This window comes from Periplaneta americana, chromosome 7, assembly GCF_040183065.1.
Source record: "Periplaneta americana isolate PAMFEO1 chromosome 7, P.americana_PAMFEO1_priV1, whole genome shotgun sequence".
NCBI classification, from domain to species: domain Eukaryota; kingdom Metazoa; phylum Arthropoda; class Insecta; order Blattodea; family Blattidae; genus Periplaneta; species Periplaneta americana.
The window spans coordinates 7,347,771-7,419,859 of record NC_091123.1 but is presented as its reverse complement, the minus strand read 5'-3'; the positions used below and the strand labels follow the sequence as shown (position 1 = coordinate 7,419,859).

At 35.7% G+C, this 72,089-nt stretch overlaps 3 protein-coding genes across 3 annotated transcripts in view; 2 read left to right on the top strand and 1 right to left on the bottom strand.

Moving 5' to 3' along the window:
* LOC138702854 (uncharacterized) overlaps positions 1–8,591 on the bottom strand; it is a 571,430-nt gene extending 562,839 nt beyond the window's left edge. Inside the window, exon 1 of the mRNA XM_069830203.1 lies at positions 8,409–8,591. Within this exon, the coding sequence (XP_069686304.1) occupies positions 8,409–8,483 (75 nt within the window). The 5' untranslated portion in view covers positions 8,484–8,591. The remainder of the gene's footprint in view (positions 1–8,408) is intronic.
* Positions 8,592–33,079: 24,488 nt separating this feature from the next.
* On the top strand, positions 33,080–44,627 carry LOC138702851 (cytochrome P450 6j1-like). Its single transcript, XM_069830200.1, has 6 exons — positions 33,080–33,681; positions 35,071–35,344; positions 40,761–40,855; positions 41,030–41,251; positions 42,588–42,851; positions 43,337–44,627. Exons 1-6 carry the CDS (start codon positions 33,159–33,161, stop codon positions 43,501–43,503), a joined length of 1,545 nt encoding a protein of 514 aa, XP_069686301.1. The 5' UTR covers positions 33,080–33,158; the 3' UTR covers positions 43,504–44,627.
* Positions 44,628–55,029: 10,402 nt separating this feature from the next.
* Positions 55,030–69,891, top strand: LOC138702849 (cytochrome P450 6j1-like). The gene is made up of 6 exons (XM_069830197.1): positions 55,030–55,616; positions 57,585–57,858; positions 63,807–63,901; positions 64,116–64,337; positions 65,911–66,174; positions 66,666–69,891. Exons 1-6 carry the CDS (start codon positions 55,094–55,096, stop codon positions 66,830–66,832), a joined length of 1,545 nt encoding a protein of 514 aa, XP_069686298.1. The 5' UTR covers positions 55,030–55,093; the 3' UTR covers positions 66,833–69,891.
* The last annotated feature ends 2,198 nt before the right edge of the window (positions 69,892–72,089 follow it).

The following is a 72,089-nucleotide window of genomic DNA, read 5'->3' as shown; positions in this document are numbered from 1 at the left end:
TTCTTGCAGACTTTTCCATTGCGCTGAACAATAAATACCCAAAGAATACAATCCCAATTATCTAACCCTCTGCTTTATTTTTTGTCTCTGTCTGGTTATATTTTAATCGGGTATTGTAAAATAGATCCTCTTTTATCTTCCTGTTGGCTCCGGTAAGAATTTTCAGTAGAAGGTGCTGTGAGGAATAAAAATCTAAATGTTTTATTTTAAATTGGGTTAGTTTTGAATATCGATGAGGGTGGGATGGAATACTTTCTGCACAGTTTAACATTTTCGTCACCAGGTGCGCTGCTAAATGCATGGAGTAATTACTCTTTTCGCTACTTGGTGCGCTGCTAGATGTAATAACGCCCCTCCCCCCAACAGGTGGCAGCAAGGTCAATTTCTACAACAGCGCCTATAGTATGTGTTACGGGAAACTCAGTAAGTTACGCATCCTGTTATATATATTCATCCATGCTAGTATTCTTAACAAGCTGCAAGCACCTTTATTTGTATAATTATATGCCTATAATTCATGCATGGCCTCCCTCAACGAATAATATTTATTCTACATATTCTTTTTTTTCTACTATACACAGTCCCTAGAAACCAAAACAAAACGCTGAACAAGATATACAAACACAAACCGAATTTCTAACTTAAAACACTTATCAAAAAGATTTAATTTATTCAATTATGGACGGCGAAATTTCATGTTTAAACCTCGGGCCACTTGCACCCTCGGGTCAGAGGTCTTCGGTAACAACCCTGTAGCCCTCGCTATAAACATCTCCATTTCGCCTTTGATACATACATTAATTAAATTATTATTTTGATCATTTTTCATAAACGTTTTATTACATTTCCTCACTGCCTTTAACTTATCACGAGTTATTAAACAGTTTAGCAAATAGTTTTCTGTGAGGTCCGTCACATGTAGGATGTATCCGTTACTAAGCAACTGGCAGATGAAGTTGGAGCAGAGCTGGATCGTACATACTCGTATTTTCATGCCTTACACTTTCTCTTAAATGACTTTTCAGTACAGACGTATTTACGCATCCTCCATACTCATCAGACTTACGACCGTGCGACTTCAGGGGAGGCAGAGGTGAAATTTTCGAACAAAACTGAAGAAAAAACGAAAATTTGGTTTTTTCCATTTTTATTATCTTTATTTTGATATTCCGATGTTAGTTTTTGATTTTGTGCCCTAAAAAGTATGAAATTAAAACCAAGATAACTGCATTACTATATTATACCCATAATAAACTAATACTAATCATTATTTATATACCTTCTCTGAACATATAAATAAAAAGAAATATTGAAAATTTCTTACAATATGGTGCATGGAGCATTTTATATGAAACGATATAAAGTTTTATAAAATTATTAATATTCACAGAACTATGGTACTTAGAAAGTTGAAACTTGGTATGTCCATTACTAATAACATACTTAGTATCCATGATCAATTTCAAACAAATCGGATAAATTTTGTGGATTTTGAAATATTTACCTCTGCCTCCCCTTAACTAAAATCACCAATCAAACGGTACTATTTTTATTATCATTCAAAGGGCTTTCAGTTGCTTCGTGATAGCTGTGTGCAATGCGTAGCTACAGAATGAGACATCTTTGAAAAATATTATTTTTTATTTGTAGGTTATTTTACGACGCTTTACCAACGTCTTAGGTTATTTAGCTTCTGAATGAGGTGAAGGTGATAATTCCGGTGAAATGAGTCCGGGGTCCATCACTGAAAGTTACCCAGCATTTGCTCAAATTGAGTCGAGGGAAAACCCCAGAAAAAACCTCAACCAGGTAACTTGCCCCGACCGGGATTCGAACCCGGGCCACCTGGTTTCGCGACCAGACGCGCTAGCCGTTACTCCACAGGTGTGGACTCTTTGAATAAATAATGTCCATATTGTTCATACATAGAATCGTTGTTTTTACAGCATAAATTCTGCTTTTCAGCAGCCACACTATATATGGTTGAAAACATACTTTAATGATAAGTTTACCTATTCTTAAATGTAATTTATTCCCATATCTTGTAACGCCAACCTATTATTCAGACTATCCTGTACATAGCACTTAATTTCTCCGGAATGCACGTAGGATTATAACACAAGCAATCAATTTATTTCGCTTCATTTCGTTTGACGTAAAATCTGAAAGTTTCACGACTCTTTGTATTCCCAGTATTTGCTAAACAGTGTTCAGCTGCATTTACCTAAATGTATACAGATGACGCAAATTCTAGACAAAGAGTTTAAGGCTGTAAACCTTGCATTTCATGGCCCTGACACATGTGGGATAGACAGCAGATACGCAACATTTCACAATCACCTCGTACTTTTCGGACACTGCTATTTAAACTGCTCGCTGAAACAGAAATATCTTGGCGGTGGAGAAATTTGTTACATAACCTCAAAAGAATTTATCTTCCAACTTACAGACGTCCATCATAACGATTGGTTGTTCATTCATTTTCATGCTTTTATGTATCTAACTTGAAAATTATCCACCGCGAAACCAGGTTCGAATCCCGGTCGGGGCAATTGTTACCTGGTTGAGGTTTTTCCGGGGTTTTCCCTCAACCCAAAATCCAATACGAGCAAATGCTGGGTAACTTTCGGTGGTGGACCCCGGACTCATTTCACCGGCATTATCACCTTCATTTCATTCAGACGCTAAATAACCTTAGATGTTGATACAGCGTCGTAAAATAACCCAATAAAACCAGGTTCGAATCCCGGTCGGGGCAATTGTTACCTGGTTGAGGTTTTTCCGGGGTTTTCCCTCAACCCAAAATCCAATACGAGCAAATGCTGGGTAACTTTCGGTGGTGGACCCCGGACTCATTTCACCGGCATTATCACCTTCATTTCATTCAGACGCTAAATAACCTTAGATGTTGATACAGCGTCGTAAAATAACCCAATAAAATAAATAAAATCCACCGCTGTGGAGTAACTTTTAGCAAGTCTGAACGTGAAACGAATGAGCTTGGGTTCAAATCCTAGTTGGGATAAGTTACCTGGTAAGGGGCTTTTCCGAGGTTTTCACCCCTCTACTTATTTTAATTTATTATTTTACGACTTTTATCAACTGCTATGGTTATCTAGCGTCTGAGTGAGATGAAGGTGATAATGACTGCGAGACGAGTCCCGGGACAACGCCGAAAGTTACCCAGCATTTGCTCTTAATAGGTTGAGCGAAAACCCGGGGAAAAATTTCAACCAGGGAACTTATTCCAACCAGAATTTGAATCCGAACCCAGTCATCTCACGGTCAGACGTGCTAACCTTTACTCTATAGCGGTGAGTTTTCCCCTCTACTAACCGAAGCAGAATTGCTGCATAACTTTCAGCTTTCGACCCGGACTCATTTCGCTTCATTAAATTCAACTTCATCTATCACCTTTCAATAGTTTAAAGTCGACCTCAGATACAGCAGATGTAGTACCGCCATTTGCACACAGATGGCATGTATCTGAAAGAGTTGCATAAATCCCAGGGGAACAGAAAGGCTTTCATAGCGAACTGCATCGGATCTGGTGCTGGATAGTTGAATCGACAGATGGAACCACATAGTGAATCACGATACCTACTGTAATGTGATATTCAGGTCAATATAAGATACAGCATAATGTAGTGACGTGATTTACGAACAGATGATATCGATCTGAGAAGGCTACAGAAATCCCAGAGAGGACGGAGGGTCGTCTTTGGTTGTTTCGCTAGGACTCCGTCGGACCTGGGTGTTATAGCTGGATCCATAGATAACACCAAACAGTGAATCACGATACTTACAGGAATGCGGTCCTGAGGACTTCAATAATCACGCTCATAATGAGGTCGGCACAATAAATATGCGGTGCAAGCTATCGGGTCTTTCTCAGAAAGGAAAAAAAGAATGAAAATTGAGAGTCAGTGACATTCAGATCTATAAAATACAGGGTAGCCCTCTCGAAATATCCTGATTTTGATTGTTTACAAAAGGAAGACCAAAGGCGCGGGGGGAATTTTTTATCGCATTTATTGGGAAGTTCAACTCAACTATTTTGTCACTGATGTGGGTGATACTCGTGATTGTTGCTGTCGATGCAGAAATTATGCACCATAAGAATTAAATTTTTCTCTGATTGAGGTTTTGGTTGATATGTACATCTGTTATCAGGCAGTACATTTCACTTGCCGATATGTGTCTGAGGAAGAACAATTCTTGTTCGTATACATCTGAAATCTGACCAGAATTATTTTTTCCTCTGATTCAGGTTCTGGTTGATATGTACATCTATTATCAGGCAGTACATCTCACTTGACGATATGTGCCAGAGGAAAAACTATTATTGTACCTATACAGCTGAAATCTAACCAGAATTACTTTTTCTCTGATTGAGATTCTGGCTGATATGTACATCTACTATCAGGCAGTACATTACATTTGACGTTATGTGTCAGAGGAAGAACAATTATTGTTAGTATACATCTGAAATCTGATCAGGATTACTTTTTCCTCTGATTGAGATTCTGGCTGATATGTACATCTATTATGAGGCAGTACATTTCACTTGAGGATATGTGTCAGAGGAAGAACAATTATTGTTCGTATATATCTGAAATCTAACCAGAATTACTTTTTTCTCTGATTGAGATTCTGGCTGATATGTACATCTACTATCAGGCAGTACATTACATTTGACGATATGTGTCAGAGGAAGAACAATTGTTGTTCGTATATATCTGAAATATAACCAGAATTACTTTTTTCTCTGATTGAGATTCTGGCTGATATGTACATCTACTATCAGGCAGTACATTTCACTTGACGATGTGTGTCAGAGGAAGAACAATTGTTGTTCGTATAGATCTGAAATCTAACCAGAATTACTTTTTTCTCTGATTGAGATTCTGGCTGATACGTAATCTATTATCAGGCAGTACATTTCACTTGAGGATATGTGTCAGAGGAAGAACAATTGTTGTTCGTATATATCTGAAATCTAACCAGAATTACTTTTTTCTCTGATTGAGATTCTGGCTGATATGTACATCTATTATCAGGCAGTACATTTCACTTGACGATGTGTGTCAGAGGAAGAACAATTGTTGTTCGTATAGATCTGAAATCTAACCAGAATTACTTTTTTCTCTGATTGAGATTCTGGCTGATACGTAATCTATTATCAGGCAGTACATCTCACTTGACGACATGTGTCAGAGGAAGAACAATTGTTTGTATGCATCTGAAGTCTGATTAGTGTAATATGTAGCTAGTCAGCGATGTATGTAATGGAAGGGGAAAGAAACTAGCTACCTTACCACATTATATCATGGCTTAGTTTCCTCATGATTTATGCCTTATTGATGTCACTTTTGAGGTTCAAACCTGACTTCGCACAGTTGACTAAGCAACAAAACAAGAATTACTTCTGTACGACCTACAAATTGTTCAATAAATCACTCACTTACGGACTGACTGAATCACTCACTGATATATTGAGTGACTGACAGTGTGGTTTACTGATTCGCTGGTATACTGACCGACTTAACGATTCTTGGTCTGAGTGACTGATTTAGTAACTGAATCGCTGACAGACTGTGACTGAATAACCGCTTTACTGACACACTGAAGGACGAGTGTCTGAATAAATGATTTAGTAACTTTCTAACAGACTGAAATACTAATTCATAGACTCACTGATTGAAAGGGAGTTATCTTACAAACAACTGCCGTATGGCATTAGTATTTTTTTTACTGCCATGTGTGAAGCACTTCCTAACCACGTGGTATCTTCGCAGTTGCTATGACAACCTTCAGATATTCTTCAGAGAAAACATACTAAGTATTCAATAGCTAGACGTAAAGTTTAGTGTACTGAGGTAAATCGAATTAGGTTTTGTTGAAGAGAGTTCAAGTGTGTTGCACAGTTTTAAGATTTCATTAAATATCTCACAAGTAGAACTCACGGCATGTCGTTATTTTACAGCGCTTTATAGAGTAACACATCTTCAAACAATTTCACACTTCGTACAACATTATGAAAACACTTTGAAGTGTGCTACAGCATTCAAAGCCCAAACCCCAACTCCACATACTTTGAAGGTATTACAATTTAATACGGAATAAAACATTTAATAATTATCGAGCGACACATACAACACTTTGATATGATATAAAATGACTCTTTAATTTTTCGAAAATAGATCAAGAACATTAGAACCTAACAATCCTGGACTTTATAAAGAGTATGTGATAGTTGAGAATATTCCAATAAAATACAAGCTTTTCAGTTTGACTGGATTAACTCATCTTAATGTTTAATATTCTAATAGTAAACATAGAGTAATTTCAATTATAAATAATATTAGGAATTAGAATACTGTTCGTTGCACTTCCCTACATTTTTCTTTTTCTATGAAATAGTGGCAAAATTAAGTGATATTTTGACTTCATGTCATAAGACGAAAATGCTAAACTTTTTTTTACTTACGATTCTGTGGTGTAAAATGAATTTTTAGTACGTTAGAGTAAAACCCATTTAAAAAGAATCAATCAGCCGAGAAGGGATAAAATATCATTTCTAGATGTCATACGATTTATAAATTTCTGTGCAATATTTTGAACATAATTATATATTTCAAGTACTGTGTAATTTTATACAAAACATTGTATTATTGTTGAACTGGTTCGAGAAAAAAAAAAAACAATCACTTCATGATAGCTATGGCTGTTATTTTTTTCATTCTTTGCACGATCGTGTTTTTTGTTGTATTTACAGTTATTGTTGTTAGGTCTTGAAAGTTAGAATTCTTACACAGAAATTTGTTGCTAGGGAAACCATTCTATATAACATAAAACTGTACTGAAATAGATCCATTACAGTGCACTTATTGTTACTTAGTTACCATTACAGTATAGTTTTGCGAAGGCTTTGGAATAATATTGCTCTAAATTTTCAATGCAAAATATATTGTATTTGCAGTTTTAAAAATATTATTGTGCAAAAAGTGTTGTATAACATATGTTTATGAAATGCATAACAAAATCTCGAAAATTGAAAAAACTCGCTTTGGTCGTTTTTCTAACTTTCCTTCGATATTGTAAAAGCACTTGCCAACCTTGTTTGACGCATTTCGATACTGTTAAAGAAATGTCCCTTGAATTTAACACTTATTATGAGGAATTCTACCATTGCCTTTAATTTAACAAATGCGACAAATTTCGACAGCGTTAAAGTAAAATCAGTTCCTCAAATTTAAAAATTATGATGAGTTCAACAGCGTTAAAGGAAGAGTATTTTGAATTTACTAAGAACCTGTTACGAACTTCAATACCGTAGCGCTAAAATTAAGATTCCTTACATTTAACAATTATTATGACGAATTTCAACAACGTTTAAGTTTCTTGAATTTAACAATTATGATGAGTTTGTAAAGCGCTAAAAGGAGAGTAGTTTGGATTTATCAAATATGACGAATTTCAAGAGCGCTAAAATAAAGATTCCTTACACTTAACAATTATTATGACGAATTTCAACAACGTTAAAGTTTCTTGAATTTAACAATTATGATGAGTTTGTAAAGCGTTAAAAGGAGAGAATTTTGAGTCTATCAAGTATGACGAATTTCAAAAGTGTTAGAATAAATATTCCTTAAATTTACCAATTATTGTGACGAATTTCAACAACGCTAAAGTCAAAGTTTCTTAAATTTAACGACAAAATTATGATAAACTTGTACGGTATTAAAGGAAGAGTATTTTGAATTTATCAAGTATGACGAATTTCAAGAGCGTTAAAATAAAAATTCCTTAAATTTAACGATTACTATGGTGAATTTTGACAACGTTAATGTTCCTTTAATCTAACAATTATGATAAGTTTGTACAGCGTTAAAGGAAGAGTATTTTGAATTTGTCAAATATGACGAATTTCAAGAGCGCTAAAATAAAAATTCCTTAAATTTAACGATTACTATGGCGAATTTTGACAACGTTAATGTTTCTTTAATCTAACAATTATGATGAGTTTGTACAGCGTTAAAGAAAGAGTATTTTGAATTTGTCAAGTATGACGAATTTCAAGAGCGCTAAAATAAAAATTCCTTAAATTTAACGATTACTATGACGAATTTTGACATCGTTAAAATTTCTTGAATATAACAGTTATGATGACCTGTACAGCGTTAGAGGAAGAATATTTTGAATTTACAAAGTAAAACGAATTTCAAGAGCGCTAAAATAAAGATTCCATAAATATAACAATATTATTATGACGAATTTCAAGTACGCTAAAGTCAAAGTTTCTCGAATTATGATGAATTTCGATAGTGGTTTTCGCTACATCGTATATTTACATAAACAAACACCGTAACCATGTGAAAATCACCACGTGGGCAGGCAGTACTCACCGCTGTGTAGATGGCGCTGGCATAACTGCCGGTACGAACGGAGCGCCAACAGCAGCAGGATTGGAGGATCGCCATGGTGTCACCAGGACGGAATCTGAACACACATACAAAGCATGATAAGGACGGACGAACACGCTGAGCGTCGACAGATGTCTGTTGCTGGGACGGAGTGGACGTCCGCACGGCACGGGCCCGGCGCGTGTACTGCGGGTCACCTACATCGCAGGCTCCTCTCGCGCACACTCGCGGGCCGCAGGTGGTTGCCCCCCTCCTTCCTGGCACTGTGGTCACCCTCTCGGGGTAGTGAGCTGTGAAAACAGGCCCATCCCCCTTTCCTTCGTCTTATTCCCCGCTGATTGCATATGCAGCTTGCCAATTCGAGCTCATTCCCATAATTCAGTGCGATCAGCAGCGTGGGAACAACCCAGCGGATGCATGGAATTACGGGCCCTGAACTCAGGTAATGAGCAATCCCTAACGATCCTGTCAACCACAAAGATCGTTCACAGAATACTTCAATATTTGAAGTTTCTAGCCATGTTTATGTAGCAGCAATAATCCATTAAATTTCAATTACGAAATTTTGAACCTTAAAAAGCATACATGAACGAATGAATACATAAGGTTACATACATACATGCATACATGCATACAAACAGACATACATGCATACATTGGTATAGCGCTGGCTTCCATGCCCAAGGTTGCGGGTTCGATCCCGGGCCTGGTCGATGGCATTTAAGTGTGCATAAATGCGACAGGCTCATGTCAGTAGATTTACTGGCATGTAAAAGAACTCCTGCGGGACAAAATTCCGGCACATCCGGCGACGCTGATATAACCTCTGCAGTTGCGAGCGTCGTTAAATAAAACATAACATTTAACATACATACATACATAATAAGGGAACACATTGTAATATTTTAAGCTTGTTTAATTATTTGCCGTTTTTATATATCGCCTGAAAATGAGGAATAAAGTACAATCGAGAATTAAGACAGTTGTGAAGTTTAGGCGGACAATAGAGTAGTAGTGGCGGAGGTGGTAGTAACAGTAGCAGTAGTAGTAGTAGTACAAGCAGTAGTAGTACCAGTAATGTCAGTAGTAACAGTAGTAGCAGTAGTAGTACTAATAGTAGCTTCAGTATTAGTAACAGTAGTAATAGCAGTAGTAGTATCAGTAGTAAAAGTAGTAGCAGTAGTAGTATCAGTAGTAAAAGTAGTAGCAGTAGTAGTAGTAATAGTAGTAGTAGTGCCAGTAGTAGCAACAGCAGTAATAGTAGTAGCAACAGTAACAGTAGTAGTAATAATGGTAGTAACAGCTATCAGTAGTAGTATTAGTAGTAGTAGTATCAGGAGTATTAGCAGTAGGCTATCAGTAATAGTATTAGTAGTAGTAGCAGTAGTAGCAGTAGTATCAGTAGTAGTAATAGTAGTAGCAGCAGTAGTCGTAGCAATAGCAGTAATAGTAGCAGCAGTAGTTGTAGCAGTAATAGTAGTAGTAGCAATAATAGCAGTAGTGATAGTAGCAGTAGTAAACGTTAGTAGCTGTAATACGAGTAGTAGCATTGTCACAGTATCACATCTAACAAAATCGGAGCACGATGTTTGGTCACAGCAGTCAAAACCAACAGACTACCCTTTTTATGCACCGCCTGACAACACTTTGAAGACTACCGGCGTAACTCAAGTGCCACCGCTTTTGCCTACCGATACGGGGCTGCGCGTAATAATTTTCTTTGCCACTTAATGCACTTTGCTATGAATTACGTAAATTATTTCACTTTTTTAGAAACTAATTGCATAGTTCTCCAGGAGCAGGATTTCGTCCTTAAAGACTACAAAATACATTAGTTAATGTTTTATAGTTGAGAGCTGTATTCTTCAATACATAAATAAGTACAATAACAAACATTATGACAGCCACAAACTAAAAATAAAATAATTAAAGAGTTAAATATATTCTTCACGACTTCAAATGCTTAATTTGAAATCCTAAGCCCCCAAAATCAATCAGGTTTCATACTCTTGAAATTTATTTATCGGAGTATGAAATGCAAACGGAAACTGAATTTTCAATGGTAAAACGTTGTAACAGATTTGATTCGAATCTAGGGTTCCAGAATTCAATGATAACATAAAAGTACCTACTTACTGCAGAGTGCGAACTAAGATTTCTGATAAGGGAGAGGATAGAATCCTAGATAGAGAATACCATACATACACTAACCTACCCAAAGACGTGACTGACGTCTATGCAATAACCTATAGTTCGGATAATTTAATTTTATAAGGACTTTAAAACATGTTTTACTTCAGTAATACACATACCCAGATTTCCCCATCCATGGGGTAAATTGAATATAGATAGACTTAGGATTATTATTATGATAAGAAGAGGCTAACATACTTGAAAATTCACACGAATCATTCTAAAAGGTCAAGTACTACGACATAAAAATCTGACTGGAAAATTTTATCAACAGTAATCTCACTAGAAGTTTTGATTTTATTGATAAATCTGGGAGTGGAACACGAGCAGATTTATCTCGGGAAAATCAAAACTGACTATTACACGATTAAAAGAAAGTATATAAAGATTAGAAGTAACAAAGTACTATAATACAATAAAATATTAATTGGCTTACGAAAATACAACTGTCTTCAAATGTATTATTGTACCATCTCAACATTACGCTAGATGGCAGTAGTGTTTTATGATTATGTTTTCTTGTTATCAGTTGTGCCAACTATGGAATCTTCAATGAACTCTGTGGACGGTTACTAGTCAAGAAGTCTTTGTTGATTCAGTTTCATTTTTATTAAAACATTTGCATTCCACTTCGATCATCCGGATCCCAGTAATCAACGTCACTTGACAGATAATTTTCAATAAATCTTAGTATTAAATAATCTCTGATACGTGACTATCCATAATATCATATAGCAGAAGCTATAACATAACCTAAATAATATAAACGAGTGTTAGAAAAGTTTTAATTAGGGATGATGAAATAAACAAGAAACGTTTTAATTAACGATGTTGAAATAAAAAATAAACATGAATAATTAAAAAAAAACAGTTATTGAAAGTACAATTTTCAAATTTGAATGTTTTAGTGGTTGGTGGTTCAGTTGATGTTATATTGGACGTGTGCGTAAAAGAAGTGAACTCGTTGATGTACATGATGTATCCCTGAACTTATTCAGGATTTCCGAATGGTGTTCTTCATATATAACCAGTGATCTTTATTAATTCTTGTTCTTGAATGCCAATGCGAGTCATATTTTAAACTGCTGTGCATCGACTGGAGTGGTTAGTAATTTTCTGTTTTTTGACGTCCAAACCAGTACAGTTTGAAATGTTGGCAAACAAAGAAACAAATGCTAGGGACGCGATAAAATTAAACAAATGTTAGGGACGCGATAAAATTAAACAAATGCTAGGGACGCGATAAAACTGTGCGATAAGCAGCCATGATTGGTTGAAAGACGTCCTTTCCTACCGTCTTATTGGTCAAAAGTAGTGTGACGTAGTAAAAGTGTAATAGTCATGGTAACAGGCTATGGGTCTCTGAACATAAAAAAATGTTGTTTTTATACCCAAATTACCCCAACATGTAACAAGAAGAATACAATGCCCCCAAAACAGTGTAAATGGAATACCATGAGATTAGAGTATATTACAAAACATATTAAAGTGTTTCGATGTAACCAAGACGCAGAGCGCTGTGTGTTATTTCTTATAGCCACGGTGCGGGCGACAGGGCTGACAGTGATGAAGTGTTAATTGGGTTATTTGGCTGTAATGATCATGTCTTAAGACTGCAGCAGTAAATTTTGGACACGACATTGCACAAACTCATGACCCGTGGAGGCGACGCTGTGTGCTGCGACGTTACTTATGTCGCCACGAGTCGTGCACAAGGCAGCTCCAAAATCCAAAGTTTTAACAGTACTATCAGTAGGCCTACTAATAATAGTACTATCAGTATTAAAACAGTAGTAGTACTAATTGTAATAGAAGTAGCAGTATCAGTATTTATTTATTTATTTATCCATCCATTTATTTATTTATCCATTTATTTATTTATTTATTTATTTATTTGTTTATTTGTTTATTTATTTATTTATGTAGAGGCCTATTTAGTGCTACATACAATATAAAATGAATATATATTATGGACGTTTGAGCAAATTCGTGTTCGGGGACAGTTCCTATAAATAACTATTTTTTACTAGTATTGAGTGGCTAGAGGCGGGTTACGAGCAACCCTTCAGCACGTCGGCTCGACGGTGGCCTATTGTACACCCCGAATTATTGGATGAATTATGAGATTTACCAGGCCACCGGCCGCAAGTGACCCCTCACCCGCTTACCCAATGGGCCCCCTACACCCCCCCCGCCATAAGTTCATAGGCTACCGCCAAGGTGACCAAGAAGTACAGGATCCATTCCGACTGTTCTCAGAAGTTCTCTTAAGAAATGAATCCTGACAGAGATATTGCGAAAGCCTCAGAACCCAGAGACGGTTTCGGTGAGGACGCCCCTCCTGCAAGCGGACGAAGACATGCGTCATGATCTGAATATGCCTATGGAATGAGGTGATGAAGATGAATGATATGATAAGAAATCTAAATTATTTTTCTACAGGTAAGAGGAAGGAAACTGGATCATGGCAATGAAATTTCCAACCCGGCATTTGCCTAAGTAAATGTGGAAAACCACGGGAAAACCACTGTCGGGTTGATCGGTCCGGAGAATTGAATCGCGGACCTTCCGAATGTGAGTCCCATGCTGAACGCATGAGCCATCTCGCTCGGCTATTTGATACTAAAGGGAACAAAATAAAGATTCAATACAATTACAAAACCGACACAATTATTACAAAACATGGACAATTAGGGAGACTATTTCGTTTATATGACGTCATTCCATTTTCGACCAATGAAGTGTAATGAAATTTTGAATTCCAACCAATCACAGTCAGACTTTGCGATAATTTCTGCAGCTAGATTTATCGCTATCAATTTATCGCATGGTCGTTCTTTTGTTTAGTCGTCGCCAACTGTTTCCCCGTAAATTGATGATCATGAATACATTAAGATGCAACTACACGGTTAAACTTTTCTTTCAACTTTAAAGCAATGAATGCAAGATTGATATTTAATATTAATTAATATATTTACGCAGTGAAGACCACGTTCAAAACGGCGCACCATGTAGACACAAAATCGTTATGCATCTTAATTGAACGTACCTATTAAACTTTATTCTTTCAATATTCTTCCCAGATTGCACGCATACGCGATTGGAATATTGAACTGTGTAGATGCAGCTTTAGTTCCGTTACACACTACAGCGACAATGCGTTTGACGAGCTATAAAAAATGATTTCGTGTAGCACGCATTATAAGTAACGGTCGAAACAAGGCACAGCTGACATTGGTTCTGCTTCCACAGGTAGGCCTAACGTAACCTATAAAATTGTAGCCTATAACATCTGTATTGAAATTAAACAATTAATAGACATTCAAATTTATGTAACATCATCGCATATCAAACTCAAAGACCTTGCATAGTAATAATGTCTTTGATCAAACTGCCTTTCGTATGGCGTAATAAAATTCGTGTTTTAATTAGGCCTATCTATACAGAGATGGCTTCACTGTGTAGCAACATGTCTCGCTGTGAATACATAAGCATTGCTATATAGCTGTCCCCACTGATACTGTTAAATTAAATTTAGATATCAGCAGATAATGAAAATGTATTTGTTATAATAATAAGAGAAAAGTGCAGTACATGTAATTAACATTGTTAAACCTGTATTTCGCTTCTCGCAATTGGCATTACTGAATAATAACATCGAATTTCTTTATTGCAATAACAGATATTCATCTACGAGTATTTCAACTTCACAATGTCTGAATAGGTTAAGTATTCGTTAATATACAATTATTAACATTTTGTGATCGAATTTTAGGGATATCTTATTTACATTTTTATTTTATTCACGAAATAGTCCTAATAAATGTCACTCGAGGTCTGAGATTTCCCATATAAATCCACTCGCTTCGCTCGTGGATTTATCGGCAAATCTCAGACATCTCGTGACATTACTACAGATAAAAGTAGAGAATCAAGCCAAGAACAGAATAAAAGTTTGAATGAAAAGTATATTAAAAGAAATAAAAAGAAGAAAGGGACATGAATACTAAATAAATTGCTTACTTTTTCTTAAAATTATTAAAATCTAAATAACTTAGGTCAGGATTAATTACCAAAACAAAGTTGTATAACCTTGGCCCGTAACTCTGGCTATGATTATACCAGTGGTTGTGTAACATTTTAGGTTAAGCTAAAAGACATGTCAAAGCTCTTCTGGTAGAATAAACATTTGACTGTAGTGCTAGTAAATAGCAGTATTAATAGCAGCAGCAGTAGTACTAGTAGCAGTAATACCTATCAGTAGTGATAGTTTTTAATTATTTTACGACACTTTATCAACGCGATGGCTATCTAGCGTCCGAGAGAAATGAAAATTATATTGCCAGTGAAATCAGTCCAGAGTCCAGCACCGAAAGTTACCCAGTATTTGCTCTTAATGGACTGGGGGGGAAACTCCGGAAAAACCCAACCAGGTAACTTGTCCACGATCAGACATGCTAACCTTTAACCCACAGCGTGTTAATATTAATTATTGCAAAACGCTTGAAACATATAATACGAAAGTATGTGTCGAATTATTCGTGACAATTTTCTCTCGTAATGAAATGTTAGTGGCACGTAAAGTACATATGTCTTCCGAACCCAAACATTTTCTCCTGGACAGGTAACTGCTCCAATAGACAGGTTCGCCATTCCTTTTGGATGTATCTATACCACGACACTGTGCGAAACATAAAAAATCTCGCTTCTGGTTGGTTAACTCCACGCTAACGTTTTCCAGCCCATCACCAAGGTCAGCCTATTGATGCACAAACTGACCAATAACAAACGAAGTACATTTGTAACTCCCCGTTAATGTTTATCGGCCAATCACTGAACTTATTTGTGTCCAACTGACCAATAACAATCGAATTACATTGGTAGACTTATACTGCTCGTAACTATGAGTCGTGATAGTTTTTATCCAAAGAGTTCAGTCGTTTATTACAGCATTAAGGAAAGTTTAAGAAGAAATGCTAGATTATATAAGATCAATAGGGAACTGTAATTAATTATAACATTGTACTATCAATAACACAGATCTGCAAAATTAAGGTTCATAAAAATTATTCTAAAACTTTATGCTGCATTTATGGTTTCTTGAGGTGTTCAATCCAAAACTGATCTTATAATTTCTCTATCATCTACCATTTTTTCGTAACATGCATTGGCACTTTTGGCAATGTAAATGTAGCGTTATTGAATTTAATATAGAAAAGTGATGGAGTGAAACATGTCCTGTGGCAAATATTGAAGATATATTTTACAAAAACTATTAGATTGGCATAATTAACAACTCACATTTAGTGAAATGTTTATACCAGCTTTTTCTCTTCATGGTGAAGTTGGGTTTGTTGCCTTTCCTCTTTTGTGAGGTTCAAGAGATATCCCTTGTAGCCAGTGTTTTTGTTCCCAATGACTGCTTCTTGCCCTACTGTCTCATTCACAGAGGAAATATGGAAACTTAGTATACCCAGCCTGCTGACCAAGAAGCAGGCACAACTCTCTCAGATCACCACAGATCATCCAGTTATGATCTTTATATTTTATCTTTGTAAGAACTGTTCAAGATTCTCAAGAGTTTCTTTAAGGTATACCGAATGACCAATAGGTAACGAAGCATACTGTTGCCATTGTGCAAAAGCCCTGATCACTGCCTTCAGACTTCTTTTGGAGGAATCGATAAAAGTCTCCATTCATCCATTTCGTACTGTACATTAAACTTCTGTATCAAACCAGGAATATCACTGCAGTATACTAAGGCACCTCTTGTAAAAAGTAGGGAGTAAATTTCTCTTCTCTACTCATGTACCAATGAAGAAACGTTCCTGTTGTCAACAAATTTATTTATTTTAATCTGGAGCGTTAAGAGCTCAGCTTTTTCCTTGGATAATTCTAAATCTGTTATTAAATCACTGAGTACAATCTGTTAAACTCTTCAGGACTTTCACTCTCTACATCGCACATCCTTCTAGATTATGTTTCTCATACTCGTCAAATGGTTAATACAAAATTTTACGTTAGAGCACTGGATTATGGATGCAGAAAATCCACTAATGTATTTATAATATAAAATATAGTTTTGTGTAAAATGGTGCGTGATGTGCCATTTTTTATATAATTTCTGGCTTCAGCACACAAAAATACATAAAGGAGAGCTTAAAAGTTTTTAAATTTTTTTTTTTCATCGCAGGCCTATGTAATAGTAGAAACGGTGGACTGAAGCCGGATGGCCTATGGCGAGTCCTCGGCATCAACCCTTTTGATTTGATTACCTGGTTGGGTTTTTCCGAGGTTTTCCCCAACCAAAAGGCAAATGCCGGGTAATCTCTTGGCGAATCCTCGGACCTCACCTCATCTCACTACATCTCGCCAAAATATTGTAAAAAATTGCACAAAATTGTAAAAATTGTAGAAAATTACTAAATTGTAAAACTGTAAAAATTTGTAAAAATTATAATTGTAATTAATATTGTAAAATTTTGACTTGTTCCACATCTTAAAGCTTCATTGCTCATGTAAGATCTATGGAATAAAATGAATGGAATGGAATGAATGAATGAATGAATGAATGAATGAATGAATGAATGAATGAATGAATGAATGAATGAATGAATGAATGAATGAATGAATGAATGAATGAATGAATGAATGAGGCATCTAGTAGTAGCAGTAGGCTACTAGTAGTGATAGTATTAATAGCAGTAGCAACAAAATTATAGAAGTAGCAATGGTAGTAGCAGTAGTAGCTTTACTTTCTTCTCGAATTTCATCACGGTATAAAATCCACTGACGTCAGCAGGGTTTGAATCTGCGAACATAGTATTGAACGGCTACCATTGTTAGTGTAATATGTAGGTACATTTTACTTCTTCTATTGCCTTCAATCTTATATTTTACATCTGAAATGTCTGTGTAACTGCACCACTGATTTGTAATTTCCATTAAATGTAAGACAGTTCCAAAACGCCGTCATACTTCAGACTTTTGAATCTATGGTAATATATCGGGATCCTGAAATACACGAAAAACAGCAATGCCCCCTACGGACGGTTTGTTGTGCTGCTGCTGCTGTCGTTGCTGGGGAATTCAATTTCCACTCGCGGTATCTCTAGAAGCGGCCACAAAACTGGAGACGCCATCAACTGGGCCATAAGGAAGTCAACCACTCACTCCCCATTTCTCCTAATGCGTCGGCCACTGGCGATGGCCATTCCCGTAAACGACAATGTTGCAGATAAAAAAATCCAGGCCAGACGAATACCAGAATTCTTTCTTGCAGGCTCTATGTGAAAGCAGGGAATTAATTAAAAATTGGTCCTCGTCTGAGCTTAAACATTCTAACTAAAATTACAGATTATTCCGGTACTTGTCCGTGTGCGTATGCAATTTCCCCCGAACTTCTTGTTTGGCTGCATTTTCTTTCTACAGTGAGTGTTTCAGGATACCAATTACATTGATGTTTATAATTCAGTTCTTAAACTACTCTTCATAAAACATAGATACGTAAATGAAAACATGTACTATTACTTACTTACTTACTTACAAATGGCTTTTAAGGAACCCGAAGGTTCATTGCCGCCCTCACATAAGCCCGCCATCGGTCCCTATCCTATGCAAGATTAATCCAGTCTCTATCATCATATCCCACCTCCCTCAAATCCATTTTAATATTATCCTCCCATCTACGTCTCGGCCTCCCTAAAGGTCTTTTTCCCTCCGGTCTCCCAACTAACACTCTATATGCATTTCTGGATTCGCCCATACGTGCTACATGCCCTGCCCATCTCAAACGTCGGGATTTAATGCTCCTAATTATGTCAGGTGAAGAATACAATGCGTGCAGTTCTGCGTTGTGTAACTTTCTCCATTCTCCTGTAACTTCATCCCGCTTAGCCCCAAATATTTTCCTAAGCACCTTATTCTCAAACACCCTTAACCTATGTTCCTCTCTCAGAGTGAGAGTCCAAGTTTCACAACCATACAGAACAACCGGTATTATAACTGTTTTATAAATTCTAACTTTCAGATTTTTGGACAGCAGACTGGATGATAAGAGCTTCTCAACCGAATAATAACACGCATTTCCCATATTTATTCTGCGTTTAATTTCCTCCCGAGTGTCATTTATATTTGTTACTGTTGCTCCAAGATATTTGAATTTTTCCACTTCTTCGAAGGATAAATCTCCAATTTTTATATTTCCATTTCGTACAATATTCTGGTCACGAGACATAATCATATACTTTGTCTTTTCGGGATTTACTTCCAAACCGATCGCTTTACTTGCTTCAAGTAAAATTCCCGTGTTTTCCCTAATCGTTTGTGGATTTTCTCCTAACATATTCACGTCATCAGCATAGACAATAAGCTGATGTACAATGCATACAAATAAGAAAATAGACTTTACCTTTTGTTATTCTCATTAGAAAAAGAACGAAAAATCAATTCGAATGCTTTCATAATTTATGTAATACAAATGAAGAGTCGAGACCTTGTATGTAAGCTGTGTAAGAGGCAGGGCCCTGCACAACGGCCCAGCCCGTGGGCTGCTTCCGCACTGCACAGCACTGGGCTCCGCAGTGCCGCAAGGAACTAGCTCGTGACGTCACTCAGCATCACCGCACGGGTCGGAGCGAACTGCTTGCGGACAGTTTTGCGCGGTGGGCTTGTATTAAGGCAAGGGCCAAAGTTTCCGCTTCTGTAAGTTACTTATGAATTTATTTTGCGCTGGCTTGTGCTTGTGTGTGCTGTTCGATCAACGATCAGGTACTGCTTCAAACGTTTTCGTTTTAGTTTTTGATTTCGGTTTTTCAAGATGAGTCCAAATAATCACTAAGAAAATACAATGTCTTTGAGGCTACTATTAGGGGAGAGTCGGGTAGTATCGGACAGTGCGTTTCTTTCATCTACCACTATATGGTAGTACCTGAATGACATGGTTACGTTTCTCTATGCGACATCACAGAAACGTAACCATGTCAATCAGGTACTATCATCGTGTGGTAGATGAAAGAAACTCACTGTCCGATATTACCCGATGTCCGATACTACCCGACTCTCCCCTATACTATTAAAGTTTTTTGACAAAGAATATGATAAAATATTTTATCAAAGACCTTTGCTAAAGGATAGGATTTGGGGTGTATTACACTACATCAAATCTTTTATAAAAGATTTTATCAAACATAACCTAAAATAGGCTTAAGGACCTTACTAATAGACGGTAATTATACACAGTAGTTAAAGGGTGTAAATGATATGTTGTTATTGAAGTGTTGTATCAGTGAAGAATTATGTTGTGTCAGTGAAGTGTGTTTTATCAGTGAAGAAGTATGTCGTGTCAGTGAAGTGTGCTGTGTAAGTGAAACGTGTTCCTGTGAGTGAAGCTTTATAGTTTATAGTGTCAGTGCAAAGAATTTGAACAGTGAAATGTTTTTGAAGTGTTAGTGAAATCAGGATAGAATCAGTGAAATGTGTCGTAGTTCCAGTGCAGTGAGTGAGTTGACAGCGAAATGAGTGTAATGTTGAAAGGTACTTGTGCAGATATGAACATATACTCGTGGGTTTTAGTTCGATCTTAGTTTTAAGTTACAAATTAGAATATTTCAAATGTTATTTTAAGTGATCGTTTCATTTAATTTAGTATATTCCCTGTTGTTGTTGTTATTATTATTATTATTATTATTATTATTATTATTATTATTATTATTAGTAGTAGTAGTAGTAGTAGTAGTAGTATTAATTATTAGTATTATTATTAATTGTATTTTTAATTAATAAGTTTATTATTGTCATTATTGAGTGTAATTAGTTACCACTGCCACCGGGTATATACCCATTGCAGTGTGAATAAATACATACAAAATTAGGAACAAAAACTCTCCGAACAATTATTGTTCCACAACAGTTAACACGTGTTCCGAGGATTTGTTGATACTAATATTTACGCGTTAAGTTTGTGATTTGTTTAATACTAATATTTACGCGTTATGTTTATAACACCATGAATGAAGAACAGCTACAATTAGTTCAATTATTACAACATGCATGTTACTGAAAAAGAAAGAAACAACTGTGGGTTACGTCGAAGGGCAGAGGAATGCATTGCCATGAATGGACGTCACATTGAGCAACTCCTATGAACAAGTGTTCAGATCTTAGAAAGTATATGTTGTAGGACCCATGTTTATTAGACATTTTTTCTTGTTTTGATGCATACTCGCACCCCCTAAAATATTGGACACTTTTTTAACACCCTGTATTATAATTATAGGAAAGAAATCACACTCAAGACATGCACAGTGGAGGGTCTTCTCTGATGAGGGAAAATATCTCAAGATAATAAACTTAAAAATTATATTAAATGTACTAAGTTATAAGTTTTATCACACAAACATTTTTATTGGGTTATTTTACGACGCTGTATCAACATCTCAGGTTATTTAGCGTCTGAATTAAATGAAGGTGATAATGCCGGTGAAATGAGTCCGGGGTCCAGCACCGAAAGTTACCCAGCATTTGCTCGTGTTTGGTTGAGGGAAAATCCCGGAAAAAACCTCATCTAGGTAACTTGTCCCGACCGGGATTCTAACCCGGGCCACCTGTTTTCGCGGCCAGACGCGCTGACCGTTACTCCACAGGTGTGGACTGAAACAGAAATGCGACATTTTTACGATAGAATTTGTAATTTTTAGCGTACTTCTGATCTGTTAAGTATGTCTGAAAATGATGTGGCTTCTCCAAGCTATCTAATACAATAAATTAATTTCATTTCCTACTAGAAACCCGTGCAGCTACTTTAAAATTCCTATCACGGATGCAAGTTTAAGGAAATTTCCTCTAATTTAAAGGCCGACTGCTGGGGCTTCCACCTTCACTGCGAGATACACAACAAAGGAAGAGCGATACATTTCAGCTCGGATGTTCACTGCAGCGACAAAGCTAATGGGGTCGTAGATATTTAGGAATGACCTTTAATTATGAGCTGGGAGCTTTAATCCTGCCAGCACGACACAAGGAGCCTTCTCTGAGAAATAAAACAAAGCTCTGCTAACTTTCCAATCTCCGATGATGTATGGAGGATTAGGCCTACACGATTGTCATCGCATGTCAAGCATAACTGAACGTATAACTTAGGGAGAGAATTTGTTAATCAAACATTTAATGAACAATGAATATTAATGATTCCAGAATTAATAACATGAAATAGGAATCAAGAGAGAAAGAAAATATAATAATTGAGACCATAAAGAATTTAACAAAGAGGAATGATGAGAGAGGAAACAAGTTGTTGATAAATGAATGAATGAGAATACAAATACAATAATAATAATAATAATAATAATAATAATAATAATAACAATAACAATAATAATAATAATAATAATAATAATAATAATAATAATAATAATATATGATATGATATATGATATATTTGGTCACAGCACTTCTTTACATGTAATGGTGTACCTCACATTTCTGTATCCGGTGCCACCATTAACACTTACATTAACACATATTTGCAGTACATGTCTACACAACTTCTACCAATTAAACTATCTACTTTTTTTTTATTATTACTTGTTCAATCTCCCTTTCAGTATTTCTCCTGCATTTCGTTTGCTATTCTCTATTTGATCATTAATCGTAATATATCTAAATTTATATATGCCTTTCAAACCCCCTTTTTCCTCTAACTACTATTCACTAAGATTTCAATTTCACTTATTCTCTACAAATTATCATATTGAATTATTTGCCTTACTTGTTCTTTGACCTTTTCTCCTTCTGTCTCTTATATTCATTTACTGTTCCAACGTTCAAATGTCAGTACTAATTTTATGCTGTCACTTGTTCATTTCTTTTAACCCTTTTTCACTTTTCACTCATTCATATTTGCGCTCACTTTCAACTTTCTCTCTATTCCACTTACACCTAAACCTTTCACAATACTCTCACTTCCTATAAATCTTATATTTCTCTCTACACATCAGCTTATACACTTTCTCGCTCCCCTATACTTCTCTATCATTTACAATTACAATTACCCTTTACTAGCACTTTTTGATCATATCCCCACATTTATTAATCATATCTATTAACATTGCTATATCCTCAGCTGTCGCAGGTTCTGACCTTTCTTTACTGCTTGTCTCTGCTTTATTTCTATCTCTGTCTTTCTTTCTATTTCCTTCTTCTTCTTCTTCTTCTTCTTCTATTCCTCTTTTATTCCCCCCCACGCTTTCACTTCCACATCCTAGATTTCCACTCACACTCGCACAATAATAATAATAATAATAATAATAATAATAATAATAATAATAATAATAATAATAAAATGCAAAGAAATCGTAAATTAACAAAATTCTAGCACTCCTCTGAAAGAGTGTTCTCGGGTACAGGGGAGGATTCGAAACGTACTAAGTTTACATGAATAAGTTACAATAGAATAACATCTAAAAATTAATCATTGCTCATAACAAACTACACACATGAAGGAGAGAAAGGCGAAACGAAGGATGGAAAGAGAGAGGATAGACTACCGGTACTAAACAAGAAAGGAGAAAGACAGAAAGAAAGAAGGGGAAGAAAAGGATAAAAACATGAAGAGAGAGGAGAAAAAGGAGAAAAATATGGAGAAGGGGAAAAAAGGATAAAAACAAGAAGAGAGATTGGGAAAAAATGAGAAAAACAGGAAGAGAGATGGGGAAGAAAATTAAGAAAACAGGAAGAGAGAAAGGGAGGAAAAGGATAAAAACAGGAACAGAGAGGAGAATAAAGAAGAAAAATATGAAGAGACGAGGGGAAGAAAAGGATAAAAATGAGGAGATGGGAAAAGTGACAAAAACAGGAAGAGAGAAGGGAAAGAAATAGAAAAACAGGAAGAGAGAATGGGAAGAAAAGAACAAAAACAGTAAAGAGAGAAGGGGGGGAAAGGAGAAAAGCATGAAGAGAGTGGGGGAAAAGGACAAAATTAGGGAAGAGATGAGGGGAAGAAGAGGATAAAAATAGGTAGAAAGCTGGGAAAGAAAAGAAAAAGCAGAAAGAGAGGTGGAGAAGAAAAGGAGAAACACAGGAAGAGAGATGGGGAAGAAAAGTAGAAAACAGGAAGAGAAAAGGAGAAGAAAAGGATAAAGACGTGTAGGGAAATGGTGAAACAAAGAAGAAAAACACGAAGAGAAATGGGGAAGAAAAGGATAAAAACATGAAAAGAGAAGAACAAGTAAAGGACAAAAACAGGAAGAGAGAAGGGGAAAAACATGAAGAGAGTTGGGAATAAGGACAAAAATAGGAAGAGATGAGGGAAAGAAGAGGATACAAACATGTAGAAAGATGGGAAAGAAAAGAAAAAGCAGGAAGAGAGATGGGGAAGAAAAGGAGGAAAAAGAGGGAGAGAAAAGGAAAAGAAAAGGATAAAAACAGGAAGGAAAATGAAGAAATAAAGGAGAAAAACAGGAAGAGAAATGGGGAAGAAAAGAGAACAGGAAAAGAAATGGTGAAAAAAGGACAAAAGCGGGGAGATAGGGAAGAAAAGGAAAAGGACAGGAAGTGAGAAATGATATAAATGAGAAGGAAAACAAAAAAAAACGCTAAATATAAAAACTTAATGATAGTAAAAAGAAAAGAGAAATGCATGAACAAAGTAGGCTAGGTCTAAGGAAATAAGAAATTAAAGTAAGAAAAAAATAAAAGGAGAAGAAAATAAAACAGAATGCAAATAAAAATAAAAATAAATACAGAAAGAAAAGATGCAAGAGAGGAAATGAAGGGTTCAGAACCATAGTGGGCCAAGCGCCATTTACTAAAACCGTAGAAAACAAGGGTTAAAATGAAGTTATCACCATAATTCAATGGAAACATATAGCAAGTAATATAAAGTATACACATTACAACTAAAGGATATATCAGTCTTCATTAAACTGTGGTATTCACTTAACTTTAACCCTTGCTTTCTCCGTTTTTAATAAATGGCCCTTGGCCCACTATGGCTCTGAACTCTTTAAATGAAGATGGAAAGAAATTAAAGGCAGTCAGAGAAGAGAAATGAATTAATGAAAAATTGCGGAAGAGGATAGAAAGAAGTAAAAAGTAGCAAGAGAAGACGACTGGAAAATAGGAAAGTAAAAGGACGCTCTGACATAAAATCGAATAAATCAAATACATAAAAAGAAATAGTGCCACGAAGTTCATACATACTTTCACATTATGGATTTTGCTCGCTTCAAAACTCAGTTCCTTTGTCATGTCACCACGATGTTACTGCGTATAGTTTATTTTCTTCAGCGTACAGAAATCAAGTGATTTAATAAGCACACAATAACATTACATGCAAATCCAATGGTTTGCTTAGGAGTAATGCATGTGCTTAGGAGAAAGGATGCTGATCCTATAACAATGAAGGATTTTTACTACCGGTATACACTGAAAAACTAAGAGCTGCTTAACAAAAAACTTAAGATGTAGGCTATGATGAGACTTTCTTGTGTTAAATTTTAACGTACCTGGTTAACATGTTTCAGCCTATTATGGGCCTTCTTCAGAACTAGTTGTTGCTAGTCTTGGCGCCTTTTGTTTTGTTTCCTGTGGGGGTGTGTTTGTATAGTGTAGTATGCGTTCTGAAATTGAGTTGTGTGTTGAGAATTTCATTTGGATGTGTTTTTGTGTGTCTGTATATTTCATATTGTTCTAGTGTGTTTAGTTTCTGGCTTTTTGGTTGGATGTGTAGTATTTCCATGCCTGTGTTGATGTCTCTGTAGGTGTGGTTAGCATTTGTGATGTGTTCTGCATATGTGGAGGTGTTTTGTAATTTTGTTATGGCTGTGATGTGTTCTTTGTAACGAGTTTGAAATGATCTGCCTGTTTGTCCTATGTAGAAGTTGTTGCAGGTGTTGCATTTGAGTTTGTATACGCCTGTGTGGTTGTATTTGTTTGTTTGTGTTGTTTGTGTGTTCAGATGTTTTTGTAGAGTATTATTTCTTCTGTATGCGATGTTGTAATTTAATTTCTTGAATGAGGTTGCAATTTTATGTGTGTGTTTTGTTTTCGTATGTTAGTTTGATGTATTTTTTGTGTTCTTGTGTTTGTGTTGTATTATTCTGTTTTTTTGTGGTTTTGTTTTGTCTTACGTATTATGTTGTCTATTATGTTAGGGTTGTATCCGTTTTCTTGTGCTATGTATTTGATTGTGTTCAGCTCTTCGTTGTAATCCTGTTGGTTCATTGGTATGTTGAGTAGTCTGTGTACCATTGTTCGGAATGCAGCTTGTTTGTGTTGTGTTGGGTGGTTGGATGTGTTGTGTATGTGTGTTGTTGTTGTTGTTGTTGTGGGTTTTCTGTATACTTTGAATGTGTGTTTGTTGTCTACGTTTGTGATTGTGATGTACAGGGACATCATTTTATTTTTACTTCAATTTTTATTGTACCTGCGTTTCTAAATGTACTTGACTCCCACCCCTTTCACTAATGTCCTTGCTAACGTCAGTCACACAAACTTACGGCCGCTGTTGCTAGCAGTGAAATAAGCAGTACAGAGTACAGTGTGTTTCAGAAATATGTTGCATTTTCTATAGAAGAAAAAGCTTATATTATTGAAGTTTATTTTCACACAAGTATGGTGTGTTGCATAACTGAATTTATCTGTGTGGACTGAGCACAAGTGAAGATTAGAGTTACCGAAAGTACGGTACCCTATAATATGGCACGGTACTTAACAGCATTATTTAAACAAGAGTTTTGTTTTACTGTTTGTAGGTATGAAGGACGATGATGGAAACTGCAATTACAATATAACCGAATGTGAACAACAGTTTTCCTTTTTTTTTCACAATTTCCTGATTATACCATTACGGAATATTTTCGTAGAAATGTCATTAATCTGGTAGCTAAATTTAGAGCAACAGAGTGTACAGAAAGGAAGAAAAGTGTAAGATGGCCAACAAAGATGACAGAAGATGCTAGAGAAAGTATGCAGCGAGGTTTTAATAAGTCGGTCAAGAAGTTAGCTGTAGAAATTGGGGTTTCTTACGGAAGTGATCACAAAATTCTCAGGAATAAATTAGGTTAGTAATATGCTGAATAAAGTAGACATTACATAATGAATACAACCGCCTGAAGACTTGAGTTTGTGAAAAAAATGTGTTACTATTCTACTGTTTTTTGATAAAATACTGTAAAGTAATGACCAAACTGATAATCGTAATCCTATATTTCCCTGTAACATAAATGGATACACTACTTTTCTATCCTCCTATAACTAGTAAAATGATTTGTTTACATATTGCACTAGCAACTCCAAACTCCTGTAATGGAAGGAGGGTAACAGTGTTTCCGAGTATAGCCAGGTTAATGTTAAAAATGTTACTAAAAATAAAGTAATGTCCCTGTATAAAAAACTTAACGTTAAGAGTGGGAAGACGAGCCATCTAGAGTCCGACCTAGACACTAAATTAAGCCGAGAGGCAAAAAGCTCGCTCGTAATGAAGACGGAGGGGGGTCCATAAACAAGAGTGCAACTTCCCGACTATTGCGGAAGGTTGTGGGCGACAAACCGAGGATTATCTATGGAGGAGGAACGGAGTTTGGAGGTGACGACGTAAATCATGCAGCGGTCGGCTGAACAATGCTGCCATCTAGGAAAACGTGTCGGTACCATCTAGTCCCATTTAACCCAACGGAGCGAGTTTCGCATACATTTAAATAGAGGCCATTAAGTGCAAACTGAGTAAAGCGGCCCTTGTTGACTGTTCACTGGTTGTTATGCAGCCCATGCACGTCAGAGAATCGGACGAGGAAGAAAACACATCTGAATAATAAGCGGTCACCAACGTCTGTCTGTATGAACGTCAACATTTTTCCGAAGAGCAAGGAAAGAGAATAAATTCACGGAATTAGGAAGAAACCTGTTACTTACTTACTTATTGGCTTTTAAGGAACCCGCAGGTTCATTGCCGCCCTCACATAAGCCCGCCATTGGTCCCTGTCCTGAGTAAGATTAATCAATTCTCTATCATCATCCCCCCTCCCTCAAATCCATTTTAATATTATCTTCCCATCTACGTTTCGGCCTCCCTAAAGGTCTTTTTCCCTTCGGCCTCCCAACTAACACTCTATATGCATTTCTGGATTCGCCCATACGTGGTACATGCTCTGTCCATCACAAACGAAATTTATAAGACCGTTTACTTTCCTATTTCCCAGTCGTCTTCTCTTCCTACTTTTTACTTGTACTTGCTATTTGGGAAAGGAAATTGTACCAGAACAATGGAAGGAGTCCATAATCGTACCTATCTTTAAGAAGGGGGACAAGACTATCTGTAGTAACTTTCGAGGAATATCACTTTTGTTGACGTCGAACAAAATTTTGTCTAATATTCTTTTGAGAAGATTAACTCCATATGTAGATGAAATTATTGGGGATCATCAGTGTGGTTTTAGGCGTAATAGATCAACTATTGATCAGATATTGATCCCTTGTATTCCTCTACTTCTCATTCTATTCTCGCTTGTTCTTTTTGTGTATCTTATGTTTTCCTTCTCTTCCCTTTCCTCCTTTCTTTTCCCTTATTCTTTCTGTATTCATTTTTCTTCGTCTTCCCCTTGTTCTTATTATCATCTCCTTTCTTTACCTTTCTTATATAATCCTTATCCTCTAGCATTCTTCTACTACTTGTTTTCATTTTCTTCTCCTTCTGTTTCCCTTATTCTTCTTGTATTTTTTTCTTCTAGTATTCCACTTCTTCCTGTGGTCTTCCCCTTATTCTCCTTGTATCCCCTTCTTATCCTAGTAGTTCTCATATTATATTTGTAGTCCCTTGTTCTCCACCTATTGCCATTGTTCTGCTGTTGTTCGTGTATTCTCTTGTTCTTCTTGTATTCCCCTTGTTACCCTTACATTCCTCTTGTTCTCCTTGCATTTCTCTAGTTCTCCTTCTATTCCTCTTGTTGCTCCTGTATTCACTTGTTCTCCTTGTATTCTCTTGTTCTCTTTGTATTCCCTTTGTTTTCCTTTTATTCCCCTTGTTAGCCTTTTTTCTCTTGTTCTCATTTTACTCCAATTGTCTGTTTGCATTACATTTGTTTTCCGCATATCCCCATTTTTCCTCCTTATATTCCTCTGGATCTTTTTTTTTCTCTAGTTCTCCCTTACTTTTCTTGTTAAATTTGTATTTACCTTTTACTTCTTACATTGCTTTTGTTATCCTTGCATTCCGTTGTTATAGATGTATTACCCTTTTCCTCCTTGTATTCCCCTTGATATCCTTCTATACTCCTTCGTCTCTTTGTATTCCAATTGCTTTCTATGTATTCTTTTGTTCTCCTTGTAATTATCTTGCTCTTGTATTCCTCTAAATCTCCTTGTATTTTCCTTGTTATCCTTACCTTCTGCTCCTCTTCCCTTTGTTTTTCCATATATTAGCCACAATTTGATGAGAAAATCCGTTCGCCTGTAAGGACTTACGTTAATGATAATAATATTTTAAAAAATCTCGTATTAATATCCATAAAATATTTAACTGCTTTACTTCACTTGTCTTTTTCATATTTCTATATACGAGGTCCATTAATTAATATGGCCAGTAACTGATTCTGAGTCTGGACCCATCTTGTCCACAGAGACTCAAAGGAAGTACCCAGTACTGCCGTTCCTGGACCGGAGGTGCGAGAGAGACTATGAGATACCTGACCCACACGGCAGTGGAACTGTCATCCTTCCTGCAGGAACAGCTGTCTACATCTCAAACTTTGGAATTCAGAACAATCCAAAATACTTCCCGAATCCAGAAAATTTCGACCCGGAACGATTTTCAGAAGAAAACAAAAGGAATCGGTCCAATCTGCTTCATATGCCATTTGCAGAAGGCCCCAGAAAATGCTTAGGTAAATAAAAGCATGTTACATATAGTTCTTATATACTTTACATAAAAATTTCCTAATACATGATATATTATGTAATGCTATTTTAATGGAAATCTCCTATCATGTCGATGAATAAGTACTCATATCTTGGCAGGTATTAATTCATTTAGTATTGAAACGGAATAAACATTATTTGTAAACCAGATAAGTTTCCACACTTAACACAGTAGGTTAACATTATTTCATTTATGTCCCGATCCAAGCTTTGGAAACCGCTGATAAAGATGTTTCTAAACTCATGATGCACAAACTTACATGTTTCACTAGCCTCAAGGTATTTACTCCATATCATGGTACTCTTGTCTATGGCAACCTATAGTGATTACATGAAGAATTAAAGTAATATTAGAATATTCTGGATTAATATGACAGAGACCCTTTTTTTACACCACAATTACACTATACACATAACACAATCTTTTATGATCTCTACAGGGAAGCGGTTTGGCTTGATGCAGGTGAAGACGGGATTGGTCCACATCTTATCCAAATACGAGGTGGCACCCTGCAAGGAAACATCCATCCCCCTTAGTCTAGACTCCAGGGCTTTCAGTCTGGCGCCAAAGGAGAAGATTCCGATGACTTTCATTAGACACACCTGATGACGTAATATGATGACCTGAAGTTCTGCATGCGATGAACAACATGAAACTGAAGACAATTTATTTTATTGAATAAGCGGAAAAATGTAATATGGTGTAACATAAATGATGGGAACGAAGCGACAAACAGGCCAATGAAATGTGTACCTCTGAACTCTATTTATGAGTACAGATTGGAACCTCAGGCACTACTTTGAAGTTAAGTGAGTCCGGAGTTTGTGCAATGAGCCAAATTACTTAACGAGTAGTGGCGCGTGCTGATGTACGATGAAAATAGACAATTGTTGCATCAAGGATAATTGATACTAAAGCTATGTGTTGTACTAGTAGTGGCGCGTGCTGATGTACGATGAAAATAGACAATTGTTGCATCAAGGATAATTGATACTAAAACTATGTGTTGTACTAGTAGACTATATTGTAAATCACGTCTGTGTATGTATTTTATCTAGACTGTGACTATAAATTAAGACTTTATAATAGTATTAAGTTTTTTGATTTGTTCCATATTCTAGCTGTGAAGCAAAGTATGAATACCATGGAATGTTAATAAATACAATACAATAAACACACCCATTAAAGAATTATTGCAGTAATAGATCTGTGTTGAGTATTACAAAAGAATAAACAGAGTTTTTTCTGTACTTTTAACTTAAAATGTTACTCCCTTACAGGCCATACCCTTATTGAAATGTTTAACCTATACTACAATCTTTGATGTAAAATTTTAACTTCAAATATTAGTGTACTATTGCACAGGTACCTCTTAAATCAATATTTAAGCCCATACTACGATAATCTTTGTTGAAAAACTGTAACTTAAAACACCGATACAACTGTATTACAGGTAATGCCCTGAATGAAATGTTTAAGCCTATATTACAATAATATTTAATGTAAAATTTAACTTAAAATACCGGTACTGCTATAACACAGGTACTGTCCTTGTGTACAAGTGTACTTTCCAACAAAATGTTTAAAGTGCTTGTCCTCAACTTTGTTGAAAGAATGTTGGTAGACACCATCATTTCACACAGATCCCTGCTAAATTCGTCCACTGGCACTGAATTACTAGATGAAGATAGATCGTGAAACTTACTTCTTTCTATCAATTTCAAATGATTTATTTATTTTTATTTTAATGCTGCTGTAAATGCCATCTTTTAGAACATATTACGTCAGCATTGCATAAATTACACACAATTATGTCGTCGCTTACACGGACATATTCTCCTCCGAATTCCTGTGCTCACAGCTGTACCTTCGTACTTGTTTTAAGCACCTTTGTTTCAACTAGGGGTGACCGTGTAGTGCGTGTTATTTGTTGCGATCGTGAGCAGGGTGTCTACTGAAGAGTACGTGTCGTGTTGTATCTGCGTGCTCACTTATACCCATTTCAATGTTGTCGCACTAAGAAAACGATCTGTAATTATAACAATAGGAACAAGAACTAAAACAAAGATAAACAAAATAAATCAAGGCATTACGCAACCGAACAGGTGCCACATTAGGGAGAAGACCGTACCGAAAAGCACGAGGCACAATGTAATCCTTACATTTCCATTTCCATGTTCAACTTTTATGAAAGTGGAACCAATATTTTAACATTAAACGTTCAATTCTCAAATGTTTTTTGGTAGTACTACTCAATTACTAATTTTTTAATCTTAAATTCAGGAGGGGCAACCACCCAACATTGTCCCCTCCCAAATAACGCCTCATGTTTATTAATATCACAAGAACTACCGGCTTCACATATAATTTCACCTGACCTATCCTGAAGATAGACTTTTTAAGGCACGAACCACGTATTCGCACATTCAAAGACTCCACTAAATTGACCTGTACTTTTCTCTTTTAAACCGTGATTAGGAAGGTCAAACGGATTTAAAACTGGTTATATATTATGCGATCTTTACCGTCACTCGTATTGTAGAAGTCACAACACAAGCGTTAATATTCGACACACAGAACTTCACTCCATGAAATTCAAACCCTGACCGATTATTTTTCTCTTCTATATGTTGTCTTCGGCCATCTGTTTACTGTCATGAAATTTATTGCCTTACTCAGCCTTTCCATCGTTAAACACTTGACTATATAGTACAGTATAAACGTACAGGATCGTGAAGGGCTTTCGCTCGTAGGTCTGCTGATAATAATAAAATAAGTTGCGATAAGATGTTTATTGTACCTTAAGGTATTACTCAATTGATGCATGCACGCATTTGTTCTGTAGTGTGGTCACATCAGTCATTATATGCAACGGGGGAGTTCGTAAAACTTTCCGCGCACAGCCTTCTAGCACACGTGTATCGTGTAGGCCTACGGCCGCAAATGGTTCATTAGCTGGAGATCGCGAGCGCGTGCATGCCGTCGGAAAAGAAATTGTTGCAAATGTATGTATGCAGATCCCACATTTTTAAATGCAGTAGTTTACAGATAATACATCAGGGAACAAGTCTATTTTTTTTCTCCACATTTTGAATTTGGCTATTTAATGTAGCAATTTAGCTTTGAAAAGGAAATGATTTAAAAATTAAGCCACATTTTAAATTTATTTGTGATAGGCCTAGAGTAATAAAAAGTATTGTATTTAGTCTTTCAAATGCGCCAAACCCGAAATCTCAAATATACATAGACACAGAGTTCCAAGTGAGCTTAAATGACAGTGCGCGCATAATTTGCGTAATTTCAAATGACCATAGCTACACAAACAATAATTCTGAAAAGAAAACAATACTTGTCTCCTTATTTGATGTCTGGAATTCATAAAAAAAAAATTCGACCATTTACGAGAAGTCGTGTTTTGTTGCTGGCGATTTCACGTGGAATAACTCACATACAGTTCATATAGTTCACACATACAGATAACCCTGCTTATCTCGAGTCCACGAACTGCATTACTCCAATGCAAGCGCAGTTGATATTCTACTTACAATCCTTTCACATTTGATTATTCTGCAGAAGAAAGAACTCTGACTCCGTCACAAACATCACATTAACATTTTCATACCAAAATGGAAGTGACATCAGCATCAATAATTTTATATCCAATCGCGTTATTAATTGTAATTTTTGTCGCTCTATATTGTTACATGGTCAGAAATTTTAATGTCTGGAAAAAACTCGGTATTCCATACTTAAAACCGATTCCTTTCGTGGGTAACATGAAGGACACTGTCCTCCAGAAGTCAAACATAGGAGTCTTCTGGAAGAAAGTGTACGATGAAAACCAGGACAAGCCGTACGTGGGGATCTTCTGTTTCGACCAGCCGTGTTTGGTGGTGGTGGACTTGGAGTTAGTCAAGAATATTCTTATTAAGGATTCGCACAATTTTATAGACAGAGTTGTAAAGGCTGATGTGAAAGTTGACCCCCTTATGGGGAAATGTGTTGCTCTCTTGACAGGACAGCGATGGAGGCACGTAAGGACGAAATTGGAGCCATCCTTCTCAGCTGGAAAGACGAAGAAAATGTTCGAACAGGTTGAAGCCTGCGCCACACAACTGACTCGTATGCTGGAAGAAACAACGGCTGACGGTGAGTACATGAGATCAGGTCAGTAATCAGTTCTGCAGTGCGAGCATCTGTGAGTTTGTGCATCCAGTCCTTCGTCTGTGTTCCACGCACACTAACTAATTCCTACTTTATTAAGTAACACTTGAACTACATTCTTAAATATGCACTCAGCTCCCTATTTTCAAATATACCTACTAGTTAACTAGTCATTTATCTACTAGCTTTCTTGCCTTTCTATATCTTACTTGATATTTTATGTGTTTTCTTTTCTACCTATTTGATCAAGTACTTATATATATATATATATATATATATATATATATATATATATATATATATATATATATATATAAATCTGCTCTATTTAACTGCTCATGTACCTACACACATATCTGCTTCCTTACTAATTATATGCGTGCTTGTGTACCTATTTATCTCCCTGTGTACTAACTAACCCCTTTTCAGCTACCTACCTACTTACCTATTTATCTATCTCCTTACGTATTTAATTATCTTCTGCTTACCCACCTCTTTTCAGCTACCTGCTTACATATCTACATAACCTACCTACGTATCTACATTACCTATTAAACAATATACCTATCTAACTATACAGAATGAAACCTAAGTAGTACCATTAATTTCAGGGGGTTATTCATTGAGATATTACAAACTTAAGTTCCCTACTATTTTGCTCGTTTCTGCATCCTTTTCATGAAAAAAGGTTGTTTTATATAAAACATTTTATAGCGTATTTGTGAAAGCCATTGATTAATGCCTAATATGCTCAGTCATTTTAAGAGAGTAGTGTATTATGATAAAAAGTGATCAGAACAATTGCATTTTTTCCCTTAAATGTGCAGAAATTTGATCCGAACGAATCTAAATGTTCATTCTCCGAAGGAAATTTGCAACGTTACATTTGTTCGGATGAATTTCTGAACATTTAAAGGAAAAAATTAAAATTCTTTCAATAATTCATTATCATTAAAAACTGCTCTCTTAAACTGGCTTAGCATATTGGGAATTAAATCAAAGACTTTCCCAAATCACCCTATGAAATGTCTCATATAAAACAATTTTTATCTCGAAAAGGAAGCAAAAACGACTAAAGTTGTACTAAGCTTAGTTTGAAATATCTCAAAGAATAACCTCCTGAAACTAATGGCATTACTTATGTTTCACACTGTACGTATCTACCTACCTATCGATCGTCTACTTATCTTCCTGTTTCTTTGTCTATGAACTGCCCAACTATCCATTCATAAACTAACGTAATTTTTTATTTCTTTCCTTCTATCTTTCTCGCTTCTTTCTTTCTTTCTTCCTCCCTTTTGTCCAGCAAAGAGACGGGCCATATGTTTTCCAGAAGGCTGGGCAGGATGAACTAATTAAACACGCGATCCCCAGGTTCACCAGTGCTCTTGAAGGACGCCACCACGCGGTACACCATGGACGTGATCGCCTCTTGCGCGATGGGCATAGACGGCAATTCGCTGGAGAACCCGGACTCCGAATACAAGAAGCACATAACGGGCATCGCGGAGTTCTCTATCAGGAAGGGGCTGGCCTGTCTCACCATGATCGTGTGTCCTGCCTTGCAGAGCTTCTTCAAGCTGCGGTTCGTGGACGAGGACACAACGGAGTTCCTCAGGAGGCTGGTGTGGACCACCGTGGAGTACAGGTTAACTCACGCTGCTTACTTTGCTAACGTGACAGAAGTCAGAATAGTCTCACTAAATACAGAATGTCAGAAAAAAGGCATTGAATAATTTGAGAGGAAACGAAGTCTAAACATGAGTCATAAAACTAGTAACTTCCGAAATCTGACTACTTGTTCATCAACATCACAGAGATGTTCACTGTTATTTCCGTTTTAAAAATAGCATTCCAGATTCTAAAAAGTGGTTAGTGTTCACCAAAGCAAAAACAAAAAGTCAAATAAACATGGGTCCTAAATTTATATTTTCACACATATTAGTACGCCTACTTATTCTTAACATCATAGATGTGCAATGTGTTTTCTAAAGGGACATCATTTTATTTTTACTTCAATTTTTATTTTACCTGAGTTTTTTAATGTACTTCACTCCCACCCCCTCTACTAGTGAACTTCCAACTGTTCTCCTCACAGAACCAAGCGTATACAGTCAAAGTCGCCTTAAGGTCGTAGTAAACACAAACAGTATTGAGTTAGTGAGTATAGTACGTTCCAGAAATATGTTCGCGTTTTCCAGTGACAAAAGAGCTTTCAATATTGAATCATATTTTCGCACAGGTACTGTCGTCTGTTTGCCTATGTCGCATCCCGATTTCCCTCACCCTCAACTGTGTAAAAAACTTTAAAAAAAGTAATTAACTGTCACGTGATTTCCCCCCTTACTACGATCCTGCGACATACCACTTGGACGGACAGTAGATAGCATGTCTGAGTAATTTTATCTATGCGGGTCGGGCAGAACTGAAGATTGAATTTACAGTACGTAAGGTACTCTTTTATATAATTTACATAATAGGTATAGAATTATTTCAACATGAGTTACTAGTACGAATGACGAAACTGGTAATTGGAATTAGATGCAATAATCTATAGTGCGATAATATGCACATTAGAACTGAAGCCTGTATCGAAATGAACGGCCACCATTTTCAAAATTGTGGTTAAATATCCATATTATGATTATTTTTCAATTTAACTTCATTCTATATATTGTACGCTAATGTGCTGCAGATAGTATAATATACACTGCATAATGAATACGTTCGCATGGATAACTCATTTCGTGAGTAAAAACACTTAGGCCTCTTGTTAATACTGTACTATATTTTGATTAAACAAAAACCTGATGAAAATTATCAAATTCAAAATTACGATATCTCCTAGTTTACGTAAATGGATGAACTACTTTCCTTCCCTTCTATGTATACCTAGTAAAGTGATTTGTTTGTATTTTACGCCAGTATCATCGAAATTCAATCGTGGAAGGGGGTAGTAAACGGTGTTTCCGGCTCTGAATCATTAATCCAAAGGTATAGCCAGGTTAATATTAAAAATGTTAGTAAAAATAAAATGATGTCCCTGAACTTTAAAAAAATCATTTAATATTCTCAGAGTGGCAATATTCATCAAAACAAGAAAACAAGAAAAGTCTCCAGATGTGAGTAAGTTAAAGTAAGTGTGCCAAATAAGGCCATGTAGACCAATAAGACCAATTACTGTTTTTCGAAGAACTGTCATGTTTTGGTGATAAAGGCAGCATAGTCCTCATCCGCATGCTCTGCTAAATGTTACGGCATATAAACCACTCTCTTGTGGTCAGTTGTAGTGAATACATAGAGGAAGAAAGCTGTGCGGTCGAACCTGACTGTGTTGACACCACCACACGGGAAGTGCGTTTTTGTTTAAAACTCCTTATATATATCTTGAAAATGAAGTGTGTTATGTATATATTATAGTATCTATATATATAATTTGAACTGGTAATGGAAATTACGGGAAAACGGCCGAACGGATTTTAATATATGGCCCCGCATTTTGAAGATTGGAACCCAACGTTTTTCGGAAAAATAGTAGTTTTCAGTGAAATGTCAATTTTCTACATAATTTTCCTATTTTCCAAAATCCATCTGTCGTCAGTTTTTAGAACTAGCTAAACTAGCTAATTGCATTCACAAGAAGTGAAGCGAGCATCAAGTCGGCCGTGTTGCATTTCAGAATAAAACAAAACACACACTACAGTAAACAATATTACACGAAGGCCATGATCTGCAAGAATGCTGATATATTTAGAGCTCAAATTAAATTGGTTATTAAAAACTTTACTTACTAAAAATAATTTACAGGTTCGATTCTGTGGTGTGTAATTTTCTGGGTACAGCTGTGTATTGGATATTAAAAACTACAAAACTTGAGGTGGTTTGATGACATTATTACTATTAGAAATGAAATATTATTGTAGTTAATGCCGTGATGTGACTATTTTTCATTAATTATACATATTAATGCTATATTGATGATATGAAAGTGAAACGTTTTGGGGTTATATAAGTAGATGTAGAGAATAACTTAAATTAGATTTTGATTTCTATATTTTAATGAGTGGCGGCTATATAGCATATGTTACTGAAAGCTATAAAACTTACGTTAAGATAATAATATTATTGAAAATCAAATATTTTTATAGTTATTAATCAAGTGGGGTTGGGTCTTTTCCATATATTTAATGGCGGTGTGGTGTAGATATTTATATGCGTGGTTCTCTTCAGTATTGGCTCGAGAGAGAGTATCTTTCATTATTATCGAAGCAAATAACTTTCAGAATGTCTGGTATTCTTCATTGAAAATAAATCTGTAAAATGTTTATTTGAACGTCTACTGTACTTAGTTTGCAGCATCTGCCTCTAGTGTTTTATCTATTTTCGAGCTCTCTAAATACTTTTATAATATAATTTAAATTAGAATTGTTTTACGTAACAAAATAAAAGGAAACGTATGTACCTCTTTAAGCCCAAGCGATGGATCTATCAGAACCATATGATTTATTGAATTCTTTGCATTAATTATTTGTATTTATTTGTTTTTCTTTATTTATTTACTTAATTATTTATTTAAGAATTAATTAATTAATCAATTAAATTTATTTAAGATGGTACTGTTTTATTTGTGAGGACGTTATCAGAGATATGATTTTGTGTGAATCTCGTCACAGATATGTGCATGGACATTGTATAGGGAATACAAAACAACAGAAAATTGTACATTTTGAGTGCCCAGAATGTGAAAATGATTGAGTTCTGATATAATTTGAAACGTTTTGTGCTATTCATAGTGTACAAACCATTTTCTCAATGACTTACAGTTTTCTTTATTATATTAAATAAAATATATTTTTATTCAATCGTTTGTTCCATCAATTGAAAAGTTTATCAACTCTGTTTATTTCTAAAATTTGGAAATTCAGGGCTGGTCTTATTTGGAACCGCTGTTCCTAATAAGGCCAATTAACCCTTTGTTGAATTATCACATTTTTAATAACAAATAATACAATTTATTGTGTATACTTTGAATGTGTATTTGTTGTCTACTTGTCTATACAGAAAACCCCCAACAACAACACACATACACAACACAAACAAGCTGCATTCCGAACAATGGTACACAGACTACTCAACATACCAATGAACCAGCAGGATTACAACGAAGAGCTAAACACAAGCAAATACATAGCACAAGAAAACGGATACAACCCCAACATAATAGACAACATAATACGTAAGACAAAACTTAATCACAAAAAACATAACAATACAACACAAGCACAAGAACACAAAAAATACATCACACTAACATACGAAAACAAAAACACACACAAGATTGCAACCTCATTTAAGAAATTAAATTACAAATCGTATACAGAAGAAAGAACACTCTACAAAAACATCTCAACACACAAACACCACAAACAAACAAATACAACCACATAGGCGTATACAAACTCAAATGCAACACCTGCAACAACTTCTACATATGAAAGACAGGCAGATCATTTCAAACACGTTACAAAGAACACATCACAGCCATAACAAAATTACAAAACACCTCCACATATGCAGAACACATCACAAATGTTAACCACATCTACAGAGACATCACCACAGACATGGAAATACTGCACATCCAACCAAAGAGCCAGAAACTAAACACACTAGAACAACATGAAATATACAGACATACAAAAACACACCCCAATTAAATTCTCAACACACAACTCAATTTCAGAACACACACTCTATGACTCCATATTATACCACACGAACACACCCTCACAGGAAACAAAACAAGAGGCGCCAAGACCAACAATGACCATTTCTGAGGATGACCGAAAATAGGTCCAAACATGTAAACCGGGTACGATAGAATTTAACACAAAGTCACATAATACATATTCCGAAGTGATACAGTGTTAAATGTTGTGTAATCAAGATGTATTTATTTTCTCCTAGGAATTTGCCATACAATGCCCCGTGTCACCTGTAGATGATACTTATATTTTCTCCTAGGAAACTGACATACAATGAATGCCCCGTGTCACCTGTAGATGATACTTGTATTTTCTCTTAGGAAACTGACATACAATTTTTCCTAGGAAATTAACATACAATGCCCCGTGTCACCTGTAGATGATACTTATATTTTTTCCTAGGAAATTAACATACAATGCCCCGTGTCACCTGTAGATGATACTTATATTTTCTCCTAGGAAATTAACATACAATGCCCCGTGTCACCTGTAGATGATACTTATATTTTTTTCCTAGGAAATTAACATACAATGCCCCGTGTCACCTGTAGATGATACTTATATTTTTTCCTGAGAAATTAACATACAATGCCCCGTGTCACCTGTAGATGATACTTATATTTTTTCCTAGGAAATTAACATACACTGCCCCGTGTCACCTGTAGATGATACTTATATTTTTTCCTAGGAAATTAACATACAATGCCCGGTGTCACCTGTAGATGATACTCATTTTTTCTCCTAGGAAATTGACATACAATTCTCCGTGTCACCTATAGATGATAGCCTACTCATATTTTCTCCTAGGAAATTGACGTACAATTCTCCGTGTCACCTATAGGTCGTGTCACCATCACCTATAGGTGACACTCGTTTTTTCTCCTAGGAAAATGGTAACTTGCTGAATCTCATTTGGTTATTCTTTGCTATGAACCGTTAAATTATAATTAAACTCAAATATTACGTGTATATATTAAAACTTTACACTTACCCTTACTGATACTTTTACTTCTAGAACAAGAAGAATTGTTGGAATTGGTATTTTACTCGCAGCTATATCTTCTTACCTATTGTTGAAGTCTAAATATGTTAATATTTAAAATTATACTCGGTTCCTCCAACAAGGGAAAGTTCCTCAAAGCCAATTTCATCAATGCCAAATTAAAATTGTATTCGCATGGCAATTTATATAGATCTGAAGTGCCTTCATCTGTAGGTGACAACGGGAATTGAAGAGTCCGAATCGAACAAAGCCATTAGTAATAATAATAAACCATGTGCAATCACTATTAATTACAGACAAAAACACGGCTCAGAGCGCAACGACTTCTTGGACCGTTTGATTGAGCTCATGAACCAGGAAAAGATGGACGCTAGTAACGGCACGAAAACCAGTAAGTTATTTCCTTACACATACTGACTTTTTCAGTGTAACATTCTCTAACACTCTGTGTAGAGATTAAGATAGATACTAATCTATATAATATCTTTATTTGTCCAGTCACTTGCTTATTCCTGCATTTCATCGAATTCTGCTAATGATCTCTACCATATGACTTCTCCGACAGCCATGGACAGTGATGACTACGTAGCACAGGCTTTCGTATTCCTGTTTGCTGGGTACGAGACTTCCTCCACTACTCTGTGCTTCACCCTGTACGAGCTGGCTTTGCACCCTGACATTCAGCGGAGAGTGAGGGAGGAGATAGCCCGAGTATTGGCACCTCACCAGAATAAACTCACCTATGACAACTTACAGGAACTGCATTACCTGGACATGGTGGTGGCAGGTACGAACAATGATGTGCAGATTTACAAGAAAATCAGTTTTCAGCATCCCTTATCCAGGAAAGTGTTTTTCTGGAATGCCGCCTATCTGTCCCATCGACAGTGCAATAATGATTTCTTCCTACTCTATCACACGAATTGTGTCCCTATTAAGAATTTATAAGTCACTTTATCCAAGAATTATACGAACATTTTTGTAAATATTTAATAGATTTTAGTTTGAAATCAAAAAACATAAATTAGCGATTACCTCGAAATTGATTTTAGTTTCTTTTAATTTTCTTCTTGCATAACACAAACAGATAAATGAAAATTATCGGTCCAATATGTCTCCAGACCACTATGTTTAGGAGAAATTAGTTACCATATGCACAAATTAGTTCTACATATTTGCCGAGATTTTTCGAATTGCAATAGTTCCCAGTTCATAAAAAAGGTAGTCACCGCACTTTTTCTCGTCTTTCCCTTGTTCTCTCTGCGTGCCCTTTGTTTCCCTTGTATTCCTCTATTTACCATGCCATTCTCGCTTGTTCTCTTTGTGTATATTATGTTTTCCTTATCTTCTCTTGTCCTCCTTGCTTTTCCCTCATTCTCACTGTATTCGTTTTTCTTCTTTGTCTTCACCTTGTTCTTATTATCATCTCCTTTCCTTTTTATATAACTCTTAATCTTTAGTATTTTTCTTCTACTTGTTTTCAATTTCTTCTCCTTCTATTTCCCATGTCCTCCTTGTATTTTTTGTTATCTTTGTATTTTTCTTTTCTTCTAGTATTCTATTTGTTCCTGTCGTCTTCCCCTTATTCTCCTTGTATTCCCCTTGTTATCCTCGTATTTCCCTTATTATACTTGTAGTCCCTTGTTCTCCACGTATTCCCATTGTTCTCTTTGTATTCCCTTTGTTTTCCCTCTATTCCCCATGTTAGCCTTTTTTCTCTTGCTCCCTTTGTACTCTAATATTGTCTCTTTGCATTACATTTGTTTTCCGCGTATCCCCCTTTTTCCTCCTTGTATTTCAATTGCTTTCTATGTATTCTTTTGCTCTCCTTGTAATCAATCGTTGTTGTTATATGCCTCTAAATCTACTTGTAATTTCTTGTTATCCTTTCCTTCTACTCCTCTTCCCTTTGTTTTTCCACATGCTAGTCACAATTTGATGAGAAAATTTCTTGCTCTGTAAGGACTCACGTTAATTATAAAAATATTTTAAAAAGGTCATGATAATCTCATCAAATTTTTAACTGTTCTAATTCACTTCTGTTCTACGTATTTCTGTATACAAGATCCATCAATTAAAATGGCCAGAATCTGTTTCTCAGTCTGGACCCATCTTGTCCACAGAGACTCAAAGGAAGTACCCACCATTGCCGTTCCTGGACCGGAGGTGCAAGAGAGACTATGAGATACCTGACCCACACGGTAGTGGAACTATCATCCTTCCTGCAGGAACAGCTGTCTACATCCCAATTTTTGGGATTCAGAACAATCCAAAATACTTCCCGAATCCAGAAAAGTTCGACCCGGAACGATTTTCAGAAGAAAACAAAAGGAATCGGTCCAATCTGCTTCATATGCCATTTGGAGAAGGTCCCAGAATATGCTTAGGTAAATAAAAGCTGTTACACGTAGTTTCTTATATACTTCACATAAGCATTTCCTAACACATGATACATTACGTATTGAATGCTCTTTTAATGGAAATCTTCTATCATGTCCAAGAAGAAGTAACTCATATCTCGGCAGGTGTTAATTCATTTAGTATTCAAACGGAATAAACTTTATTTGTAAATAGCTCCATATTTAACACAGCAGGGTAACAACATTTGACTTCACTCGCCAACCAAGCTTCGGAAACCGCTGATAAAGATGTTTATAAAAATTCATGATGCACAAACTTACATGTTTCACTGAGCCTCAAGGCATTTACTCCATATTTATTGTATCAAGGTACTCTTGTCTATGGCAACCTATAGTGATTACATGAAGAAATTGAAATAATATTAGAATATTCTGGATTAATATCGCAGAGACCCTTGTTTTACATCACAATTACACTACACATATAACACAATATTTTATGATCTCCACAGGGAAGCGGTTTGGCTTGATGCAGGTGAAGACGGGATTGGTCCACATCTTATCCAGATACGAAGTGGCGCCCTGCAAGGAAACACCCATTCCCCTTAGTCTAGACCCCAGGGCTTTCAATGTGGCGCCAAAGGAGAAGATTCCGATGACTTTCATTAGACACATCTGATTACGTAATACGATGACATGAAGTCCCGCATGCGATGAACAACATGAAACTGAAGACAATTTGTTTTTAATAAGCAGCGGAAAAATTTAATATGGTGCAACACAGATGATGGGAACGATGCGACAAACAGGCCAATTAAATGTGTATCTCTGAACTCTATTTATAAGTAGAGATCGGAACCTTAGGTACTACTCTTTGAAGTTAAGTGAGTACGGAGTTTGTGCAATGAGCCAAATTACTTAACGAGTAATGGCGCATGCTGATGTACGAAGAAAACAGACAATTGCTGCATCAAGGATAACAAACACACACATTAAAGAATGATTGCAGTAATTGTATTGTATTGTATTGTATTTATTAACATTCCATGGTATTCATGCATGCTTACAGCTAGACTATGGAACAAGTCAAAAAACTTAATACTATTATAAAATCTTAATTTATAGTCACAGTCTAGATGAAATATATACAGAAGAGGTTTACAATATAGTCTACTAGTACAACACATAGTTTTAGTATCAATTTCATGAAGTGTTATTGAATGTCATGAATTCACCTACACAATAGAAGGCGTGAGAAATTAGGTACTTCTTTAATTTGGCCCTAAATAATCTTATGTTTTGAGTTTCATTTTTTATATCGATAGGGAGGCTATTAAAAGTTTACTGCCATATAACACACTCCTTTTTGATAGCACGATAGACTTACCGATGGAGTATGAAAGTAATTTTTTGACATGTATTTATGCTATGAACTGTTGAATTAGTTACAAAGTTTTCACGATTACATACGAGGAAGACTATTAATGAAATGATATACTGACAAGCCATGGGCATTATTTGTAGTTTTTTTAAAATAGTCCTACACGATTCCCTAGATTTGGCACCTACTATTATTCTAATTACTCTTTTTTGTAATAGAAATATATTGTTACCATCTGTGGAATTTCCCCAGAACATTATTCCAAAACTCATTACCGAGTGGAAGTATGCAAAGTATATTGTTTTTAAGGTATTGATATTTACTATCTTTTGCAAAGATCTAATAGCGTTGTGTTGTGTATTACAAAAGAATAAAAGAGAGTTTTTTCTGTAAACGTTTAACTTAAAATATTACTGCCTTACAGGCGATACTCTTATTGAAATTTTTAACCTATATTACAATCCTTGATGTAAAATTTTAACCTCAAATATTACTATTTCACAGGTACCGCTCTTAAATCAATATTTAAGCCCGTACTACGGTAATCCTTGTTGAAAAACTGTAACTTAAAACACCGATACAACTGTATCACAGGTAATGCCCTCAATGAAATGTTTAAGCCTATATTACAATAATATTTAATGTAAAATTTAACTTAAAATACCGGTACTGTTATAACACAGGTACTGTCCTTGTGTACAAGTGTACTTTCCAACAAAATGTTTAAAGTGCTTGTCCTCAACTTTGTTGAAAGAATGTTAGTATACATCATCATTTCACACAGATCTCTGCTAAATTCGTCCACTGGCACTGAATTACTAGATGAAGGTAGATCGTGAAACTTACTTCTTTCTATCAATTTCAAATTATTTATTTATTTTTTATTTCAATGCTGCTGTAAATGCCATCTTTTAGAACATATTACGTCAGCCTTACATAAATTACACACAATTATGTCGCCCCACTTACACGGATATATACTCCTCCGAATTTTTGTACTCACATCTGTACCTTCGTATACTAGTTTTAAGCACGTTTGTTTCAACTGGGGTGACCGTGTAGTGCGTGTTATTTGTTGCGATCGTGAGCAGGGTGTCTACAGAAGAGTACGTGTTGTATCTCCGTGCTCACTTAAGGTAAGCGTTCACTACATCGTATCGCACGCATCGGACGAATCGCACGGATCGGAAAAATACTATCTTTGCTGTAATTGTTATGTAACAGCGTTCACTACATCGTATCGGACGCATCGCCTCTCGGCAAATCCGTCCACGTTTCTCGGATGGGCAACTTTTCCGATGCTTGCGATCATGGCCTTCTTTAATAAATCAATTTTAATTGGTCAACTGTTACTATTATGTTGTGCCGTGTTCAGTGTCGCGCCAAAATGGCAGACGGAAAACTTATTTCGCGTGTAGAAAATTGCAAAGAATTATATAATTTGAGGCGTTCCCATTACAGTAATCAAGTCGTTTCTTGCAAATATATTATGTAACCAATATTTCTTTCGTTTCTTCCTCTTCAATTAAGACGCATGAAGCAATTACAAATTCTTATTCGCTAACAGACGTAATTAGACCTAACCTCAACTCCTCTGCTTTCAGTAGTGTCAATATCGTACGACGTCATGTTTTAAACAGCTGATAGGTGGAGGCGATGAGGTGAAGCCGTTACAGTGAACGCACTGCACTTAAAATATCCGTTGCGTGCGATTCGTACGAGCAGTGCGATACTATGTAGTGAACGCTTACCTTTATACTCATTTCAATGTTGTGGGACTAAGAAAACGGTCTTTATTTATAACAAAATGGAATAAAAACTTAAACAAAATAAATCAAGGTATTACGCAGCCGAACAGGTGCCACATTAGGGAGAAGACCGTACCGAAAGGCACGGGGCACAATGTAGTCCTTACATTTCTATTTCCATGGTGCCACGAGTGACGTCAGGGTGCTCCTTTGATGGCAAAAGTTACGAATTGTTTCTTTTTGTAGGTCGAATATAGACGTTTCACGTATCAAAAAGGAAAATATATAAAGAAGGAGGGAACAGTGGAAAGCAACGAAATATGAATGAATGAATGAATGAATGAATGAATGAATGAATGAATGAATGAATGAATGAATGAATGAATGAATGAAATGACTAGGGTGCTCTGACACGGCGCTCACATATTTCTCTGTGATTTGTTATAAGTTAACAACCGTATCTGTCACAGACCTCGCCCTGTCACTTATCTAACCCTAACCACTAGTTAAAATTCTCTGCAATCTTGTAACAGACTCCGGCGTACAGTTATCGCAAGTTAAATGTTGCTAGACCATATTCAAGTTTGGCCTACAGCATACATGGGCACAATTTTCGGTTACGTGAGGCACTCGATTTGAAATAGTTTGTTTACTAGGAGAGGAGACTGCAGAGTAGGATGGGAAATATAAACTGCTGTGACCTGCGTCACCTTATCGTAATCGCTAAGGCGGTCAGTGGCAAATTATTAGGAAAACGCTGGGTTAACGTGAGAGACTCGAAAACTTGTATTCAATTTGGCAAATTAGTTCGGCAGCTTTAATCATAAACCTCTTTACTGTTTCTCCATCATTGAATTGATTTAAATCACAGGCGAGAAATTGCGTAACTAGCCAATAATATTCCATCACGTTGTCTACGTTTACTTTATTGAATATTCTGGCGTTTCTCGAGATTACTTAATAGATTTGCACGTTCTCGACCTAAAATAATTTCAGAAAATCATATTTCGTTTTCTACACACATTTCAGATATTTTTTTAAATAAATTTCTTTTGGAAATAATACGTACAAACAACATTTAATTCCTCGTACCTTTTAATGCAGCGTGTTTAAGGTATAATGTCGTATTTAGTATACTATGCAAATGTTAAGACCATAAATGTTTTTCGGAATAGTACGAAAAATAACATTTAATTTGTCTTACCTTCTAATTCAGCATGTTCTTTGACATAAGGAGTAATATCGTTGTATATTAAATTTATTAATGCCTAATAGGATTTTCGAGCATAACATACATCGTATGTTCTCCCCTTCTAAACAGCAAAAAAAAAAAAACTCTTCCTCCCATTTCTCATGAAATAATCGTTTTCTAACGCGTACACACTGCTTTGATAATGCCATTATGCCACCACTGATATTGCTTATGAAACTGAAATAGAACCTGCCCACGCCTAGGAGGTACGTGAGGGAGGAACGGGGACTGTGAAGGTGATGTCACTCAGAGCGATAAGCTCTGTGAAGGTTAGTGAGGCACAAATTCTCAAGTGAGGCACGATGCCCATCTCTGGCCTAGAGTATAAATGGTGATACTTGCAATATGATAAAAGAGTAAATCTGATTGTGAAATTCTTCTGAAAAAATGGCTAAGCCTACAGACTGGAGACAAAATAAGCGCAAGATAATGAAACACTGTTGCCAGGAGCGAAACTATATCCAACAACGTCCACCAAGAAACATGCAGAACAAAAATTGAGTAAAAGCAGCAAGATTTCAATATCCCCCCACCCAACAACTATTCCAATAATACTTTTGCCCGTGCACAATCTATTGGCTATGGAGAATGTGAAAAGTCGGATAAAATCTGGTTCAAAAGAGCAGAGGTCTTGACATCTTGACATTCATTAACGAAAAGAAAACCACTAGGATCACTAGACTATTTTTATGATGTTATGTACCAGAACTGTAGCTTATAATCACAGGAAGAACTTCGGTTCAAGGCTCTACAATGAGATAAAGTTAAAGTACCAAACATTCAATTTGCTAATCCTCCTTATTTTAAAAAAATCAACTAAAATTATTATTTATGGAGAAAGTATAGCATAGTTTTAATTACTGTAATAATTATATGAGTTTTCCTTTTTATCTTTTTACATTTTACTATGTTAATTAATAAAATGTCTTAAAATTTTGTGGAATGCCACATGATCACGAGTATGTAGCCTGTTTTTTCTCGGAGCGCTAGAGCGATTTTTATATGTAAAAAATATGTAACTCATCTTTGTTCTAGAAATAAACTATGATGATTATTATTATTATTATTATTATTATTATTATTATTATTCTTTAGTATTGAAGCAAAATTTAATTCAGTACAGCAAAGAAGAGCTAAAATAAAAACAACACGCCAAGTCAAGCTTAAATACGCGTTATTTTTTTGTATTCAACACAACACAAAATTTAAAATATGAGATATATATGCAGAATGTAATAGAAAAAATCATTATCATTCGTTTTAATAATTTAATAAAAATATTGGTCTTGTAAACCATAAATAAGGAACGCCTTTTAAAACTTCACAAAAAAGAACATATCTTTTCATTGATTCCCAAAAATTACTATGTAAAACTATAACCTAAAACATGTTAATAAAATATAATTCAGAAATGAATAATGCAGATAAAACCTTCTCCTGTAAAATTTACTTTTTAAGGTTGAGATGTTGTCTTATAAGTAAACTCCTATTTCCTTGAATTAATCCCAACAAACCTCATTTATTTCTTCAACTTTTATGGAAGTGGAACCAATATTTTAACATTAAACGTTCAATTCTCACATATTTTTTGGTAGTACTACTCAATTATTAATTTTTTAATCTTAAATTCAGGAGGGGCCAACTGCCCAACATTGTCCCCCTCACAAATAGCGCCTCTGTTCGACACATTTTTACCAGAGCCATTCTATAACTGAACTTCACTGCCACCGACAACAGAAAAATTACTACCGCATATGCCAGACAAGGTCAATAAAACCCGCGTGAGTACGTCATCATTCGAGTATTACGTACGCCTACTTGCACACATTCCACGTCAAATCTCACAAAATTGTAAAAATTTTGACCTTCATACTCCTGATTGCGTTTATATTTTTTTTACCAACTCTATCGATCTAATAAACTAACAAGCATATTTTTATTTCCTCCTAAGTCCACATGTTTTTAAAATATTACATGTTAAAATTCGTTAAAAATGTCGCACAATGCAAAATTTAAAGCGTCATATTTTGAGCATAATATGTTAAAATATTTTTGAAGACTGAAAATGAAAGCTTGAAATACTGTCTTTTGTTAAATATTTACTAACTGATTTTAATGTAATTATTACAAATATTTTTTATGATTCAATTTTTTTAAAGTTAGATATGAATGTCAAATAGCCGTATTAAAAATATGCAAAAATGGCCACTAAGTACACTGAAGTATTCCTAATAAATCCAGGAAAAATCACAATGGGATCTCTAATAGTTTAATGGAAATTTAATTATTTACAAAACAATGCGTAGCAGACCGGCGCAGCACCATTGGACGAGAAGAGCTGACTGCGCGCTGGGAGATTTATCAGCACTGGATGATCCAGTGAACGTTACAACATTACACACAGTACGGATCAAGTCGCCCGAGGAAACACTGCTAACTTACACTTGTATTCACTTATTATGATATCTTCAAATATTTGTACATTTTGCAATTTAAACGTCTGTTTTCATTCACTCTGTACCTTAAATTTTCACTTGCTAACCTTCTTTCTCGAAAGAAAATTGTTTTACTGAAACTTCAGTTTTTGCCAAAGGAATTAAATAATGTAATTTTAATGTACCAGAACTGGAATTATCACTTTCTTTGTCCGCACTACTTTCATTACGTTCATGTTTATTAATATCACAACAACTACCGGCTTCACATATAATTTCACGTGACCTATCCGGAAGATAGACATTTTTACGGCACGAACCACATATTCGCACATTCAAAGACTCCACTAAATTGAGCTTTATCAATAAATCGCGACTTACGCGACTTAGTGTACTTTTCTCTTTTAAACCGTGATTAGGAAGGTCAAATGGATTTAAAAACTGGTTATATATTATGCGATCTTTACCGTCACTCGTATTGTAGAAGTCACGTCACAAGCGTTAATATTCGACACACAGAACTTCACTCCATGAAATTCAAACCCTGACCGATTATTTTTCTCTTCTATATTTTGTCTTCGGCCATCTGTTTATCTTCACGAAGTTTATTGCCTTACCCAGCCTTGCTATCGTTAACACTTGACTATATAGTACAGAATAAACATACAGAATCGTTAAGGGCTCCTTCTTAGCTGAACTGAAAATCTATACTAATAATAAATCTGTAGCCGAAATTTTTCTGGTAATTTTCGATTTTCCAAAAATAATTGGTCCTAACATATATAATTAACCACCCTGAAACCGAAAATCGCTTTTTTGACATTTTTGTTTGTATGTCTGTCTGTCTGTCTGTATGTTTGTTACCTTTTCACGCGATAATGGCTGAACGGATTTCGATGAAAATTGGAATATAAATTAAGTTCGTCGTAACTTAGATTATAGGCTATATGGCATTCAAAATACATTATTTAAAAGGGGGGTTATAAGGGGGCCTGAATTAAATAAATCGAAATATCTCGCTTATTATTGATTTATATGAAAAATGTTACATAATAAAAATTTCTTTAAAAATCATTTCCGATAAGTTTTATTCTTTGAAAATTTTGATAGGACTGATATTTAATGAGATAAATGAGTTTTAAAATTAAAATAACTGCCATCTAAGGCCGTGTAATGAATTAAAAAACAAATGACTTCGTCTATAAGGGGCCTTGGACAGCAACAATCGAAAGCTATGAAAGATAGCCTATAGATAATGTTTCTGCGTTTCTATGAAGTAATATCAGAAGCTTAATTAACCGATTTGTATAATTAATTACTAATTCAGCATTGGAAAGTGTAGTTTCTCTAGATGGACATAATGCTATAATGTTTTCATAGTAACTTCTGAGTGAATCGAGGACAGGTAAGATTAAAATATATTCTTATGCACAGAAAACTTGATAGGCTATTCTGTATATTCGTTTCCTGTATTTCCTAAACTAATTTTTATGACCAAATGAGTGGTCTCTGGATCAAAATGATCGCATTTTAATTTTTTAATTAAATTTAAATTAAGTAACATAATAAACGATTTGTCCTTCTATCAAACACGAATGATCCCTGGATCAAATGCCCTATTTTAATTATATAATTACTTTATATTTATTTCTAACGGGTGCAGCGGAGCGCACGGGTACGGCTAGTAATAAAATAAATTTAGATAAGACGTTTACTGTTCCTTAAGGTATTAATCATTTGATGCATGCATGCATTTGTTGTGTAGTAGTGCTGCTCATCGGGGTGACTACTACCGCGGAGGAATCGGAGATTACGAATAAAGCTCTCCACCGGTGATCTCCGATACTATCGTAGGAGGAACAGGTAACATACGGAGGGACGCGGTGGTTCGGAGCGAAGCGAAGTTGGAGGACGTAGAGCCCAAGGACGACCGGCGCGTACGGACTGAGGGTAGTTGGAATGGAATAAAATGGCACCAAATCGAATATCCGTCGCATGGAAATTCTACAATTTAGTTGAAGATAATAACAAAGTCGCACGCTGTGAATTTTGTGGGCGAATTTACTCTAAGGGTAGCGGGACTTCGAATTTGTTAGACCATTTGAAGCGATCGCAAAATCGCGAACTTGAAGAAAGCGCCGACAATATGTTGGACAGCAGCTCGTACACTCAGCACAACTGTCGAACAGTGCTGAAAATGTTAAATTGGATGAACTTTTAATTCAGTTTATGTCCAATGATATGCAACCACTCAGCGAGGTCAAAGATGCCGGATTTAAATATCTCGTCAAGGGTTTAAACCCAAGATATTCACTGCAGTGTCGTAACATTTTTTCTCATGTAGTCTAAGTAAATAGATCACGTGGTTTACATGATAAAAACATTGTGATAGTGTGCAGAAAACATAAAAAACTATTCATTATCATTTAACTAACCAGGGTTCTTAGTTGCTTTTTTCAATTGGTGTCTACTTTTACGTGAAGATTGCAAGTTATATTATGCGACTTATACGACAGCGTTCAGAATAAACTGCGAACGGAATTAAAGGACTTAAAAAATTGTTGGTCCTCCAACAGGTAAGATGGATACGTTAACAGTAACAATTAACTTCTGTTCTTTGGACTTATCCATCATCAAGGGAAGTCATCCAACCGACAAAATTGCTGGTTGAATTCAAGTCATTAATTCATGGGGACTAAACAACAGAGTTTCTCCCACTGTCACAGACAATGCCCCAAATATGGTTGCTGCCGTTAAAAAAATTAAATTTTTGCCATCTAGGTTGTAGTACGCACAGCTTGAAACTTACAGTGAAAGTAGGAATTTATAAGACCCCAGATGTGGGTGAATTTCTCTCACACTTTTCGGCAATCGTCACTTTTTTCAAATAAGTAAATTTAACTGTTCAAAACACTTTTGAACTCTTTTGAAAAGCGTGTTTACTTTGATTTATATATAAAAGTTCTAATAAATAATTTCGTGGTTTGATGTGTAGATAGAGTAACATTGCGAATGAAAAATTGAAAAAGGAGAAGAATTTCAGAAAAAAAAGGACCCTCTAAGATTGATCCAGCATATTGTGCTATTGTTCCAAAGTTCCACAGTCTAGAAGAAAGTCTTGAAATTTCTATAAAATGTAACTTTCGAGGCAATAAAAACATAGGCCTATATAACTTATATGGAATATGTAAAAGGCAACTTGAATTATATTTTAATGTTTAGATTAAAATATTGAGTTTCATTCTCAAACTAAATAAACGTGTGGTAATAATATAATTACGATTACCCTTAAGTTGATATCAGCTTATATATGTTTTATTACAGAGGAAGAGTGACGCGTTTTAGAAGAGACAGTTCAAAATTTGAATACTGGCACCCTTTAACACAATAATCACAATCCTGTCCGGTGAAGAATCTGAATAAATTATTTTGGACAGTAAACTTTAATCCATTGATGCCACACGTTTCTTTTGTTCCATTCTGAAACTCCCTTAATATATTTTACGTTAAACTAAACCGATTAGAATAATAATTGACAAAAACTGTTTGTGAATAAACAAGTATTTCCAGGAAAATTATAAATGTTTACATTACCTACTGAAAAGCTTTACTTCTGCGTTAGTTTTCAGTTAATTTTAATGTTATTAATTTGATCATTGACTTAAATTAATACGCTTTTCCACATATACTATGAATTTCTAAACTATAAAAAAATCTGCAAATCAAGATTTTCAGGTATAACTCCCTGTAAAGTTGATTTGAATAATTTCGAGGGAAAAATTGTTCCGGAGCCGGGTATCGAACCCGGGACCTTTGGTTTAACGTACCAACGCTCTACCACTGAGCTACTCGGGAACTCTAACCGACACCGATCCAATTTTTCCCTCTATATCCACAGACCTCAAAGTAGGCTGACAAACGTCAAGCAACCAACTTCGAGTGCACACTAACTCCGTGTGACTTAAATTGTGGTTTTCTGTTAACGAACAGTGACGTGTATTCGATACCCGGCTCCGGAACAATTTTTCCCTCGAAATTATTCAAATCAACTTTACAGGGAGTTATACCTGAAAATCTTGATTTGCATAATACACGTCACTGTTCGTTAACAGAAAACCACAATTTAAGTCACACGGAGTTAGTGTGCACTCGAAGTTGGTTGCTTGACGTTTGTCAGCCTACTTTGAGGTCTGTGGATATAGAGGGAAAAATTGGATCGGTGTCGGTTAGAGTTCCCGAGTAGCTCAGTGGTAGAGCGTTGGTACGTTAAACCAAAGGTCCCGGGTTCGATACCCGGCTCCGGAACAATTTTTCCCTCGAAATTATTTAGAAAAAAAATCTGTCAGCTAACATAGAACTTCAGGCAAAATAAGAAAAAAAGAAGAGCCGAAGAAAGAGAGAGAGAGAGGTAAATAAAAAAGATAAAATAAACAACAAAAAATTACAAATTATATAAAAGATACGCGGACGTCAGCGGACTCGAATCACTACCTGATCCGATTAAACGAATGCTTAACGGAAAATGTATGTCTGCGCCGCAGCACATATGCAACCCGCGTGGCATCAATCGGAGACAACCGGAGGTCTCCGATTGAAAGCGCACAAACAACCGCCCTGGAGAAAAACCTAATCATAAGCAGCACAATGATGTAGTGTGGCCACATCAGTTATAATATGCAACGGAGGAGTTCGTAAAACTTTCCGCGCACAGCCTTCTAGCACACGTGTATCGTGTAGGCCTACGGCCGCAAATGGTTCATTAGCTGGAGATCGCGAGCGCGTGCATGCCTTCGGAAAATAAATTGTTGCAAATGTATGTATGCAGATCCTACATTTTTAAATGCAGTAGTTTACAGATAATAATCAGGGAACAAGTCCATTTATTTATTTATTTTTAAGGTTTTTCAAACTTCTCTATTTAATGTAGTAATTTTGCTTTGAAAAATAAATGATAAAAAAATTGAGCTACATTTTAAATTTATTTGTAATAGGCCTAAAGTAATAAAAAGTATTGTATTTAGTCTCTCAAATGCGCCGAGCCCGAAATCTCAACTATAGGTCTATATAAACACAGAGATCCAAGTGATGTTATGTAAGAACGCGCGCATAATTTGCGTAATTTCAAATACTTATAACTACACTAATACTTAATAATTGCGGAAATAAAACAATACGTGTCTCCTTATTTGATATCTGGAATCCATGAAAAAAATCGACCTTCTACGAGAAGGTCGTGTTTTTTATCTGTTCGATCTGACGGCAAATAATAACTGTCATACAGTTCATACAGTTCACACATACAGATAACCCTGGTTATCTCGAGTCCACGTACTGCATTACTCCTATGCAAGTGCAGCTGAAATTCTACGTTTAATCCTTTCACATTTCATTATTCTACAGAAGAGGGAACTCTGATCCTGTCACAAACATCACATTAACATTTCCATACCAAAATGGAAGTGACCTTAGCATCGATAATTTTATATCCAATCGCCTTATTAACTCTAATTCTCGTCGCTCTATATTGTTACATGGTCAGGAATTTTAATTTCTGGAAAAAACTCGGTATTCCATACTTAAAACCGATTCCCTTCGTGGGTAACTTGAAGGACACAGTCCTCCAGAAGACAAACATAGGACTCTTCTTGAAGAAAGTGTACGATGAAAACCAGGACAAACCGTACGTGGGGATCTTTTGTTTCGACCAGCCGTGTTTGGTGGTGGTGGACTTGGAGTTAGTCAAGAATATTCTTATTAAGGATTCGCACAATTTTATAGACAGGGCTATGACGGCTGATGAGAAAGTCGACCCCTTTATGGGGAAATGTATTCCTCTGTTGAAAGGACAGCGATGGAGGCACGTAAGGACGAAATTGGAGCCATCCTTCTCAGCTGGAAAGACGAAGAAAATGTTCGAACAGGTTGAAGCCTGCGCCATACAACTGACTCGTATGCTGGAAGAAACAACGGCTGACGGTGAGTACATGAGATCAGGTCAGTAATCAGTTCTGCAGTGTGAGCATCTGTGAGTTTGTGCATCCAGTCCTTCGTCTGTGTTCCACGCACAGTAACTAATTTCTACTTTATTAAGTAACACTTGAACTACATACTTAAATATCCAATGAACTGTTCACTTACCAATATATCTAGCAGTTAACTAGTCATTTATCTACTTGCTTCACTGGCTTTCTATTTCTTACTTGATATTATAACTTTTTAAACTAGACAACAATGTAACTTTATTATCTCAACAATAGGATTTGCTCTCCACACAGTAACACAGTATTCGTTAGTGCACTCCACAGACGACAATGACAATTTACTTGGACTATTACGAACAACAATGAACTGTTAATCTTAACTTAATATTTACAAAGCACTATTTACAACACAGAACGGTCAGTTCTCAGTTCACAGTTCTTCTAGCTCAGTCACTCAAGTTCACAGTATCTCGAACCACAGACCTTCAGAAACAGTCCACTGTACTCGAACTCAGGTCCCCCAACTGCGTTCCACTGCACTCGAACTCCGGGCTTCAGGCTCCACAGTTACGGACACAACTCAAGTCGCGCTCTGGTCTCGAAGCTGGCTTCACTGCTACACAAGACTGTCTGCTTGCTCTCCACTGACTTTAACTGCACTGCCTTACTGACTGGCTGAATGACTGAAAACTGCTCAAGTTCGCTCGCGTTTCTTCTTTTATAGCTAAACCTTAGTTACGAGAAATTTCTACGGGTGTCCAGAGATAGCTCTCTCGAATTATCTGGATATCTCCGCTTCGACGGACTCCTCTGGACGATTCGAGAGGGTCCGTCCCCCCTTCACTCCGCAAGTAGCAGCTGCGCGCGCAACCTCCCCTCGCCGCGTTGACGTAATACACCCCCTCTGCCCTTCAGCATGCAGATGCTCCCCGTACCATCGTTTCGTCGGACGCGTGTTCGAACCCCGTTGCAGCTGTCACAATATTTATGTGTTTTCTTCCTTACTTATTTACGTACTTGACCATCTACTTATATACTGTATACTGGGTGTTTCAGACCACCCGTATCAGCCTTTTTCTCGAAAACTATATGATACTGGTTGTTCGTAAAAAATTTTGATAACTAAAACCTATGTAAAGAATCGATTACTGGTAGTACCATTTCGCGTAACAAACCGGAAGTAGGGGTACCTTTGGTCAGCTTCGAAATTTCAAATGAGAACATGGGTCATTGAAAGAAACAACTTTTACTGAAACTTTTTTTCTAACTTTTATTATTTACTCACAAAGCAACAAAAATGGTACTTTCTGAGAAATGTGTGTTGTTTATGTACGTACACTCTCCATAGTAATTGTTCAAAATGTCCGACACCCTGTGCTAAACAATGTTCTGATCTCCTCCTATCATCCGTGATTGCACGGAAAACTTCAGCATAGTACAGCACTTCTGCATATTTAAAGGACAAAATTAAAATTCGTTGAATAATGCATAATCATAATAAACTTCTCTCTTAAACTCACTGAGCTTATTGAGAAGTAAATTAATTCCTTTCCTAAAATACGCTATGAAATCTCTCATATAAAACTATTTCCATCTCGAAAAGGAAGTATAAACGAGCAAAATTGTATTAAGCTTTGTATGAAACATCTAAAAAAATAACCTCCTGAAACTAATGCCATTACTTATGGTTCACACGGTATGTATCTAGCTACTTATCTATATATTTACTTAGCTATCTACCTGTCTACTTATCAACCTACATAACTATCTCCGTCCGTCCGTACGCATGCCTCTTTGTCTCTCTTTCTACCTACCCAACTATCCATTCATAAACTAATGTAATTTTTTTCTTTCTCGCTTTCTCTTTCTTTCCTTCTTTCCTTTTGCCCAGTAGAGACAAGCGCCATATGTTTTCCAGAAGGCTGGGCAGGATGAACTAATTTACTCAACACGCGGTCCCCAGGTTCCTCCGTGCTTGTGAGGGACGCCACCATGCGGTACACCATGGACGTGATCTCCTCTTGCGTCCTGGGCATCGACGGCAACTCTCTGGAGAACCCGGACTCCGAATACAAGAAGTACATAGCGGGCGTCATGGACTTCTCCATCAGGAAGGGGCTGGCCAGTCTCACCATGTTCGTGTGTCCCGCCTTGCAGAGCTTCTTCAAGCTGCGGTTCGTGGACGAGGACACCTCCGAGTTTCTCAGGAGGCTGGTGTGGACCACCGTGGAGTACAGGTTAACTCACACTGTTTACTTTGTTAACGTGAGAGAAGTCAGAATAGTCTCACTAAATACAGGATGTCAAAAAGCACTGAATAATTTGAGACGTAGCATTTATTCATCCAGCAAAGAAACAAAGTCTAAACATGAGTCCTAAAACTAATAACTTCGGAAATGTGATTGCTTGTTCATCACCATCACAGAGATATTGAATGTGATTTCCGTTTTAAAAACAGCATTCGATATACTAAAAACTGGTAGTATTCATCGAAACAACGAAAAACAGTCAAATAAACATGGGTCCTAAATTAATATTTTCATATATATGAATACATATTAGTACACATCATATATGTTCAATGTGTTTTCCACTTAAAAAAAAAAGGATTCAATATTCTAAGAGATGGCAATATTCATCAAAACAAGAAAAATGTCTAGTAAAATTGGGTCCTAAAATTAATATGTTTTCAGATATGAGTACATGTTCTTCTTCACCATCATCATCATCATCATCATCATCATCATCATCATCATAGAAGGTCGTTATTTCCATGGGTCCTAAAATTAAATTTTGTATGAAACGACAACTTCTAATTAATATTGTAAGAATAACATAGCCTATCCATTTTCTAATACGAAGTCTTTTCTTGTTTTTAATTGGGTACCATATCAGAAATGCAGAAAACAAAGGGGTAACAAGGTGTGATTCCATAAGACATAGGGGAGAAGGATGAGTTATAGAGAATAGAAATCACATTGAGCATTTCTTACGATGTTCATGAACAAGAACTGATATCTCGAAAGATATTAATTTCAGCCCATACTTCTTAAACTATTGTTTGTTGTTTTGATGACTATTAACACCTCACAAAACACTGAATGCTTCTTCAACACCCTGTATAAACGACATGTCTATAACACGGAAACATGTATAAGTAAATTCCGAGTTAACATATCGACCTCACAGTGTGACCTCGACAAGTTTGCAGTACTGTAGATTTCATCCTACAAAGCCAAGAGTGGAATTTGAGTTGGACTCGTCTTCAGGGCAGGAAGTTACTATATTGAAATTTAAGAATCCGTTCTCCAGCCTTTTCAATCAGTCACTCATCCCCGTTTCTCTATGCAAACAGATGTACAGCCTGTGTCGGAAGTACGTCCAGCGCTGTTGTCTCTGAAATTACGTTGTTTTGATGTTAAGGAATATCGAATGTTGGTCACCAGCTACTTTATTTTATAACGGTTAGTTTACCATCAGTTATGAAACAGATAATTTATGAGGAAACCGAGGTCACTTTGTATGTATGCAAGATCTGCATAACTTTCTAATTGCCTCGTTTTTTTATTTCATTACATTGTTTATAAACAGCGACACCTTCTTAGCAAAAAAAAAAAAAAACTCGTTACAGTTATTTGAAAGTTAAGTGAATAATGTCCAACAACGAGAGGGTTGGTCGAGGCGTTATCGTCTCGGACTGTCACTCGGATGGCTTGGGTTCCAATCCCGAGATCGGCCAGTCCGAGTGTGATGTTCTCTCCACTTGCAAAGGGGAATGCCAAATTGGAATCTACTTTGCAACTACACCGAACGTTCTGCCCGTTGCTTATATACAGTATGTGATCGTATTATCTTGAAGCGAAGTCCCCACGTCGACTTTCCTCGCCAGGTGGGTCCCTCAATTGTGAATGTCTCGTGTGTGATCCACAAAATTATCCGTTGCCTATGGGCACAGCCTTGTAAGATCCAGAAAGGAAATTAAACGGGGAAAAAAGGAATAGGTCAATTGAACAGTGTGATCCTGAAACCCGCTATGTGCATTTGGCCATATTTATGATTTATACATTATATGATTGTGTTTCAGACCTCTATCATTATATTGTAATATTGTTGTCTTCGAAAGCAACGCCAATCCTTGACTAAAAGTTCGTGTTGTTTTGCATGTCATCTGAAAAGTCACTCAGTCCGCAGACCGACTACCTTTCATAAAAATGGACTTAACGCGTTTTGGAATTACACTTTTTAATTGAGATTGTATAGGTTTCTATGGAAAGAAAGTTGCTTTCCATTTCACTCTTGACCCCTTTTATCTCGCTTTAAAGATTATTTATTATTATTATTATTATTATTATTATTATTATTATTATTATTATTATTATTTTATTCATTAAAATTCAATTATTACTAACAACTTTCAAATAAGAAGAACACCATGTAATATATCTTAGAGTATTGATGAAAAATAAACAATATTTTTCTTTCAAACTACATCGAAATTTACTTCTTTTACGATATAGTTACTTTCCAGATTCCAGGCTTACCAACATATGCATACATATGCATACACCATGAACTGAATTATTAGCTTTTTCCTTGTTTTGTGGCATTATTTCCTGTTTCTACATTAATTTTACATGACGTATACATGATATACATTTTATTTTACGTGTTGTTATATGTCACACGATGTTCCTCAAAATAATTAATAAATTCTAACTTTGGCATACTTTTTTGGGCGGATCTATTGGATGTTATTCCTATAACCACAACTATTACTTCAACATATAGGCCTACGTAATATTTAAAAATAATAAAGTAAAGGCCCATGCACAATGAAAATTAAACATAACCGTAACATAAACACAGAAGTTTGCGCCCAGGCTACCAAATGGGATCATTCACAATGATTCACATAAGCATTGACATAAACATTATCGTAAGACGTTAACATGAAAGTTTGCATTTCCAAACTTTCATGCTTATGCTTACGTGATTTGCAAACAGAACACAATCGTGGAGCGCTGAAGTATACGACAGAATATGAGGAAATGGATCGTTGTTATGTTTCCATGGTTACCAAGTATATTTGCGGTTATGTTTATGTTCCCATCGTGAATGATGGTATGACTTATTGATTTTACCGTAACGTTTATATTCTTAAGTTAACGCTTACGTTATGTTTAATTTTCATTGTGAATGAGCCTTAACATAACACAAAACATATACTTCAAATCATTTTTATAACATATACATACTACCCATAATATCAAGCAAATCTTCATTATATACCGTAGTGCCCTGTAACGTGCATTATACCTATATACAAGGTTGAATTAACCTACTTGAAGTCAATAAATTAAAGGTACGTACGGTATTTGTCAGTTCGCATTAACTTCATAACTATACTAAAATAATTTACACATAAATATTCATTTCACCTTTGTCGTACTGTTTCTCAAATATCTTGTATAATTTTCATTGTTAATTGCATTTATTACATTTAATACTTTTCAAATCTGACATCCCTTTCTTAAACCTGCCACCATGACTATTCGCAGCAAATCTCTTCTGTTCGTCAACAGTTCGTTCAATGGCCGGAACTATGGGCCCAGTAATGAGCGCATTGGCTGCATGCATTTGGTGCAACTCCAATGTACAATAATTAACAAATACTAAGGCCGTGTCTCAAAGCTGCATTTTCAGCTGAAGTGAACTAGATTGTTGACTAAATAAACGGATGTGACATCAGAAGTTACGATCCAAAGCTACGTAGTAAATAGCAATCAAGTCCGTAGTAGCTAGTAAACGAAAATGCTTGCTTGACTGTTGACTTGTTCACTAAACAAACATGGATACCTCATCAGCAATTGGGGTTATGATATCTAAAGATGCTTTGAAAGTGAAATAATGAAAAATATAATGTAGATAAAACGTTAACTTTGAATATTGGAATTGTCAATATTTTCTTTACGATGTTTTAAATATTACTGACCTCTCCAGCGACAACAAAATGAAACTTCAACGTGCTCATAATTTGTGTGTACGTTTTGTAAGCAATGTTCGTAAATATGATCATATTACCCCATCCCTGGAAGCAATAGGTTGGCTTAAACTAGATAAGAAAAGAAATTTACATTCACTTCTCTTTCTCTTCGAAATCTTGAACTCTTCTATTCCTTCGTACCTGTCGTCTCGCTTCAATTACCTTTCTTCCCACCATAATCTGAACACACGCTCTCGTCATGAAACAATACTAACAATACCATCCCATCGCACCTCCTCATACTCATCTTCTTTCACAATAGCCCTGCCAAGACTCTGGAATTCGCTACCTGCTAGCATCAGGGACTGTCGAAATAAAATTGAATTCAAACGAAAACTTACTAGGCACTTGGTCAGTAATTGATTACTTGTAAATAGTTTCTTTAATCTATCACAAAATATTTCAATATTCAGTAATTTCATCACTATACAATTTTGTTAATCTAGATTTAATTTGTAATTCAGTAAATATAAAATATTCTTTGTTTCTCTATGATAAATTATCTAGCTTTAATTATTCAGGTAATCTTTTCGTACTTTGATTTTATTGTAATTGTAAATTTAATACTAACTGTAATATTATTTGTAATTGTAATTGTAAATTTAATACTAATTGTAATTTTATTGTTGATATTGTAGTTGGAATCTCCTGGTAGAGGGGCAGAGAAGGCCTGACGGCCTTATCTCTACCAGGTTAAATAAATAAATACTACTACTACTACATATAGGGTAGAAATACTACTACTACTATATTAGGTCCTTATCCTTTCCACAGAACTCGTAATGAAACAGCATTAGGACACTGCCCTCTTAATTCAGTGCTATCATCAGTGATATCATGATTTTTTAGAAAAAATAGTCTGTGAAGAAGGCCATGATTCCAGCATACTACAGTCACTGTAAAGCATACATGTTCAAAGCTCTCTAGTGTGTAGTTCACAAGTCACCTAGTTGCTAGTCACTAGTGTGTAGTATGGACTTGAGCTTTGAGACACAGCCTAAATATTTTTATATATGAAAAAAAAAATGTACGGAACTCCTTAAGAAAGCGTTTAACGGTACTCGTCACGATATTCCACTCGACTGACTATAATACTCTACTATACATTACTTCGATTGGTATGTACCTGTAGTCTGGAATTCAATTAAAACGACTGACTCTGTTAAACTATAAAGTAGGCCTATTAAAGGAAAATTCACTTCGTTATTTTCACACAGATTTCTGCCCAGTTGACTCCGGGAATAGTCATGAAATAGTCTGATTACTTCCAATTGTCGAAGCTTATATTCCAGACGCCAGGAACTCAATGGTCTATTATGTAAGGTCCTCAAAGGTGATATAACATGTGATTCTTTCATAAGCAATGTTAGCTTTCGTGTTCCGATGAAATGTGTGAGAGCTTACAAACTTTTCTATAACAGAAATTCAACATTTCTAATCTCCGGTCTCCAGATGCATTACAATGCCAGCATGCATGGCTGTGAATTCAATCTATTCATTGTATAGACTTGATTGTTTATGGTAACGACAATTCTTTAATTCGTAAATGATTATTACTAATATCAAAGTTAATCCTTAATTTTTAATTGTTATTGTTTTGTTAAGAGGCACGGATCTTATACGGACACTTGGAGAAGATGGAAAAGGAAAGACTGGATAGTGCTGAGTTTGCAGTGAAAGATGTGGTCTTGAATAGAACATTATGAATTAATATTCTGCCATTTTTAACATTACATTTTAATATTAACAATTTAACCCATAAAATATTTTTGTATAGGCCTATTTGTGCAATTTTGTCAATATTCAATGTAATGTAATTGTTATTGTTTCCACTTTGATGTTTATTATTTCTATATTTATGTCCTAGCCTATTATTCTACAACTGTTGTGGGCTAGAATATTAATATTAATAAGAAAGAAAGAAAGAAAGAAGAACGAAAGAGAGAGAAAGAGAAAAAGAAAGAAAGAAAGAATAATAATAATAATAATAATAATAATAATAATAATAAATATTATTATTATCATTTTTATCACCATCATCATAGAAAGAACAGGCCTTTAACTATGTTAGAATTGTGTTAACGAAGCAAACGAAGCCATTAGTAATAATAACAAACTATGTGCAATCACTATTAATTACAGACAAAAACATAGCACAGAGCGCAACGACTTCTTGGATCGTTTGAATGAGCTCATGAACCAGGAAAAGATGGACGCTAGTAATGGCACGAAAACCAGTAAGTTATTTCCTTACACATACCGATTTCTTCCTCAGATCTCTACTATAAGATTCTCTAGCATTTTGTATACACATTAAGGTAAAAACTAATATATATATATATATATATATATATATATATATATATATATAATATATTTGTTCATCACTCATTTATTCATGTATTTCTTCGAATTCTGCTAATGATCTCTACCGTATGACTTCTCCGACAGCCCTGGACAGTGATGACTACGTTGCACAGGTTTTCCTATTCCTGGTTGCCGGGTTCGAGACTTCCTCCACTACTCTGTGCTTCACCCTATACGAGCTGGCTTTGCACCCTGACATTCAGCGGAGAGTGAGGGAGGAGATAGCCCGAGTATTGGCCCCTCACCAGAATAAACTCACCTATGACAACTTACAGGAACTGCATTACCTGGACATGGTGGTGGCAGGTACGAAAAATGATGTGCAGATTTTCAAGGATTTACCAGTTTTCAGCACCCCTGGTCCAGGAAAGTGTCTTTCTGGCATGCCGCCTTCCTGTCTCATCGACTGTGCATAATGATTTCTTCGTACTCTATCAGACCAATTGTGTTCCTATTCAGAATTTATGTGTCATTTTATCCAAGGATTACACAACAATTTTAGTAAATATTTAATAGATTTTTCTTTCAAATCAAAAACATAAATTGGCGATGACCTCGAAATTGATTTTATTTTCTTTTAATTTTGTTTCCTGCATAATACAAATAGATGAGTGAAAACAATCAGTCCAATATGTCTCAAGACCACTACGTTTAGGAGGAATTAGTTACCATATGCACAATTAGTTCTACATTTTTGCCGAGATTTTTGGAATCCCAATAGTTCCACGTTCATAAAAAGGTTCTCGCTGTGTTCGCTTGTATTCCTCTACTTCTCACTCTATTCTCGCTTGTTCTCTTTGTGTACCTTATATTTCCCTTCTCTTCCCTTGTCCTCCTTGCTTTTCCCTTATTCTCAATGTATTCATTTTTCTTCTTTGTCTTCCCCTTGTTCTTATTATCATCTCCTTTCTTTTCCTTTCTTATTTAACCCTTATTCTCTAGCATTCTTCGTCTACTTGTTTTCATTTTCTTCTCCTTACTATTTCCTTTCGTTCTTCTTGTATTTTTTGCTATCATTGTATTTCTCTTTCTTCTAGTATTTCACTTGTTCCTGTGGTCTTCCCCTTATTCTCCGTGTGTTCCCCTTGTTATCCTCGTAGGTCTCCTATTATACTTGTAGTCCCTTGCTCTCCACCTATTGCCATAGTTCTTCTTGAATTCCCCTTTTTCTTGTATTATTTTGTTCTTCTTGTATTCCCCTTGTTACCCTTAGGTTCCTCTTGTTCTTCTTGCATTTCTCTAGTTCTCCTTCTATTCCTCTTGTTGCTCCTGTATTCACTTGTTCTCCATGTATTCTATTGTTCTCTTTTTATTCCCTTTGTTTTCTTTTTATTTCCCTTGTTAGCCTTTTTCTCTTGTTCACATTGTACTCCTATTGTCTCTTTGCACTACCTTTATTTTCCGCGTATCTCCCTTTATTCTCCTTGTATTCCTCTTGCTATTGTCTTTCTCTAGTTCCCCCTTACTTTTCTTGTTAAATTTCTAATTTTCTTTTGTTATCCTTGCATTCTGTTGTTATCGCTGTATTACCCTTCTTCTCCTTGTATTCCAACTGTTTTCTATGTATTCTTTTTTCCTTCTTGTAATTATCTTGCTCTTGTATTTCTCTAATTCAGCTTGTATTTCCTTGTTATCCTTTCCTTCTACTCCTCTTCCCTTTGTTCTCTTTGTTTTTCTACATACTGGTCGCAATTTCATGAGAAAATCTCTTCTTCTGTAAGAACTCAAATTAATGATAATTAATATAAAAAAGTCATAATAATCTCATCAAATATTTAACTGTTCTAATTCACTTCTATTCTTCGTATTTCTATATACAAGACCCATTAATTAATATGGCCAGAATCTATCTCTGAGTCTGGACCCATCTTGTCCACAGAGACTCAAAGGAAGTACCCAGTACTGCCGTTCCTGGACCGGAGGTGCGAGAGAGACTATGAGATACCTGACCCACACGGCAGTGGAACTATCATCCTTCCTGCAGGAACAGCTGTCTACATCTCAAACTTTGGAATTCAGAACAATCCAAAATACTTCCCGAATCCGGAAAATTTCGACCCGGAACGATTTTCAGAAGACAACAAAAGGAATCGATCCAATATGCTTCATATGCCATTTGGAGATGGCCCCAGAAAATGCTTAGGTAAATAAAAGCATGTTACACATAGTTCTTATATAATTTACATAAGAATTTCCTAACACATGATATATTATGTACTAAATGTAATTTTAATGGAAATGTCCTATCATGTCGAGGAACAAGTACTCATATCTCGGCAGGTGTTAATTCATTTAGTATTCAAACGGAATAAATATTATTTCTAAACCAGCTAAGTTTCCACACTTAACACAGTAGGGTATTATCATTTGACTTGCGTCGTGACTCAGGTTTTGGGAACCGCTGATAAAGATATTTCTAAACTCATGATGCACAAACTTACATGTTTCACAAGCCTCAAGGCATTTACTCCATATTTATTGTATCATGGCATTCTTGTCTATGGCAACCTTTAGTGATTACATGAAAAAAATTAAAATAATATTACGATATTCTGGAGCCATATCACAGAGACCCTTGTTTTATATTACAATTTACACTACACATATAATACAATTTTTTTATGATCTCCACAGGAAAGCGGTTTGGCTTGATGCAGGTGAAGACGGGATTGGTCCACATCTTATCCAGATACGAGGTGGCGCCCTGCAAGGATACACCCATCCCCCTTAGTCTAGACCGCAGGGCTTTCAGCCTGTCGCCAAAAGAAAAGATTCCGATGACTTTCATCAGACACACCTGATTACGTAATACGATGACCTGAAATTATGATTTTCATACCGCATCCTGCATTCGATTAAGAACATGAAATTGAAGACAAATTGGTTAGAGCATAAGCAGCGGAAAAATTTCATCTTATGTAACATATATGGGAATGAAGCGACAAACAGCCAATGAAATCTGTATCTCTGAACCCTATTTATAAGTAGATATGGGAACTTTAGCCACTATCCTTTGAAGTTAAGTGAGTACGGAGTTCGTGCAATGAGTCAAATTACTTAACGAGCAGTGGCGCGTGCTGATGTACGAAGAAAATAGACAATTCCTGCATGTAGGATAACAAACACACACATTAAAGAATGATTGCAACAATAGAGATGTGTATTACAATAGTAATATACGTTACAAGAGCGGTATATTGACGTTTTCATGGTGGAGGAATAGATTGAAAAAGCGAAACTTAGTTAGCTTTTTTAATTTCCGAGAACATGAAAACAAACATACCGCTCGTGTATCGTACATTATTTTGTGCGAAGATCATTTATTACATACCTGAAAGACGAATTTCTAATTAGTTGAAATGAAATCCCCATCTTGGTTTCTATTTAATGACGGCAATTTCGGAAAACCAAAATATCTTTCTTCAACATTGTTGCTATAAAATGTTTTCTGTGTTTACTATACTCCAGCAGGCCGTGATATACATCTGTCTTTTTTTTCCTCCAGTCTATAAATTCGAACTTAAAACAAACGGTAAGGTTATGTAATGATTTATTTTTCATTTTAATATTTTAACAATATTATTTATATAACATATTGCAGTAATAACATCGGCATCTGGAATCTTAATGTTACTTGTATCAGGAATGCAGTAAGTTTCGTGGAGTAGTAGACTTTACTTAATTTTTGCAAATATTTAAAAACTTAACATTGCAATTTAGGTGAAATTGCAGTGGTAAGTTTCCAATTTATAATTATTACTATGTTAAACGTCTCTAAAAATAATATGTTAAAAGCCTAAAGCAGTAAAATGAATGTCGCCCTTAAGCGGTAAGAAGAGGGAAATTGATATGTGTGTTACGTTGGGAATACTGAATGTGGTATTTCACACTTACCGCGTATTAGTTCTGTGCGGAAAACAAGCAAATACGCACGATCTCGCACAAAAGAATAAATAGAGTCTTTTTCTGTAAACTTTGAATTTAAAATGTTACCGCCTCACAGGCACTACTCTAGTTGGAATTTTTAAGCCTATATTACAACAATATTTTATGTAATAATTTAACTTAAAAGTTACTGTATCAGAGGCACTGCTTTTAACAATATGTTTAATCCTATATTACAATAATTGTTATGTAAAATTTGATGTAAAACCTCAAATATTACTATTTCACAGGTACCGCTCTTAAATCAATATTTATGTCTATATTACGATAATCCTTGTTGAAAAACTTTAACTTAAAACACCGATACAAATGTATCACAGGTACTGCCCTGAATGAAATGTTTATGCCTATATTACAATAATATTTAATGTAAAATTTAACTTAAAATACCGGTACTACTATAACACAGGTACTGTCCTTGTGTACAAGTGTACTTTCGAATAAAATATTTAAAGTGCTTGGCCTCAATTTTGTTGAAAGGAATGTTGGTAAACACCAGGCATGTCAATTGATGTCCACAGGAGCAAGCGCGCGCTTTAGAGCCCAGGAGAGCCTGAGCGCTTACAGCGGAAAGGAAAGAGACAGATGAAAGCGGTGGTATATGCCGCTTGGTCGAGCTATATTCAGGGATGGCCAGCACTGATTCAATAGGTAAAGGGAAGAGAACTTATTAAAACTGTATCCATGTTAATTTTTAGATTTGCCTGAGAAGTATAAGTGCATTATAAGAATGTAAGTTTTAATTTTAATGTTCATTTTTCACAAGCTTGATTTTTATATTCAAAAGAAATATTTTCTCAACTTTTCGTATAGAAAAGTGAAATTTTCAGGTACAGGCCTATTTATTTAGTAGCCTTACAGAATGTTTTCGTAAATCTAATATACCGTATATACGTATTACTGAAGATAGTGTATTGAAAATTTTGAAAATATTAGCATGGAAATTGTTTGTAAGGAAATGAATTAACAAAGCAACTACTGTTACATCACAAGCAAAAGATACGTGCCCATCTTTTGTAAAAATGTCAACTCTATAGGTTCAGCAGATTTCGAGAAAATAATTTAATATTCTGATGATAGGAAGTTGCTCACAAAAATCACCTTAAAAGCATAATGTGATAAGAGTTTTGTTATGTAATATTAGTTACACTTAAAACAGATACAGTACCTAGGTAATTTTGCTGTGTACTGTAATATTGTTTTGATTAGTTTATTGATTACTTTTGTAAGGTTAAAGATACCATCAATATAAATTCCAACTTATCATGTCATACTCTATCTCTTTCTTTAGAATATCACTTTCTTTATGAATGATGTGTTTCATCCACTTAATACAGTATAATATTATATACTATGGAATTTAAGTGAATATTCCTTCTTAACTCTCTATTACGTTATTAAGATTTAAAACAAAAGTGCAATATTAAGAAATCAGTGTTAGTACTTTTGTTTCACAGACAATATAGATAATATTAAACAGAAAGAAGCCATATAAAAATAAAGACATAAAATTTCACGTTCCGTTTGAAGTTTGTGCACCACTGTTTTCTTAATCCAACAGGTTGCTTATTCACATACACAACCCTTCCTCTTTCCATACTTAGCGATTGCTGCCCGCGCACGACGTCAAGGTCAGAAAAATGCGCTTGCTTTGACATCACTGGTATACACCATCATTTCACACAGATCTCTGCTAAATCCGTCCACTGGCACTGAATTACTAGTTGAAGGTAGATCGTCAGACTTACTTCTTTCCATCAATTTCAAATGATTTTTTTTTTAATTTCAGTGTTGCTGTAAATGCCATATTTGTAAACCGGTATGAATTTTTCTGTGTGTGATTTGATCCTGGATGAGTGGAAGAGAAGGTCTGATGGCCTTAACTCTGCCAGTGAAAATAAAACTATTATTATTATTATTATTATTATTATTATTATTATTATTATTATTATTATTATTACATCTGTACTTTCGTATCTTGTTTTAAGTACATTTTACGATGAAAGAGTAATGGAACGGAGAAAAATTCTCTCCGGCGCCGGGATTTGAACCCGGGTTTTCAGCTCTACGTGCTGACGCTTTATCCACTAAGCCACACCGGATTCCACCCCGGCGTCGGAAGAATCGTCTCAGTTTTAAGTTCCAACTCTTGGGTTCCCTCTAGTGGCCGCCCTCTGCACTACGTCATAGATATCTATGAACCTAGGATCGAAGTCCACACATGTGCTGAGGTGCACTCGTAATGAGTGACTAGTTGGCCGGGATCCGACGGAATAAGCGCCGTCTTAAATCACGAAGTGATTTACGCATATCATATATATTATTTTAATGTACCGAAGTACATATGATATTTCCATGCAGATATTCTGCGTCATCATACGATGAAAGAGTAATGGAACGGAGAAAAATTCTCACCGGCGCCGGTGTGGCTTAGTGGATAAAGCGTCAGCACGTAGAGCTGAAAACCCGGGTTCAAATCCCGGCGCCAGAGAGAATTTTTCTCCGTTCCATTACTCTTTCATCGTATGATGACGCAGAATATATGCATGGAAATATAATATGTACTTCGGTACATTATAAAAATATATATTAAGAACATTTGTTTCAACTATGGTGACCATGTTGAATTAGTTCATCTTGCCCAGACCCCTGCAAAACATGGAGGGCGTCTCTGTGCTGGGTAGAAGGAAGGAAGAAATTCAGAAAAAAAATTAAAAAGAAAGAAATAATTACGTTAGTTTATGAGTGGATAAACTGACAGGTAGATAGACAAAGAGACAGGAGGAAGGATAGACATACAATATGTAGGTTGATAATTAGACAGGTAGATATATAAATATGTAGGTAGATATGTACTGGGTGATACCTAAGTAATGTAATTAAATTCATTAGGTTATTTTTTGAGATCTTTCAAACAACAAGGTTTAATACAATTTTGTTCGTTTTTGCTTTCTCAAAGTTGGGCTGTTGTGTTATAAGGGAACTCCTATTTCCTGAATTAATCCCAATAAACCTCGTTGATTATTTCTTCAGCGTTTATGGAAGTGGAACCAATACTTTAACATTAAACGTTCAATTCTCACATGTTTTTTGGTAGTACTACTCAATTATCAATTTTTTAATCTTAAATTAAGGATATTCTAACTGCCCAACATTGTCCCCCCCCAAATAACGCCTCAGTTCGGCACATTCTTAACAGAGTTATTCTATAACTAAACTTCAATGCCACCGACAACATAAAAATTACTACCGCATATACCGGACAAGGTCACTAAAACCCGCGTGAGCACGTGATCATTCGAGTATTACGTACCCCTACATCCACACATTCCACGTCAAATTAGCACAAAATTGTAAAAATTATGTCCTTCATATTTCTGATTGCGTTTATATTTTTTTACCAACTCTATGGGTCTAATAAACTAACAAGTGTATTTTTATTTCCACCTAAGTCCACATGCTTTTAAAATATTGTATGTTAATGTCATGTAACATTTAAAGCGTCATATTTCTGAGCATATGTATGTTAAAATTTTTTTGAAAACTGAATTTGAAAGCTTGAAATACTGGCTTTTGTTAAATATTTACTAACTGATTTTAATATAATTATTATAAATATTTTTTTATAATTCAATTTTTAAAAGTTAGATATCAATGTGAAATAGCCGTATTAAAAATATGAAAAAATGGCCACTACGTGCACTGAAGTATTCCTAATAATTTCAGAAAAAATCACAATGGGATCTCTAATAGTTTAATGGAAATTTAATTATTTACAAAATAATGCGTAGCAGACGGGCGCAGCAGCACTGGACGGGAAATGCTGACCGCGCTCTGGGAGATTTATCAGCGCTGGATGATCCAGTGAACGTTACAACATTACACACAGTACGGATCAAATCACCCGAGGAAACACTGCTAACTTACACTTGTATTCACTTTTTATGATATCTTCAAATATTTGTATATTTTGCAATTTAAACGTCTGTTTTCATTCACTCTGTACTTTAAATTTTCACTCGCCTACCTTCTTTCTCGAAAGAAAATTGTTTTGCTGAAGCTTCAGTTTTTGACAACGGACTGAAAGATTGTAATTTTAATGTACCAGAACTG

Excerpts from the sequence above, each read along its gene's own strand:
- LOC138702851 (XM_069830200.1), top strand. The coding sequence starts at position 33,159 with ATGGAAGTGACATCAGCATCAATAATTTTATATCCAATCGCGTTATTA. Across the intron at positions 40,856-41,029 it reads TAGTAACGGCACGAAAACCA|CCATGGACAGTGATGACTAC; the intron begins GTAAGTTATTTC and ends CTTCTCCGACAG. Across the intron at positions 41,252-42,587 it reads CCTGGACATGGTGGTGGCAG|AGACTCAAAGGAAGTACCCA; the intron begins GTACGAACAATG and ends TCTTGTCCACAG.
- LOC138702849 (XM_069830197.1), top strand. The coding sequence starts at position 55,094 with ATGGAAGTGACCTTAGCATCGATAATTTTATATCCAATCGCCTTATTA. Across the intron at positions 63,902-64,115 it reads TAGTAATGGCACGAAAACCA|CCCTGGACAGTGATGACTAC; the intron begins GTAAGTTATTTC and ends CTTCTCCGACAG. Across the intron at positions 66,175-66,665 it reads TGGCCCCAGAAAATGCTTAG|GAAAGCGGTTTGGCTTGATG; the intron begins GTAAATAAAAGC and ends TGATCTCCACAG.